This window comes from Oxyura jamaicensis, chromosome Z (genome assembly GCF_011077185.1).
Source record: "Oxyura jamaicensis isolate SHBP4307 breed ruddy duck chromosome Z, BPBGC_Ojam_1.0, whole genome shotgun sequence".
NCBI classification, from domain to species: Eukaryota; Metazoa; Chordata; class Aves; order Anseriformes; family Anatidae; genus Oxyura; species Oxyura jamaicensis.
Window position 1 is genome coordinate 62,021,066 of NC_048926.1, and position 72,089 is coordinate 62,093,154.

General features: G+C 40.4%; 1 protein-coding gene and 5 long non-coding RNA genes across 9 annotated transcripts in view; all 6 read left to right on the forward strand.

Annotated features, from left to right (window-relative positions):
• The first annotated feature begins 482 nt into the window (after positions 1–482).
• Positions 483–3,738, forward strand: LOC118156524. Its single transcript, XR_004746300.1, has 2 exons — positions 483–568; positions 1,250–3,738. It is a non-coding gene; the product is annotated as an uncharacterized LOC118156524 (long non-coding RNA).
• A 594-nt stretch (positions 3,739–4,332) lies between these two features.
• On the forward strand, positions 4,333–6,266 carry LOC118156522. The gene is made up of 2 exons (XR_004746297.1): positions 4,333–5,801; positions 6,096–6,266. It is a non-coding gene; the product is annotated as an uncharacterized LOC118156522 (long non-coding RNA).
• Positions 6,267–7,654: 1,388 nt separating this feature from the next.
• Positions 7,655–12,275, forward strand: LOC118156624. Its single transcript, XR_004746349.1, has 3 exons — positions 7,655–7,802; positions 7,921–9,553; positions 11,940–12,275. It is a non-coding gene; the product is annotated as an uncharacterized LOC118156624 (long non-coding RNA).
• A 4,437-nt stretch (positions 12,276–16,712) lies between these two features.
• Positions 16,713–43,770, forward strand: LOC118156623. 2 transcript variants are annotated; one of them, XR_004746348.1, is made up of 5 exons: positions 16,713–16,896; positions 22,673–22,749; positions 25,095–25,309; positions 27,611–27,783; positions 43,688–43,770. It is a non-coding gene; the product is annotated as an uncharacterized LOC118156623 (long non-coding RNA). The 2 variants fall into 2 exon arrangements; XR_004746347.1 differs by lacking the exon at positions 43,688–43,770 and having other exon boundaries at positions 27,611–27,881.
• A 10,818-nt stretch (positions 43,771–54,588) lies between these two features.
• Positions 54,589–57,472, forward strand: LOC118156474. Its single transcript, XR_004746287.1, has 2 exons — positions 54,589–55,218; positions 55,322–57,472. It is a non-coding gene; the product is annotated as an uncharacterized LOC118156474 (long non-coding RNA).
• An 11,590-nt stretch (positions 57,473–69,062) lies between these two features.
• KCNN2 (potassium calcium-activated channel subfamily N member 2) overlaps positions 69,063–72,089 on the forward strand; it is a 79,888-nt gene continuing 76,861 nt past the window's right edge. Inside the window, exons 1-3 of one of the 3 annotated variants that reach the window (XM_035309399.1) lie at positions 69,063–69,099; positions 69,423–70,531; positions 70,614–70,709. In XM_035309399.1, the coding sequence (XP_035165290.1) occupies positions 69,078–69,099; positions 69,423–70,531; positions 70,614–70,709 (1,227 nt within the window). In that variant the 5' untranslated portion in view covers positions 69,063–69,077. Of the gene's footprint in view, positions 69,100–69,396; positions 70,532–70,613; positions 70,710–72,089 lie in introns of those variants that run through there. The other 2 variants (XM_035309401.1, XM_035309400.1) reach the window with 2 other exon arrangements.

Below are 72,089 nucleotides of genomic sequence, written 5' to 3' on the forward strand. Positions count from 1 at the left end.
TCTAGAAGGTGGAGAAGAACCATTATTCATGGAATATGCAGACTGAAATGTCATCCTTCATTTGAATTTAATCTTTGACATTTCCCTTTGAAAGAGGATATTGGTTGGATATTAGCACACGTTGCCAGAGGTCTGCAGTAATTAATATGTACAAGAGAAGATGCTAACAAAACAAAAAAGGGAATAGCTTGCAAATATTAAACTCAAAAGGGTCTTTGATATAACAGTTGATGACAACGCCTGTTTACAGACAGGAAAACTGCATAAACACTGATGAAGGAAAGAGTGGGACTAGGTTTGTCTTGTTTATTCAAACGCTCTTAAAATATAAGGAGTCAAGTTCTATCCATGCTGATTTTGAGTTTACTAATCAAAAATGATGCCTACAGATATTAAGCAAAGGGCAAAGAAACTTTTTTATTTATTTATTTATTTTTTATTTTTATTTTTATTTTTTTTTTTGTTTTGGAGTTTGTGTTGAAGGTTTGGTTAGATGTCATAGAGGAAGATTACACACTCCATGCAGCATCAGGTTACCAGAAAGCTGAGAATGGCAGTCTTGCCCCCTGTTAGTACTCCACTGTGGCACTTTGGTAGGGAATATCTGTTGGTGAGGGAGGGAGGGCTGCTAGTTCATACATATTGGCATGATGGCTACAGTTACCAGAAATATTATTTTGTTGATAAAAAATATGGATGCCAGAGTGTTCTCCAAGTCAGCTTTCCACAGATATTAAGGGCCCTAAATCCTTCTATAGTCTTTTCATGCCCACATTTTTCCAGTTCAAATTACATGCACATACATGCATACTCCTTTGCACACCTGATGGAAATAAGATATTTCTGCATCTGAATTTGTCAGTGGATCGCATGGATAAAGTTTCACTCTATGCAATGTTGTCTTCTGTGTATCCTCCTGTGAACTCTGGCATGTTAATGGGGGGTAAGAATCCCATGAACAAAATAACATAGGCTATATAAACACAAAGTTTACTAAACTTTGAGTCTTGATTTTCAGTGGCTCTGGATCTTGATGCCTAATTTGTACCTACTTTAGATCTAAGGAACAAATTGAGAGACCCAGGCAAAAGGCCGGGTTGGGCAAAGACCCTATGACTAAAAAAACCTTGTGCAGCAGCTGAGGCTGCCATAACCCGGGCAGTGGAGCAGTCTGCAGCCCGCACAGAGAGCTGTGAGGAAGGAAGGGTTCACATCTACATAGTGACTAATAGTTCTTCCCCTTCCACAGCATCTCCTTGCAGCTGGCTCTGCTTCGCTTAATTCTGTAGTCCCTCCATGACCATTGTGCCTGGCTCATCTTCTTCAGCAGAACTGTGCGATGTGACACTTACCCGGGATGAGCTGAGGCTTGCCCTTCAGCTGTGACCCACACCTACAGATACCTGCAGTGAGATGACTGCTGGTGGAATGATGGGAGATAAGTCAATGTTTTTTTTTTTCATGTTCTCAGGATAATTTTATCTATGATGATAGCTATTATAGTTATCTGTGAATAAAATTGATGTCAATTTTAGATTGGGACTATAATGATAGTCATGCCAACAAGTATTTAATTGCCTGACTATGTCATTGACTTACAGACAAAGTAACTTTTTGGCAGCTCCCACATGATCCAAAACCAGATTGCTTTCTGACCTTCAAAAATTATACAATACTAATAAAAATATTTATAATCTTTAATGAGAGTTTGTGTTATCAGAAGTAATTTAAAATTCATTTTTAGGCCCTTTATGCATTTTGAATTTTGTAATTATTATGCATGCTTTAAGTTGATAAGGGATCAACTTATATTTCTCTTGCTTAGAACAGTTTTGTACTTGTCAATTTTCTCTAATGTGTATTCCCTTCCTTTGTGAATATACAGATATAACTAGCACATTTGTATATGGATTAAAGTTGTACTGATCAGTTTACCCAGTCCAGTAAGAATTAAAGAAGCAGCATGTAGAGCCTGAGTGACAAAACTCACAGGTGCTGTGACCTATTCTGAAATTAGTGCTGTTGATGAGAAATATTTAGGAGGTCTGCTATCTATGGTATGGTTGCAAGGGGGAAATATGAGTAATGATGGCCCCTTTACAAGAAGGCCAGACTTTTATGCATTTAAAACTCCCGGCGTAAGAAGTGCACATTTGGCCATGAACACTGAAGCATGGTTTCATTAACTTGGTTATGTTAATAATCATTTGACTAACCTTGAATGTTGTTAGCTAAAGCACGTGTTGTTACTGACCTGAAAGGAGGGGGGTGGGGGGGGTTTAGATTACAGTGATTATTTTATAGAATGATCTCGAGATATTGAAAATATTTTTATTACTATTCTGTCTTCTGCTGTTTTCTTTCAGCTGAGATCATACTAAACTTAGGGATACAACTGTAACCAGTGATTTAGACCCTCTGTGTATTTACAAGCGCTGTAATAATACTCTGTGGTGTAGTAGCCTGGGCATGGATATATGTTCTTTTGTGTCCATCCACCACAGAAACAGTTCTTGTGCTTAAGGGCACAGCAACTGTATCCACTGTAGGGAACCTAGCCAAAAAATTGCATATTTTACAAATGGGTTATAGTAGCCTTACCTGTTTGTTTTGTTTTGTTGTAGTTGTTTTGACTGTTAATCTTGCCTTACTTTTTTTCTTTTCCTGTTCTGACTCAGCTAATATAGGATTATGAAGAATGTATCGCTGAAGGATTAATTTTATTTGTCAAATGCAAAACATTTTTTTTTTTATTATTACTCTTGGATCAGAGATATTTTGCAGTATAAACAAGAGCATGACAAAATCTGGTAGGTTGGTGCAGAGTTGTAGGGAGGATAGAATCTGGATGACTTGACAGAATCTACACTTAACCCTTCCCTTCTTTTCCTGAGTGCAAATTAATACTTTACCAGCCTGCCAGAAGAGGCCATAAGTTATGGGCAGAAATCTGGAGCAAAGGTCTTTTATTATGTGTTTTTAGAAGAAGAAGAAGAAAAAAAATCCTCCCAAACCTAAAGGAACAAGTTCAACTATTATGAGAAATGAAGAAATTATAAAGGAGTCAGAACAGAGCTGCCCCTGCTTCATCTTAGGCTATAACACAAACTATAAAACTGTGACAGGGATTATAAGGAAATCTGATTTTCCTCGTTATCTGGTTGATCAAAAGTAGTATCTGATTACTACAAATTTGTTGTGGGGTCCTAGTGGGAATATTCTTCATTTTCTGAATGGTGTAGAAAAATTAGATCTCAATACACCAAAATATTTGAATAAACAGGTTGGCTTAATGGTTTAGGCTGAAGACATATTTAGAACCTTTGCTGGACTGGAATAGATGCCTCATTCAAAGCACAAAATGTGCTATTAGGAGGTACAGGTAATTCAATGAAAACTGGGTTGTAATTCTGTCAATCAGCAAAGTGGGTTGCTAAGTGGTGGTAGAGGAAGTAAGGCTGCTTCTAGGTGAAATGCCTATTGTTCTTGGTTGTTGCTCTTGGGGTGTTTGAGTAACTTTATTGATGATCACTTCCATGGCATGTAGCCATAGCCATATGGAAGCATTTAATTGACTGAAAAGGTGTTTTAACATATCACCTTAGACCCATATTAAAAATTCATCATTTGGGTTTCATGCTCTACTGAGAAAAAGCATAAAGATGTGGTGTCGGTTAAAGGTGTTGTCTTCAGATTCCTTTCTGTGCTTCAAGGTACGACCAAAGGCTTCCATCAGGTGACAAACATTGACTGATATTCTCAGAGGCATGTCTTGCACCGATGTCTGTCTTGAGTATAGGTGTTTCATCAACAGCTAGGGGATACAGTGGGGATTTCAGTCTGATGTCACATCCTGTACTGGGTACTTACTTTTTCAGGACAAATTCATTCACGATCTCCTAAAATTCTTTTTATTTTCTTTTTCATTTTTTATATTTTATTTTTTTTCCTGAGAAGTAATATACCCACAAAGGTGTTTTTTTTTTTGTTTTTTTTTTTTTTGTTTTTTTTTTTCTCTTCTCTGCCAAAGCAATTTAGGAGCTATTCTTCAGTTGCTAGAAGTTTTCTTTCTGCAGCCTGAGAAGAGAAAGGAAGTTCAGATACACACAGATGGTGCCTTGAAGAGAAGAAAGTGGAAAGCAAGCAGGTGAATGTGATGGAGCAGTGCTAATAATGAAGTCTGGCTCTGCTGCTCTGGTTTTCTAATGGCCTGGTGGTCATGATTTTGGTTTCATGCCTTTTTCCACTGGACCTAGCATTGCCTCTCCATATGATATCTGGGGACTTGTGTTCTCATCTGTCCACCCTTCTTTTTTATTTATTTATTTATTTATTTTTTGACTTAGTTTCTGGGAAGCAAACAGTGCAAATGTTCCAGAATATGCTTCTTGAATTAATGTGAAAAATTCCTGGCAGGTTGGTGGCATTCTTGGTGTGGTGTCTTGTGGCAGCAGTACCTCAGCAGGGAGAATGGCTGGGACTGCATACGGCTGAGTCCTGTTGGTCTGTTCCCTCATCACTGCTCAGCTTGTAGGATTCAGGTGTGTAGGCGTCAGGACCTTTTGGACTCTTTCTTACTCCCTCCTGTTTGACACACTCTTATTGTGCCCTGACAGTTGCTTTCAGAGTAAGTTATCACTCACTGCTTCTTTCTTGTCCTTTTAATTTCCTTCCAGCAAAATTCAGAGGCAAGGATCTGACTAGGGTTTTACTGTCTTTGTTTTTGCTGCCTACGTAGCTGCAGAGCAGAGTGGTTATTTCTAGGAAAATGACATTGCTGGGACTCAGATCCTGAAGCACCTTCTGGCCCCATACCCCTCAGAAGGTGATGGACAAACTGCACTAAGAGACACCTGGTACCTTACAGTATTGACAAGTTTTCCCTGGCACTTCTGTGGTGAGTTTTAGGTACGGTGCTTAAAGGTAAACATTAACAGATTGGTGAGGGCACAGTCCAGCTCCAGGCCAGGAAAGATCTGTGGCAATGACCTCCTCTCTAGTGAACATGAGCTGTGAGGAACAGCTTAAGGAACTGCAGGAGCTGAGAGGACACAGTCTTTTTGCATGTAGAGACTGCTGCAAAAGCAATTAAGCTTACCTCTGCTCTGTTATGGGGCAAGTTGCAATGGGCTGAAGTTTGTGGCCAGGAGGGTTCAGGTAAAGTGGTATAGAAAACTTGTGACGAAGTGAGGGAGTGCTAAATATATTGCTGAGGTTGGCCAGAGAGCTTCTGTTTTGGGAAACCTCTGAGAACAGATGAACAAGTGACTGTTGGTGGGGGTACAGTAGTGGTCCTCAAGCACAGGAATGGGAGGGGCCCCAGGGAGTCACTCTCTCCTGGCCACTCCTTCTATGATAAGAAACAGCAGAAAGTAGTGTGAAAGGAAGACTGAGATTGCATCTACTTTTCACAAAATACTGGCTACAGTAGTAGGCTACAGTATCCCACAGAGTGGGTAAATGAGAGCCATATTTGATATTAGTCATAGGCTGTGAGGACATATATACAGGTTTCATATCAGCAGTTAAGCCCATGGAAATTCCTGATTTTTCATGTATTTTTGAATTTGAAAGAGTATCTGAGACCAGTTTTCTCTCTAACCTGAATTAGGGCACATGCTGGGGATCTTGAACTGCCATGCAAATGGAATATAAACATTCAGAGACATGATGAACAGGCAATAGCAAAAGATACCTGATCCAGAAGAACTCTGGAGAAGTCTAGCCATAAAAGTATTCCTCCTTTAAGCATTTGTGGATGAAAATGAAGTGAGTTGAATGGACATGAAGCAACACTGTTGGTAAGTGTTGTAATTAATCAGCAATTACCTCTCCCGATCTTATTTATTCTCTTTGTTTATTGCTTTCCCTGTTTTCTTTCTTTTTTTCTTCTTAGAAAGTTGACATCTTGCTGATGAAGAATGGGAAATATTTCAAGTTTTCTGGGATCGGAAATTAGCTTTTCCACTCTTCTGCTTTCACCATTTATAGTAAATACAACTTTTTTTTTTTTTTTTTATTTTTTACCCTCCTTCCTGTTTTTTTTTTTTTTTTTTTTTTAAAATTTTTAAATTGACCAGTTTGTTACATTTCAGCTTTGAATCCATGCAAGGAGCAGATACATTGCAGCACCTTTGGCTTTGCTACATCCCTACATGTTTATGGTTACTGCTTTTATAGCAGTGTTTTTATCAGCCATTGACTTTTTCAAAATAATTCAACATACCAGACCTAAATTAAAAAAAAAAAAAAAAAAGAGGCAAAAAGAGGCAATAGAAAAAACTGCTGGGGGTCTTGAGTTCCAGGAAAACACCAGAGTAACGTGCAAGGAACAGCAGGACATAAATAGGATTATGCTTACAACATAATGCATGGTATTTGGTTATTACCTATTGGTAATTGTCTTTCTGGATTAGATGAATAATCCACCCAGTCTGGCATTATTCTGATAGAAGCTACTGTCACTCTTTCAGGAAAAATTGTCAGAAGTTATTCAGTGGAGAGTAACTGGAATAACCAGTTGTCTTGTAAAACGGGTTCAAATCTGCTCCATGTTGTTTAGAAATGACACCTATGGGTGTTCTCATGAGATATATTGTAATAACTTTTTGAGTCTCACCACGTTGATTTTGCTGTCTTGTGGCCTATAGTCCAACAAGTCAACCAAGTTATAGGAAAAAGTTCCTTTTTATCTATTTTGTAATTGTTGATTTTCAGATTCATTAAGTGTACCTGGCTTTGTCTTCTTCCAGTCATTCACTGTTCTTACACCTATTCTTGTTCCTTCTCTAATTGAACTCCAATTTACTTCAATCTATTTTCATGTGTCTGTCTCCAACTGGAGGAAGCCAACTCATGCCTACAGCAATCTGTGGCATAACTGTACTCTCCTCTCTATGTCTCCGAGAAAAGTGCTGCTACATTTGACAGTCACATTAAATTGCTGTATATTGGACTAGACAGGATATGATTTTCAGTATTTTATCTTTCTTTAATTGAACATTTTGTTTCCTTGCTTTCATTTCTGTCGATTGCTGAGCAGAGATGTTTTCATTCCTTGATCAATAAACTTGCACTGTTTTCCCTGACAGGTTAATTTGGGACACAGCAGTATATGTATATATTTTTTTCCTCTGTATTATTTTTGTCTGAAATAAATTTCTTTCTGCACTGGGGTATCCGCTGGCACGAATTTATTACATTCATTGATATCTTCTCAAAATCATCCCTATAACTAAGTCATATTTCTAATGGAGAATTTTAGCCTGCTCCTGGCTGTGTCCTACTGTTCCATTATGCCATCCCAGCAATTGTCCCTTGAAGGCTATCAGTGCCATCTGTCATCTCCAGAACAGCCCAGCTGCAAGGCAGCCACTGCTGAGTGTGTCTCCATCATTCTCTTGCATGCTCTCCAGCTCTCCTGGATTTTCTCTAGCACCTTGTGGTCCCACACACTGCCAAGTACTCAGGACTCCCTCTGCTTGTCAGTGCCTGCAGTAGATGTGTCACAGGAGCATTTTCTGATGAACACTAAGGTTAGCAAAGAGCAAAAACATTCCAGGGGCTGCAGATGAAACAGCAGGGACTTCTCTTCCAGTTTTGGAAACACCTTTTGTTGCCTGGCCTCTCAAATCTCATCCTTTCTTTTCAGCTGAGAAGGGCTGGGTGTTCCTTGGCAGTGCTGCTGCTCTCAGGCCTGTTGAAGGTACTGCTGAACCTTTCCCAAGAACTTGTCTCTGCATGCTGTGAAGACAATATGCTCTCTGCTGTTTGGGTTAATGCTACAAGGACCATGGGAGCTGGTGAGGTTTTCTTGTTGAATATAACCTGTCTCTTGCTCTTCACATTAGCTCTTTAATAATTTTCTAATATTACAAAATTCAAGTCTCTAGTGGCTAGCTGAGAAATGTTTGCCAACAGCTCTTCTGCAGCACAGGCTTGACTCCTGCAACAGGAATCATTGTGGGAACAGGATTCAATTGCAATCCTGATCCTTCTGCTCTTGCCTGGGTTGGCAGCCAGGGGTTGGCAGATGCTTATCAAAATACCTATAACTAAAAGAAAAGTGTTTTTTTAGTCTACATGTGTTTCTAGCTAATGAGGAACTACGTGCTTGTATCCTTTCCCCAGATAATGCAAAGTTGGTTTATTTTTCCCAATTAATGTAGTTCCTTGCATTAAAAGCAGGCTACTCTCTGTAACCCTCCTGCCAAGTACTTAAAATCCTAATTAACTGGGCCTCGTAGGACTTGGTTCTTTTCTATGAGCAATGCCAGTATTTTGCTAAAATTTGTAGTGTGGTCAAGAATAGCCTGTGCTCTCTGCTTGGGACTTCCAGGAACATTCATTCCTGAAACAAGATATGTTTTGCCACCTTTATTTTGGGCATTTTTTCCTCTTTTTGGACTTGATGATAGTATTCTCATCTTATCCAGTTTGATCCACATATTCCCTACCTCATCTATCCAAACATCAATATATTTATTGCCCAAACTTTAGTCTTAAAAAAAAACGCCCTTACCCCATGCAGAGCTGGGCTTGGTGATGCTGTCTACAGAGCTGTTGCCAGTTGCAGGAGTAGTGGGCTCTTCCTTAAAAAAAGAGATGCTGTTTAGGGGCTGGGGAGGAGAAAGTGTTTTGAATGAGACCTTAGTGAGACTGTGCGCCAGCTGGAGCATGAAAATTTGGGCTATGCGGTAGGAAGATTCAGTGTATGTTCAAAGGTAGTAGGGTGGGCTCTGGGAATGCAGGTTGTGCAGACTGCTGGTTTCGTGGCTTATTGGGAGGTGCTGGGACACTGAGAGAATGGGGTGACTTCCCAGGTTTCATTGCTCAGGGAGACAAGGTCCACTGGGAGGAAATTTGGTGCCAGACATTGGCAAACAGAGGACAAATCATTTTTTCTCATATCACAAGTGTGACAAACCTTGAACCCATCCTGTATCATTTCCTTAAAGCAAGGTGTGCAAGACACAGGAAGGCTTTTAATTTCTATCACTAATTTGGTTAAAACACAAATGAAAATGGCGTGGCTTTTAAAATAAAATAAATTCAGGTTTGCTGGATGAGACAAAAAGGTCTCCAGACAAATCTCCTCTCTCTCCCATCAGTGCCTTTGCAGGGCTGATGCTTTCCACTTTGTGCTCAGCAAGTTTCAATGGATAAAATCCACGTCATGCCTACGAGTCCCAGGGAAGGGGTGGGTGCCTTCCCTGACATGTGTTGCTCAACAGCAAGCCTGCTTTGGCTCATCTGCAAGTCCCCATCACTCTGGCCTCCCAGGCATGCTCTGGGGCTGCTTCAAGGTGGGTTCTGCTCCTCTGCATCACCAGCTGCAGCTCTGGACAAGGAACACCACAGCTCCCAGCATGAGCAGCCTGCTGGAAAAAGAGCTAGCAGCAGCATAACTCCAAACCTGCCCCTTTTTTTGACTTCTTCTCAAATCTTTGCTGATATTTTCCAGTTTGGTCTCTGTGCAGCCATCTAAAAAGCTGCTTGTGAAACATTTTGTCAGCAGACTGGGAATTTGTACCTCTGAGAAGTTGGCATAGGGGTATATTTTCACTGTCTTAACACAGTCCAAAGTTTTGCTAATATTAACTAATGTTAACCTAACTTTTGGCCAACTAATCTCTTTTTATGCCTTTCTCTGTTGATGTGTTGTGTGTGTGTTGTTTTTTTTTCCTTCATCTCAGCCTTCATGAGAGGCAGATATCTACATTGCTCAGAATTTTCTTTAGTACTTCTTTTCCTACTTTGCTGCTTTGCATTTGGGTTTAAGCTTATTTCATTTTCATTTGTTTTACCTCTAAATCAGATGTTTTATTATTATTTAATAGCTTGCATTTTACTTGTCAGCCTATTCTTACGGAACAGTTGTCTTTTCTTTGTTTATTTCATGAATATCTTGTTGAAACTAAATGTCTATAGAGGAACTGTTTGACTTGTTTCTGTGTAACTACATGGAGATGGAAACTGTAAGTTAATTACAAATGTGAAGACCTATATTGTAAGTAAATATTAGCTAAGTAAAGCCATCTAAGGTATTCCAGATATGTAAAGGAAGAAGAAAAACGATCAAAATATATTTTATATTGAAACTCAGTAACGGTGTAAAGAATACCTATAGTTAATTAAACCATTTGTTCTTAGGCAATGTTTTATAACATAAGAGCTAGCAGAACTTTTTGTGTGAACTGCTTAAGTAAACTGAAATGAGAAAATTTTCCTTTCTCTCATGTTGAAGATATTACAATTTCAGAGGTGTTGCAAAGCTGTAACAAATTTTTCTTTGCGTTTGACCTGTGATACTGATCAGTTCTTGCCTTGAATGTTCAGCAGCAATTGTGTTCTGATTAAATAAGGCTGAAATTAAAAGATGATAATAATAAACCTTGCCAAATTGTAATAATATAAACATCTACATTTTTTAAAGTTTTTTTTTTTTTTTTAATGTAAATAAAAATAAATCACTATGATGGAAACGCCTCATATTTCAACTAAACTGTCAGTGCAAAGGTATCACTTCATTATAGTCTATTGATTATGTTTATCAAGGAAAGAAGCCGAAAAGGTTGCAAAAATAGCACACATTAAGTTAGCGTAGATGATTGACTGTGTTGGAAATCAAAGTAGTATTCTCCTCAGTTCATACGTCAATATAGTTTGGTTTTCTTTGCTGAGAAAATAATTGTGGTACCATGTATCCCAGTCTCACATTCTGTAGGGAATTGCCAACAACCCATACAGAAGCTGATTTACTGCCTAAGAGGAGAGTATTGATTTAGATTTTGGGGGAGTGCTGATTTATTCATTCATTTATCCCTGGTATTATTGGGTTATTACTGGGTTATTACTAAGGGTGAGTGAACTAACCTGGGCTTCAGTGCTGCTTCATATATGCACTAGACAAAAGTCTGCACTATAATTTAAGCTGTATACTTCGTGTAGGTGTACATGGTATTAATCATTACTGAACTCGCTCCTGGAGACTTTTAAGTTGGGATAAAAAAATTCATTGGTCTGAAAGGCACGATGAATAGATGAAAGAAAATTAGAGTGCAATGGATTTTTTGTTTGATTAACAGGTTTGATACAAGGCCAACTGCTCTGTCTGATATTAAGTATTCTGTATCCAGAGGAAAACCATAATTTATCAGCTTGGTATCTTCTGTTTAGCTATCTTGCATGTGCATATTTTTCTATACAGGTAAGGATGAGTTTTTTGTTTGTTTTTTAAGGATTTAGTAAGCTTTTTAATGCATAATGGCTTATGTTATGTCAGATGCATAAGTGGTTGATTATTAAATTAGTTACCTATATTACCTATCAAGTGTGAAGTACCAGTGTTCCAGGCTATATAGTCAGCTTGTGAGCCCTCTATATCGAGGGACTTGAAAGAGGAACTATTTCAAATTAAGAGAATTGAGTCAGACAATGGAAGGCACTTCTGAAATAACCTTGTCTGAAATAACCTGAAATAATCTCATGGGCCAAGAGGCATGGCAGTGAATGGGTGTATCACATCCCCTACCACCTACAAGCCTCTGGAAAGGCTGAGAGGTACAATGGACTCTTAAAGACTATGTTACGAGCATTGGGTGCTGGACATGGAAAAGCTGGGATGTGAACTTACCAGAAACCACTTGGCTGGTTAACACCAGAGTGTCTGACAACCATCCTGGTCCTACTGAAACAAAACCCCAACACACTGTGAGAGGAGCCAAAGTCCCCATAGTGCATGTAGGGAAGTGGATGGTTAAGGCGGTGTGGGTTGCTCCTGCCTTGGGAAAAGGCAAACCCACTCATGGGACTGTCTTCACCCAAGGACTGAGGTACACCTGGTGGGACATGCAAAATGATGGGGATATCAGGTGATTGCATTAAGGAGATTTAACCTTGGGAGAAAACTAATCTTTAATCTAAGTTATGTGTTGTAGGAAGACACTGCAGAACCAATGACCGGTAAACTTTGCAAGGAAATGGGCAAGTTGCAGCAACAACTCAAGCTAAACTGGTGCTGATGTCCAAAAATCCTACTTTGCCTGTCCTGGGTAGCTACTTTGGTAGATGAAGCCCAAATCATCAACAGTTCTTATGAACATTTTGGGAGAGGCCTATAGAATGAAAAGAAGTACCTATACATGTATCTGTTAAAGGACAGAAAGCAGTGGTGATGAGAATACCTATGTACTAAAGTATGTAGAATCTGAGTGTGACACATAGAAACATTAAGGTTGGAAAAGACCTCCAAGATCATCTGGTCCAACCATCCCCCTACCACCAAAGTCACCCACACAACCATGTCCCTAAGCACCAGGTCCAGCCTTTCCTTAAACATCCCGAGGGAGGATAACTCCGCTGCCACACAGCAGCTGGGAGAGTGAGAGGAGTGAGGAACAGCCTTGCAGGTGCCAAGATCAGTGAAGAAGGAGGGGGAGAGGTGCTCCAGGTGGAGCAGATGGACCTGCACCTACGGAGACTGCGGCCTGTGGAAGACCCCTGCAAGAGCAGATTCTGGGCCGGACCTGTAGCCCATGGAGAGGAAACCACACAGGAACAGGCGACCTGGCAGGAGCTGCTGCCCGTGGGGGATCCAGGTTGGAGCTGTTTGCTCCTGAGGGATGGACCCCGTGATACGGACCCATATCTGGAGTAGTTCTTGAAGAGCTGCTGCCTGCGGGCAGCCCACGCCAGATCAGTTCGGCAAGGACTGCATCCCGTGGGAGGGACCCCACAGCACAGGGGAAGAGAGTGACCGAGGAGTGGCAGCGAAGAAGCGCTATAGACTGACCATAACCCCCATTCCCCTGTTCCCCTGTGCCACTCGGGGGGAAGAGGTAGAAGGGGGAAGGGGGAGAGAAGGGGGGAGGGTGCTTTTGGTTTCTTTCCTTTGTTTCTTGCTTCTCTAGCTTATTAGTAATAGGCAATAAATCTTACTATCTCCTTATGCTGAGTCTGTTTTGCCCGTCATGATAATTACTGTGCAATCTCCTCATCCTTATCTCAACCCTTGAGCCCTTTTCATCTTATTTTCTCCCTGTTCCTCTTTGAAGACGGGGAGTGAGAGAGCAGTTGTGGTGGAGCTCGGCTGCCCACCCAAGTAAAACCAGCACACCAACACCCCCAGATCCTTACCCTCTGCACAGCTTTTGAGCCATTCTGTCCCAAGCCTATAGCGCTGCATGGTGTTGTTTTGACCAAAGTGCAGGACCTGGCACTTAGTGATGATGAACCTCATCCCATTGGCTTCTGCCCATCCTGTCCAGGTCCCTCTGCAGGGCCTTCCTACCCTCCAGTAAATGTTATGGAATGGCGTGGAGGTTGTTCTGGGTCTGGTTGGGGTGGAGTTAACTTTCCCTGCAGCAGCCCATACAGTGCTGTGCTTTGCACTTGTAGCCAGAACAGCATTGGTATCACGCCAGTGTTTTGTCTGTTGCTGAGCAGTGCTGGCACAGCATCCAGACGCTCTCCAAACCTCCTCAAAGTCAGTTGCCTGGGAGTGGGCAACAGGTGGTGAGGGAACATCCCCAGGGCAGGTGGCCTAAATCAACCAAAGGGATATTCCATGCAATATGGTGTCACACTCAGCAATAAAAGCTGGGGAAGGGTTAGCAGGGGGGGATGGGGTAGTTATGAAGACATCTGTCCTCCCAAACAACCATTACCAACCATTACAAGCATTGAGCCCCATCCACCCCTGCCCCCCCACCACCCCCACCCCTCGTGATCCTGCAGCATTTCTTTTTCTCTGCTCATGAAAGGCAATGGAAGTTATACTCACTAACTGTGGGAGGTACTTTTTTTTCTTTCACAATTTAGGTAACTGGATGTATGAGGTACCCAAAGTGCCTAATCATTTCCATCATAATTATGACATTTAGTCTTTTAAGGAGAGGCATTTATTGAAGTGTTGGCTTATCAGTCTAACCCTGACCCTTGGAAAGATTCTGTTTAGAACTTAATACAGTTTATAAGCACCTAGAATATAAATAATGAGATAAACAAATAAGCCAATTTAAAAAGTCCACAACCCAACAGATGTTTTTAATATCTAATAGATTACTACAATTTTGTTCCTTGTTCTATCAAATGGCTTACTGAGGAAGAAGATGAAGCAGGGTATGACTTATCTTGCCTCTGTACACAGTCTGAGAGTGCTCTATGATACTTTCTTTACAGTCATATAACGAAACATTTTGCAGTTATAATGGATTAGAAACCAGCTATTTCTTGAGTGATTGTCACGGTTTGGTATCAAAGTGAAAAGTCTTGATTTCAGTGATTTTCAAGTACGTTTGTAAGGAAAGCAAGCATTCCAGTCAATAACACAATGCCAGTGTTAAGGAGGCAAACACTCTTCTGTGGTTCTTCTCTGGGACAGGAGGGAAAATATCAATGCTGATCTGTCTGGGGCTACTGCAGTTCCAGGTGGAAGGCTGTGTCCAGCTGTAGGGTGTGCTCCTTTTTAAAGAAAAAAACAACACTGTGGAGAGTCACAAGGACAGTAGTTGCAACATGTTTGGGCAGCATAGCCTAAGGTGCAAGAGGTGTCATGTGGAGTATGGTGGCTGCTCCCTAAGTCTAGAGGGAGGACGAACAGGAAGAAACTAATGCAATCTGAAAGAAAGCACTTGTATTTTGTAACAGGAGCTGCTTTCTAATTGTAAACATTGTTGACTTCATATAGATGGGCAGTATAGGCCATCTCAAGAAGTCTCCCTGAATGTGTGGATTTGGGGTAGGAAACCAGGCAGTGCTTCAAGCCATCTGTTCCTTTCTCTGGCCATTTCAGTCACTCTCTTTATCAAATTCTCTTTAGTACAGTAATTAGTCCCATGAGGTACCACTTTAGTTTCAATTATTTTGCTTTGTCTTCTGTGCAACAGTCATCATATAAAATGAATAAGCAGAATTCTACTTTAGAAATATTTGGAAATTAAGCTTTTGCCAAAAAAGAATTGTGAAGTTGGAAGCACCTAAAAGAAATGGTAAGCCATGTAAACAAGTATGCATTTTGATTTCAAGGAAGTTAGTGCGTGCATTTCATTCTCTCAAAAATTATTTGGGATTCATCAACTTGTTCACCATATTGCTTTGTTCTTACATGCTTTTGTCCATGCTTAGCATGCTAGATATACCCTAGGTAACTAATGATTTTACATAAGTCAATTTACACAGTGTATCCTCTACCTAACATTTTTTATCTTACTCTTTTCATCCCTGTCAGAACTAGATGTTCTGGACTGAAAAATAGCCAGCTGTTCTTTTTCAATATTTGTACCTGGAGAATTACTTATTTCTAATACTGACTCCAAACTATATTTTCATTGTAACATATAAATATTTAAGCTGCATCATAAGATGTTATTCATTCCTTGTTACTTGCACTTTCAGCATCCACGACCACCTGTGATGTCCACCTCCCCTCAACATATGTCAAGCTATTAATCCTTTAAAAGCAACAGACCTTTTTTCTACTTGGTATTAAAGATGTGTGCTGAGACATGAAATTGAGCATGTTCTGAATGTCCAACACACTTTCAAAGGACAGTAATTGGATGCAATTAAGAAAAAAAGAAAACCTACATGAAAAGTTAGATGAGAATGATCTTTAGTGATTGATTCTCATTCTGGAAAGGCTGTATGCACAGAGATGAAACAAAATTTGTTGTTCTAAAAATATACAGAAAACTGAGTGGAGTCAAGAAAAAAATAAATCTATGAGTTAATATGGGAAATAAAACCTATGATCATTAAAAGCGAAAAAGCCTGTGTAAATTACTGAAATATACCAGTCTTTAAGGACTGATCTGTTAACAGTTGATTTCATCAGGATGATGATTGGTGTCTTAATCTGAAATGCAAGAGCAATCTCAGTGTAATGACTACCTTGCTCAACACTGACAGGATTTGGCAGTAAGGACTTTGTCCAAAGTAGTTTAAAGAAAGTGGGGTTGGGGGCAGGGGGGTGGGTCAGGGACAGAGAGAGAGAGAGGGAGAGGTGGTGGGGAAGATATTTTTTCTTTTCCTTGTCCATCCTACCAAGTTTTTAGGTATAGCTGATAAGTGGAAGGTTGTGTTTCAGCTCATTTTGCTGAATGTGGGATAAATGGCAGGCTGGACTCTTGATCTCAAGCCAACATTTTCTTTAGCTTTAAAAAAGTACGTAAGGCCAGATGCTGCATAACACTATACCTAGAAATGATGATCATTGGAGCTGGTTTAGAAGTCAAATAGACATAATCTCTTGTGGGTATAAATACAGCTAGCTGTGTATTATTTTCGTACCCAGGTGTCCCTTTTTGCACAGTGCAGGACAAAGAACAGATATCAAAAGGAATGGTATCCAGGGTGTCAGTCATGCAGATGTTTCTATAGGCAGGTGTCTCCACTTCAATAAGCTGTTTTCCAGTCAGCTCTCCCTCCTATACACACATAAGTTCCTGTCTGTTTTTTGTTCGTTTCTGTTTGTTTTTCCCTATTCCACCCCATAGCAGTCTGAAAGCAGTTGTTTTATGTGTCAGAAGACTTTACTAGTATATATTTTTTTTTTTTTCAGACATTAAGTCTTGTGTACAGATGATCATTTTTTTCTTCACCTGCTGCTTTATCAGCCTTAAGGGTGTGCAGCTTAAAGTGACAGGATAATGTTTCAGCTGGAAATGGGGAGCCTACCGATTTTGTCCCTCTCATACTCACTCCCACAGGAAACTCTTGAAGCGACACGAGAACAGGCAAGCTGGAAGACTGTGGTAGAAGAGCTTGCAGCCTATGATTAGGCTCCTCGACCACATCTGAGGAGTAAGAGCACTTAGGGGACAGTCTTGCCAATCACAAAGCTGAAAGACAAGGTGCCTGTACAGGACCCCTCTGAGCTGACAGCGGGACAAACAGGTAAGCAGAGATGATTTTGTGCTTTGGTAAATGTAGAGTTTGCCAGTTGGGTGCATTTAACAGCTAGGATGTCTTTTCAAGTGAACACTCAAAGAAGGGAGAAGTGGATTATATAGTTCTTAATTATCTCCTTCTTTAGCCTCTTTTAGTATCATGCAATCCATTTTTCTTTAAGTTTATTCAGCTCCTCAGTTCGCTGATGTTCATTTAATTTACATGTGCCTTACTTGAGAATGTGCCTTTCCTTCTCCAAATCCGCTTTTCACTGAGGTTAGCAGGGCTACCTAGATTGTGGGGTATTTTGCAGTATAAATAAAACAGCTGGCTTGGAACCTGACTGGATCGAGAGCACCTCTCCAATGTTAGAAATTTATTGCTTAACTTTCAAATAATGAACAGAGTACATTTATATTATAGCTGCACTTGGGCATAGTGTCATCTCTAAATTTGCAGTATAATCTGATGGAATACAAGTGGCAGATGGTAGATGTCTTGCATTGTCTTGTATTTGCCTTGTATTACCACATGCAATTTATGTCTTACTCAAACAACCAAAGTAAGGAACTTTGAAAGCTTTCTTTTCCTCCTCTAAATTTTACATATGAAGAACACAAATGAAGCATCACCTATGTTAGGAACTGTTACAGATAAAATAGACACAGTGACATGCACTGTCTTGCTCGAGGTATTCAGACCATGAATATTATTTGTTTTAAATTCAAAATCACATGTGACTGTAATTATAGGATTACTTTAAAAGTTCGGTGTTTTGCCTTTTGTTACACCTTTACCTTGCTCCTCATTAAACTGTATAAACGTTATCAGTATTGATCTCAGATCTTTTCCAGATCATTAGAATGTATTTCAATATTGTTCTCAAATTCTTGGCTGTGTACTCTGTCTTCTAGACTCAGCACAAACTTATGTCCAAACTTCATTTCATCCTGCTGCTACTTTTCTGTGGCTTTTTCTAATTCACAGCCTTTATATATCACTATAAAATCAAAGATATTCTATTGCCAGAAGGTTCAAACAAGATCAAAGTTGTAACATTACATTTGTGTTAGCCTGCTGAAAATGCATCTTAAAATACTTAGTTTGAAAGAGATCACATCCCTGATTACGTTACAGTATACACCCACAGCAATATATTATAGTGTTTTGATTTTCATTGGTAAATTGTTTTAATTTTCATTAGCATGGTACAGTGTGGTACAAAGAACACTATACTTTCCTCATGCTAACCTGATTAAGAATATGCTTGGTAATAATCTTGCATTACTAGTGGTTGTTATGTAAATATCTCTGTAAAGTTTAGTTGGCCAATTTTTTTGTTGTTGTTATTTTTTTTTTTTGGGGGGGAGGAAAGGAAAACTTGCAAAAAAATTTTAACTTTACTCAAGTATTACTACTGCTGTAGCACATCATACCTTTTTTTTTTTTTTTTTTTTTTTTTTTTTTGTCAGCAGCCTAGGAAGTGCTAGAATACAGGCACAAATATATGAGGCAAAAGTACTGAACAAGTAATTAATCATTTTGGCTTTGTCTTGAAAATGTGCAGCTTCAGTCCATGAACATTTTATCTCATCTTCTACCATGGGGTAAGTTGCTACCACTTGCACACATTGAAAACTATTTAATCAGTTGTGCCCTAACAATAGGGCACAAGACACATATTACACCAAACTTCTTCCTGAAATTATAGAACATTTGGAATAAAAGCATCATAAATTGCTTAGGAAAAAAAAAAAAAAAAAAAAAAAGCAACTGGCTCTTCCTCTGCTCACAGAAAAATGACAGGCAATTCATGAGGTCTGCGTTCATTTTTAACTGTGTGCTGCAGTAGATTCATCTGTGCTCTGTCCTAGCGGATAGCTTATACAGATCAAAAAGCCATAAAAAGTCTTTAGACTGAAGTGCTTGTCCATGTCGATGAGCTACTTAGTCATTCTTTTGGAGCCCCAGTGTTCACATAGTGACTTTTTTTTTTCTTCTTCTTTTTTTTTTTTTTTTTTTTCTTTTTTTTTGGCAGTGTGCTGAATTGGAAGAGTCCATTTCTACATGCTCTAGATATAATAGTGAAATTCCATCCTGGTTAGATTAAATGTACTCTGTGAGACTGTTTTTACCTATATGTCATAAAAATTAAAAAATTCCATGTCTCACCTCAGAGATGAGCTCACGGTGGCTGTTTAGAAGATATGTAGAAATTTTAGTAAAACTTTTTGTAAAAGCCTTTTTTCCTTTTTCTCTACTCCCTCCTGTAACGTTTGCCTTTTACAACAGCTAGGCCTTTAGAATGGACTGCAGATGATAAATCTGAGTGCAAAAATAATGTAACATTATTCTGACATGACTTCTTGAAACTCTGCAGATGCTATTTGTATGAAATGTTTCTGATGTGGCTTGTGTGCCAAAAACACTTACTGAAATCAACTGTAAGGCCTCTTAAGCCCTAGCCACACTGTGCCAATGCAGTGCTTCCTTTGAAGTCTCTTGGACTGCCCAGGCTCAGGGATTAGTCTCAGAGACAGGGCTCACATTGGCTACTGCACCCTGTCTGTACCTGGCTGATGTTTCCTGTGCAAATCTGTATGAATTGGGTTGTCCTTCTGCAGCTATATCCAGGAAGAGGTTAGAGGGCATGTGGACATTAAGATCCACTGGGCTGGGAAGCAGGAGGGCTGTGTTTTGTTCTTGGCTTTGCTACAGCGAATTGCTGAGTGCCCTTCAGTAAGTCCTCATGGTGGGACAGCCCTGGCAACCAGCCAGCTTGTTGCTCTCTTACCAGGGGGCTGTGGGGAGAAAACAGGTTGAGAAAGCTCTTGGGTCGAGATAAAAGACTGGGAGGTCACCTATCACCTGCCAGTTACTGTCTTGGAGAAAAAAAAAAAAAAAAAAAAAAAAAAGAAAAAACAACAACAACAACAAGAAAAAACTCCGCTTATGAAAACCTGATTTATTTTCAATTAGATTAGGATGGAGAGAAAATAAGAAAAAAAAAATTAAAACAGCCCCTCCTCCACTTCCCTTTTCCAGGCTCAGTTTTTCTCCTTCATTCCAGTTCCTCCACCTCCACCTGACCTCTCCCCGAGCGGCGCAGAGGGATGGGGCGTGGGGGCTGTGGTCAGTCCAACACAGCTCTACTCCGCTGCTCCTTCCTCCTCCTGGTCTTCCCTTGTTCCTGCATGGGGTCCCTCCCATGGGATGCTGTCCTTCGTGAGCAGCTCCAGCACAGACTGCAGTCTGGACATCTCCTCTGCCATGGTGCACCTCCTCCCCAACCTCTTTTTCAACCTTGCTGTTCACAGTGCTGTTTTGCAGTTTTCCTGTCCTCTGTCTGGTATTTCCCCCCTTTCTTAAACCCGTTTCCCCAAGGCTCCGCCACCTCATCTGCGGAGCCTGGCCATGCCCTGCGGTGAGGCCACTCGAGCCATCTGGAACTGGCTGTGTCTGCATGGGGCAGCCCTGGCCTCGCCGCACGCAGCAGCCCCGCAGCCCCCTGACAGCACCAGGGCACCCGCACCCTGTGCAGTCATGTATGGGACTTCTTCTCTGCCTCATTCCTCCTCGTCCTTTCACGTTTCCCTGCCTGTGTAAGACATTTGGAATGCAGCTGGCAGAGAGACCCATATCAGTGCCAAATGTTTTGTTCTACAACTGTTGCAAATATAAATGAATGATACTATTTTATTGAGAGCCATAGCTGCTTCCATATCTCTACACCTGAAATCTAGTAATTTAGGCAGTGGCTGTTGAAAGTTATAAACCTCTGTGAGAGTGGATTTAAGAAAGGGAAAAAAAAAAAATGCAGTGCAACAGCAGCTGGGATGGTGAGAGCCAGCCCTGCAGTCCCCCAGGTCAGTGCAGCAGGAGGGCAGGAGGTGCTCCAGGCAGGCAGCAGCAGTTCCCCTGCGGCCTGTGCAGGGAGAGGCCCCTGGTGGAGCAGGCTGTCCCCCTGCAGCCCATGGGTCCCACATGGAGCAGATCTCCACGCTGCAGCCCGTGGAGGAGCCCCCGCTGGAGCAGGTGGATGTGGCCTGGAGGAGGCTGCGGCCCATGGAGAGCCCCCGCAGGAGCAGGCCCCGGGCCGGAGCTGCAGCCCGTGGAGAGGAGCCCACGCAGGAGCAGGGGGTCTGGGGGGAGCTGCTGCCCGTGGGGGACCCGTGCTGGAGCAGTTTGCTCCTGGGAGCCCATGGGATGGAGCCATGTGGGAGCAGTTCTTGAAGAGCTGCTGCCTGTGGGCAGCCCCCGCAGGCTCAGTTTGGGAAGGACGGCATCCCGTGGGAGGGACCCCATGGGGAGCAGGGGCACAGATTGACCATGGAGGAGCTGCGGAGATGAAACTTTAGGGACTGACCGCAGCCCCCATTCCCTGTTCCCCTTCACTGCTCAGCAGGAGGAGGTAGAAGAGGGCAGATGGGGGGAAAGTGTCTTTATTTTCTCTCCTTTTTCTTCTCATTGCTCTAGCTTGTTAGTAATAGGCAATAAATTGTACTAATCTCCTTACACTGAGTCTGTTTTGCCTGAGATTATAATTGTTGAGTGATCTCCCTGTCCTTGTCTCAACCCTGGAGCCATTTTCATCGTATTTTCTCCCCCTTTCCCTTTGAGGAGGGAGAATGAGAGAGCAGTTGTGTTGGAGCTCGGCTGCCCAGCTGTGTAAATCAACCACAACACTGGCTGAGCAGTTGATGGTGAATTTTTTGAGGTCATGGCAGCCTTCTCTGGGCTTAGACAGTGGAGGAGTGCATCCTGTGTGCAGGCCAGGAGCAGCACCGGTTGCTGTCTCCAGAGGAGGGCATTGGGTGGGAGCAAGTTAAAGGCTGAGTGTCTGAACCCATACAGCTAGTTTAGTGAGGGGAGTACTAATGAATATAATGCTACAGCCAAGTGTGCAATGCTTCTGAGTCCTTCTGCTCTGGTTCACAGCACAGCTAGTGGATCCAAACTGTAGCTGTCTGCTTGTGATGGAGGTGTCTGTGGTAATTACCTGGTTGTAAAGCTTGCAGCAGACCAGCTGTGCTGCTGCAGCCCACTTAGTTCACAGGTCATTGTACAGCAGGTGTTGAAGATCTGAATCACTACTGGCAGATAGGAATATTTCTGTATCAACTATGTAACAAAATGAGGTATAAGTAAATAATTTGAGAGATTCTTCCTCAAGTAATTACACTAGTACTCTCTCTGATTGCTACTTGTGTCTGCAACCAGTCTGCAGGTTCCTCTTTCTGTGTAGCAGACATCTCATCAAAATATAACTCGTTTTTAATTCTTGTAGCTTGTAGGAAGTGGTAGGGACATTGAAGTCATTCTGCTGCTTGAATGTGAGTTATTTTTTATTTACGCAGTTAAAGGTAGGTAGGTTATTTTTTATTGTGATAGATATCCTTAAACCTAAAAAGAGCCAAGACAATAGAAATCTTTAAATACTATGATTTTTCTCTGCATTGTTAAAATTCATCCAGAATTCAAAAACTAGTATTTGATACAGCAAAGACTTGATGAGTGTTTCTCCCAGTGCTGCTGATTAGAGGTGAGCTGAGAACCAATGTACTTCTGCCATTGCAGTCTTTGGCAGTTCTTTAAAGCCTTTAAAATGTGCTAACTGGTCCCCAGACTGACGTGTTGGCTCACTGCGGGACATAAATAACCACTAAGTGCTACAGTTGTTATAAACTAAAATTATAGTGTCAGAGTAAACACCTGCCTCTTCCGTGTACTTTCAACATTTATTTTTTTCTGATACTCTAATGTAGTATTTCACTTTCTCCAGAGACACTCTTGCTGCTGCTGGCTCAGACAAATGCTGATCTTTGCTCTGCCAATGAAATCACATTACTTTAAAAACAGGTACTATTGAGAGGAATGCTGAGCCTCTGGGTATGAAAGTTCAGATTCCCCTTATTTCAGTGACAAAGCTTTCAGTGGCCTCAGGAGGAATTATTCCGTATGGTTTTTGTCCAGTAAAGGATCCTCATGTTCTGTTTATTCCTAGTTTCCTAGTTTTCACACCTTCCTGCTGAATTTTGAACATCTCTCTCTAAATGTACTTCTTTTTTCTCTCACTAAATTACTTATTTGGTTTCCAGCACTCCTTCTGCCAAAACATTCAGTTGTAGCTGTGATGGCCTTTAACTTTTTGTTGTTCTCAGCAGTGGCAAAAGTATGACACAAGCTTTCCTGTAGGCTCAGGACACTATTTTTTCTAATATGTTGGCTGAATGGAGTGTCAGACTTGGCAGAAAAGTTGAATGATACCTATGATACTTCATGTTGAGGTATAAATGAAGTGCAGTTGGAAGGCAAACAATCTGAAGGAGTAGAAAAGACATGCAGGGGGAAAATAACTGAAACTTCACTGAGTCACTTGGCAAAGATTTTGACTTTAGGTCTTGGCGTGTAGGGTGCACCACTGTCAAAGATAAAAACAAACAAACAAAAACAAACAAACAAACAAACAAAATAAAACTCAGACCTGATAAGACATTTACATTCTTTTATAGTACCACCAAGTACTTTTATAGTACCAAAAGAAACCCTTAATTTATAAAAGTATCAATTGCACAAAAGAAGAAATGACAACCACTCTGTCCTTTGCAAAGTTTTCTTTGAGGAAAGGCCATTAGAGAGACAGGTTTCTAAAAATTGTTGTCCAAATGGTTAAGTAAAAATGGGTCTGAAATTATTTTTGATAGTCTTCGTAATGACAAATCTGGATATAACTGGGACGTTTTATCCATAGAGCTCCACAAAATAAAGCCATTTGTTTTACTTCTGGACTTGTGGTGTCACATCATAAGGTGAAGTTTCCTTTGAGTTTTGTTTGCAGCTTACCCTCCCTGTTTATTTTCAGGTATGAATGATCAATAGGTTGGCAGTTCATCCAATCTATAAAATGCTTTTAATTAAATGGATACTACCATGAGCAGAAACTAGTGTTGATTAAAATCTCTCTTGTTCAAGTCTGAAGAGTGAATAGGATCTGTTTGTTTTCTCCCCTTCCTATTTCACTTTCCCTTTTCTTTCCTTTTGCAATGACCATGTCAGTAACAGATTCTTTGTCAAAGTGCCTAGAATCTAAATATGACTAAATATGGTATGCATTTATACAAATTCTTGTCACCTTCATGTAATGTTAATATAAACTTTTTTTTTTTTTCTTTTTTTTTTTTTCCTAACTTTAAGAAAGTGCCTTGTCTTGAAAAAGAGAGCAATGTCCTTGAGGAAATTAAAGTAAAAGAAACTGATATTTCAGGATGAGCCCAAGTCTCTTTTATGGCTGGAATTTGCAGAACAAAGATGACAGAATGGTACAGGATGATCTTAAATGTATTTTAAGGATGTATATTCAGGAGCCTCTATTCTGCTGTGTCAAACCTTCTTTTCCCAGTGATCATAAGCCTGAAGCCTTTCATTTTTTGTTATGCTTAACGATGGTGCAGCTGCACCACGTGTCCGCCTTAGCAGCACAGGGAGCTACTTCCTATGGAGTGCTGGCTGAGCTGAATATCAGACCTTGCTAAAGAAAAACCTGTGATAAAGACTTGGTGGCAGTTAATAAGAGATATAATAAAAAGGAACCAGCTGCAGGGAAGCAAAAAGAGTATGGGAAGCTGTGCTACTTGAGGATGACGATGAGGTTCTTGACTGCACCAGTTCACTCTGTGACTTTGGACAGGTCAGTGCTGGGGCTCTTTGTGCCCCAGGGGAAAAGTACTGCCGTCGGCACAGAAGGATTCTCTTCTTTAATGAGGGTGGAGGAATGCGCTCCTCATCTTGTGTCTGCATTAAAACATGGAAATAGTGTAGACTTTCCTTTTTGTGAAGCATTTTCAGCTCTTTAAATAAAAATTTGAATTTCCAATGAGCTTTGTAATCCTTTGCTATTGAAAATTATATGCATCTGTATACACTAACAAAACAGTATTGTTTTGTTTTTTGCCATGTTCACTAAGTGTTTTTTCCTAAGCTCTTAAAAGTTTGATACCCATGTAATCTCCTGTATATAAGTGCAGTTAAAATACCCTGATTTTGATTGCAACTCTTCCATAAAAACTACAGGAGCTTTTCACATGTGCATCCACTATGGCGTTAATAATCCTTGGGGAAGGGAGGCAGTGACATACGAAAGAGTGGTGGCTATCAGTTTGCTTATGCTGGTTTGTTTATGCTGCCTTGTCCTGCCTCTCTTTCAGGTTTCAAGGGATTGTTTGATGAGAAGGAACTGTGCTGATCCTCATCTACTAAGGCAGCAGTAACGCAGGATCTGGGTGGTAACAAGTCCTCGTCTCTGCTGATAATCACCCTATCTCTTGCCCACAGTACATCTTTCTCTGAGGAACTCGGGAGAAAATTAGAGCGAAACAGATTTACTGGGCCGCAGGGTCTAATTTACTGTATTCACAGTCAGGTATGTCATATAATCCCTTTCAAAATATGATCAAGCTCCATCTTTGAACTGGCTAGAATAAGTAATAGCAGCAGCCTCTGGGATGCTTTCAACCTCTGATGCCTTTATGGGGCCTTGTTCTGATCTCTAGTCTAAACGTATTCATGGTTGATTTATCCTGTCCTTCCTCCCTCTCTCCTTGTGATTTGGGCAAAACAGTGCTCTGAGTTGTTCCAGCTATTAATGTTAATTTCCTGTGACCTTTCCATCCCTCACTGCAATTGCTAACTAGGTAGCTGCAAAGATGACTTTTCCTTCTGCAAGGAAGCTCTGCTAATGAGTGGGTTTTTAAAATATCTGAGTTCTTTCAAGAGCAATAGAAAATAGCTTAAGGTCAAGGCAAAGGTTCTCAGCAATATAGTTACACCATCAGAGTTGCAGTCATTTCTTGTCATGTTCTACTTCAGTTGTGTCTACACTCCTAAGTAGCATAGCCTGAAAGGGGCTGCCCTGCAGACTGAAAAGGTTAATGCTATAAGCCTGATGTCAGCACTCTGCCATTTTTGGGAGGTGTGATGAGGTTGTTTCAAACAAGTGCTAGTCTGGTCCTCTGAGCTGAGTGTCATTAGTGGTTGGAGTGCATTAGGCAAGTCCACGGGGAGCATTTACATCTCTAGTGTCATCCAAAACGAAGATAGTTTTTGTGGTCTGAGCATGCTCCATAGCATGAAGCAACAGACAAGGAGGAGATTGGAAAATTCTCTTCAAAAGTGCATTCCTTATCTGGCCTAAAATGCTAATGTGTCTGCATCCTTCTTTCTTCTTACCATGGAATACTATTGAAGACTGTGTTTCTATGACTGGCACTCCTCTGCTGCAGGCTTAGGTGATGCCCCTAGAGTGCCTGAGACAGACTATGAGTATTTCTGCAAGTGGAACCCCCCAGACATGCAAAGTTTAAACAAAGCTTAAATTTAATCACTCTGGGGACGTGTTTATATTTCTTTCAGTTTAAAATGGAGCCATTAAACTGTGTCTGCAGATTGCTCCCTCACTCCAAAGTTTGTACTTGGTATTGTTAATGGGACTACCAATAAGTTTGATTCTCAGTGTGTTTTTATTTCTCCTTTTTTTTTTTTTTTTTTTTTTCCTTACTCTGTGCTGCGACCTACTGAGTTTATAATTGGAGACAAACTGAAATAGCACCACTGGAGACTGCTGCAATGATCTCATTAAAAAGTCAACATTTGCTAATAAAGAAAAACTGATGTTGAAAATGCCTTTAGGTGGAAAGTCCTAACAAACCAGGTCTTCTCTATACTGATCACTTATACACCTATTAAGGCTGCATTTCCTTTTGAGAATTCATCAATTTATTGTAGAAATACTGGATGAAGATGTCATCTCTTCTTTGACATGTCATTTAGAAATGGACTAAAATGCCTTTATTTGCCATGGAAACAGAAAAATGAAAGGTTTATAAGTCTGGTTTATAAGTCTTTTTCTTATATCTCAGTTTGTATTGCTGCTGTTTAACTGCCCAATATCTCTTTTATATTGTTTGTTGTGAAGCCTTCCTTGGGTGAATGAAGAAAAAAAAAAAAAAAGAAACAGCTTTGAAAACAGGGGGAAAAAAGCACTTGAGAGTACAATATTTTAATAAAGACTTACTATATTTCAAGTTTTAACAGTAAAGGAAGAAAAAGTCCTCCTGTCTTAATGTAGGATGCAAATTTAATCCAAAAGCATCTAGGTGATGGCCATTAATTCTAATAACCAGCCTCATCATGCAGGTGGTTAAAAGAGTTATTCATAGCAACTAGTATGTTGAGCCTGAAATGGCTGATGGAGATTTAAAACCAACCCAGACTTTCTTGTGAGGTTAACTAACAGTAAAAATACCAACTCTGCTAAGCTTTTTGTGATTTCCATTAAAAATGGGCATTAGCCTCAGTGGGACTGACTGTGATCGCCAAACCCAGCAAGGCATTTTACTTTGAGCACATGAGCTGTGTATATATTCACATAGACTGAACTGCACTGGTTTTTTCACACCTCAAGGTAGATTTGTGAGTTCAGAACTTTTGTGGAAGGGAGATTTAATGGAACATAGAACAGTGTTTAATGTTGGGAGTTATTTTGCAAAGATGGGATTTGATTCTGATAAGAGCAAAGACCATAAATACCTTGCAGCAGTACTTTGGGTGGGCAAAAATGATTTTCCAAATGATAGTATATGAATTAAGTACCTGCCAAAATCTTTACTTGCATCAGAAACTCCATGATTTCACTTAGTGTGTTTGCTTCTTTGCCGGTTTTCAGACATTCAGCAAGAAATAAGTGAGGGAATAAGTGAGCAGATTTTCTTCCTGCTTTCCCACTTGAGAATGGAGTTCTATGCTTTGGGAGACACCCACTGCAGCTTCACAGGAAGATGAAATTAGTTATCAATAGTCAAGCTGAAAATCTAAATTGATGTTCTCTAGAGATCAAGGGTAAGGCCAGACTTTCCGTATGGGATAGAGATGATGAAAAACTTCAGTTTCTCTTCTGTTGTACTTGAGTGAGTGGAACAAATCAAGGTGAAATTATACAAAACAACCCCCCCCCCCAAAAAAAAAAAAATATATATATATATATATATATTTCTGTAACAGAAATATTATGAAAGTGTCTGTCATGGTATACTAGAAGAAAATAAGTAAAAAGCTCAGGTAAATCTGCTTGCATATTCAAAATGGGATAATGCATTGTATACATTGGAGAATTGCCTTTATAATTAATTTAATAGAAAAAAACAGAAACTTTAGACTTTTCTTTCTAATTAAGGAAATGCTTATTGTACATTCATGAATGGTTCTGAGATCAAGGAAGACAATCTTGTGAGTATGAAGGGAGAGAGATGACAGAAAGCGACAGATTGACATTCAGTCAAGTATCTTCTGGTGGCTCATCCAAAGCCTGCTGAAATGAATGGTTTCTATGGGTTTTTATATTTAGACTTTCAGAAGGTGAAATATTTTTAACTGAGGAGAAATGCTTTTCTATATTATAGAGGCCAGCCTCACATTGTTGTAAGTGGTCCCAGTTTCATAAAATGTATGCAGTAGCTATCTCAAAGTCAGTTAAACTTCTTGTCATCACTTTTCCTACTGGAAAGCTACTATAGGAAACTCACCATTCCCTTCCTGCACCTATTTCTTAGCAGGAAATGCTATTTTTGTGAAAGACAAAAGCAACCAGCATGTCTAGATATGAAACAGCTTGAATCCTCATTTTTTGTAATTAACCCAAACTAAAATTTTCAGCTGAAACTTTCATGGACTCAGCAGTTCAGTCGGATGCCAGCTGATCACCTCTCTGTTTTTCAAGTACAGAATCGACATTTAGTCACAATTTGGCTTAGAAAATATAAATGTTTGTCTAAGCTGTTGTTACAGTTTACACAGACTTCTAGGGTATTTGAAGTGTCAGGTATATACACAGTACCTATCAAATAATCATGTCTTTTTTTCCTGTTTTGTTTCCTTTCCTTTGTAATGTGGCTGACATTACAAGAGAATTGACACAATATATGGGCTTGCATAAATTGCATCAACTGCTGAGAAAGTTTGAAACGGCTTTCTGTAATTGGTTACTCTAAGAACTAGCACCTTCTCTGGGTAAGACACAGATAGGAAGCCTCTAACATACTGAGCATTGGGCTTAGCATTTATGTTGATCAAAAAGCCTTGAGGTGTTCAGGTGACACCTACCATCACTACTAAAGTTTAGGCTTAAAATGAATCTCTTTCATCTGCTTCATCAGGAGTTGAATTGGTGAGTTCAGAGTCTGACAATAGCTTGGATGAGGAGCTAAGGATTTTGCGGTAGGGGACAGGTGTGCACGTTCAGTCTCCTGTATAGCTGTTGTGCATCTGGACCTCAGCAGATTTTACTGAAATTTTTCCTAATTGTAGAGTCTGGAAATAACGTGATTGTAGAGTGGTTGTTTTAGCAGTTCAGTAGAGATAGGTGAAAAGACTACTTCTGTGCAATTCCTTGTAACTAAGAACCAAGTGCCAGCTGTGAACAGAACTTACTCTACTATAAAGGCAAAAGGCTGCCTCTCCCACCTTTCTTTCCCACTGCAGCCCCCACATCACCACAGCTAACCCCTTCCATCCGATATGATCTCCCTGTAAGACCGGGATTCAGTTCTGAGGGAGCTTTGTCTTGCAGTGGCAAGGCCAGGCAGTGTGATGTGGGAGCCTGGCATGCAGCTGATGCTGCTGGCACCTCCTCTCCTACTGCATTGGTCTTACAAGGTGCCCCTAAACCAACTCTCTCTGCCATTACTCAAACTGCACATACTCAGGATGAACCAGCTGTGGGCTGTGTATTGTATGGGGGCTCTGTTCTCCCTCCTGCAGGTGGCAAGTGTGAAAACTACTGTCAGCTTCACTGCCTCTGTGAAGCCCATGCTTGCTGACTCACCATAGTGGAAACCTTCCACTTGGTATCTGCTCTCCCGGCACAGAAATGGTGCAAACCTAGAAGATGGGCAACTGTTATTATTGGCACAATAGATTATTAAAAGGACACCCTCTTCCTGTTGTTTATGTGCTTCTGAGATAAAACAGCTCTGCAGCAAGCTTCAAGGGATGATGTGGTTGAGAGAAAGGGGTATGTCGTGTCTTGGTCTCACTGTGAATGAGTCAGTGCTCTCCATCGGATTCACGGTGAGGCACAGAGTGAATTTGTGACTGCTAACTACACAGAAAGCCTGTGTCATGTCAGGACACCTGAAGCACCCAGGCTGGGGTGGTGGCATGCCCCTGGCTGGCAAGGCACTGTCCTGCCACCATCCCCAGAGGTTCCTTCTGCTCCCAGTGCCCCTTCAGTTGACTTTACCAACTGGTCTCATCTAGACATCACTTTGCTGCAGTGCAGTTAGAGCAATGGTGTGGTTTCAAGGACCAATTAAACTACTGTAGGCAAACACTGAAAAGAGCATTATCCCAAAGACATGGCTATCATGCATAACTGAGCAATACAAGCAGGTAAGGAAAATTCCAAACACGAAACATTTATAAAAAATAGAAACCTAAATTGCCCTTCTTTTTCTTGGAGTTCTCCTGCCACTATTGAAAAACACTTTATTAACAAAAGCAGGCCACACATTTTACACAAAAAAGGCCTAAGACTGCATTGATCTTACAAATTTGACTGCGATCTGAATGAAAACAATTACTCACAACCCTTCCCCTCTTTCTCCCCCCATTGAATCCACTTTTCTTCAGTTTGTGATTAATTTGTAGTCATCTGAAACCTGAAAGGCCAAAAATAGTAACTCCAAAAATTTATAGATACTTTAGAAACCTTGTTTTACTAATTACAATTTTTACAAATCAGAGTCCAGAGAACAATAGCAGTAGTTTCTTATTGTTTAATGCAAAAGTCATGCCTGCCACGTCACCTACACTTTCTTCCAAAATAATATTTTTTTTTGTGAATATACCAGGTACATTGCCAATATCAGTGTGCATAGACATACTTTAGAAGTACAGTGAGTGAAGACAAGATTTTTGGACATGCTGTAGCACTAAGAGTCTATTTTAGAGGCTCGCTTGCATCAGCTTTTCAAAAAACATTTCCTTGATGTATTATCACATTCTACAAGTCATCTGTTATCCCTGATAATCATTTATTAGGCAATTTCCATTTCAAAGATCTGTTACTAATTTTTCAGCTTCTCCTTATCATACCCTAATATCCTTCATAGAAAAAAAAAGTTAAAGGATATTTATTCTGATAAAGAAGATAAAGTGACCCAGTGCTGCTTTTAATAACACATTTTCATATACAACAAGCCAGCCAGGCAAAAAAGTATTCAGCACAATTCTTAAAAATCATGGCTTCATGTCTTTTAAAAATGACTATTTTCATTCCTTTTCAAAATTCTGGAAGCAACTATATATTTTGATGCCATGTGTTACATAATGACTCAAAGAACATCCAGTCTTTACAGACATCTCTTGATGCAGGGCAGATTTTGCTCTCCTTTAACACTTCTTACACCAGCATGTTCCACTTTCCTCTGTGGCATTATCTCTGGCTTGCTTAAGTTTTGTACTACAGATCAGAAGCAAACTCTAAAACATCCACAGAACCTCATGATATACTACAATGATGCTTGTTTTTTGTTTAATATATATATATATAGGTTAAAAAAATAAATATATGCTTAGCTTTCTTTATATGTGTCTAAACTCAGAAGTATTCAGAAGCCCTCTGCTCACTTTTCTCTAAGCCTGTAGGCATCTAAGTTTTTAGCATTCCTCTGCCACAGATGCTCTATGTGCACAGTGGTCACCAGTGCCGGTCCCACCTTTGCTTAAGCCCTTTTTGAGTGCTTCTTGCATCAATCTTTCCAAAAAAAATCAAACAAAGAAGCTAATGGCTTCCTTTCTTCAAGGTAATGACTATTGTCAGCATGAATAGTCTTTCTTTTGCTTATGGAAGTGGCTTCACCCCTTATCTCCCACTATGTTTTTTTACCTCCTGAGTTATAACATAGTCTCTGATGGGATTGTTCTTGTTCGCTCCTCCTGAAGCTCTTCATTTCAGTGCTCATCCTGCATCAGTAGCTCCATTCACTCTAGAATATCTCCCAAAGAGCTTTTGTGACAGCAATGCTGTGTATGTGAATGCACAAACACAGATCCATAGGGCCTGGGCAGACTTCTGAGGGTCTTTTAAAGATAATGTTCAAACTTCATCTAATCACTCATATATCTGCTTGTAACCTAGCTGATATTCATTCTGTTTGGACTACTGCAGTTTCAGCCTCTCATACTTGAAGTAGGATTGGTGACTTGTTCTATATAACCTAAGCTCACTTTCACCTGATGAGCCATTTATCAATCAAGTTAGTTATTCTTGTTGCTGCTATTCATGTGTGTGAGCAACTGAGAATCAGGCTTCATTACGGCAGCACTGAGCAATAAGTGATCTAAATACCTCAGTCCCCTTAAAAACTGGGAGGAAAGAGGCAGCTGGCAAACAGAGTTTTTCTGTTGGCTGGTCAGAGTTTCAGTACCTCTTGTTCTCCCTTGGATTTGCCATCTGGCATCCCTCTCAAAATATATATATATATTTTTTCCCTGAGGAACTGTGAATGCTTGTGCACTTGTGCCAGAAGGTACCACCTGATCTTTGTGCTGATGGAATGGGAGACCCGTATAGATACGTGCTTTGCCTTACAGTAGTGACCATTTTCTTTGTTACCCTGCAGGGCAACCATTGCTGCTTTGGCTGATTCTGCCATTTCTTATCCACCGGCCTATTCTGTTGCCATCTTGTAGAATGGTTGAATGTGTTAACGGGACAATATCCAGGCTGCAGTGAAAGAGCACTGAAGAGAATTCATAGGTAGTGATGCCACAGAAGATACCTAGACAGATACAGGACAAGTCCACTTACATAGCCAGCGCATTTGATCCATATGTTCCAGCAGTTTATGGAGAGTTTACATTTTAAACAACAGAAATATATCTTTTCTTTATCTAGAATGTGTAAATGGAACGGTTGATCTCTAGAACAGTGATTCATTGTGAAAATGAGGACCTAAAATTGAGAAGTCCAATGAGAGAACATAATGCAAATACGATCAATTTCATTTTTTTTTTTTTTTTTTTTAAAAAGTAAATGAGTTGGATTAAGCCTAATCAAGAAGATGCAGCTGCTCTTCCTCTGTATAGTGATTCTTAAATGGTATTAAAAAGTAGCAGTAAAAGAGAGATAAATAATAAAACAGGGACATTTTAAAATGTTTTGGTTTGTTTTTTCCAGAAATAATTTATTAAGGAAAAAGTGTTTAAAAATTAAAAGATGTAGTTTTTTATGCTGGTTGAAAACCACACTGCTGTGTTATTACCTGTTTTCTGTGGGTGAGTCACTTAAAATCAAAATACTCTTTGAAGCCAAAGCTTTGGGTTGCCTCCAGTTATGTGGCTGGGATGAGTTTCTGTGTTCCTTTGAGCCTACTTTCAGAGCAAGTCATAGGATTTTCACTAGAACAAGAGATATGAGGATTAGTGAATCCCTGTTATATATTGGCTTACAGAGAAGCAAATACTGAAGAGCACGTGTTTCTTCAGTATCACTTATTGCTCAATGCATTGGTAGGACTGTAAACATCTTGCCTTATCTTGCCCATGTCTTTTCACATTTTTTTCCCGAGGAAGGCCAAACTGGACATTTTTCAGACAATTTCTGATGCTGCTTTCCTGAAATCCATGTGTTTTTCTGTCTTCTGGGTCTCTTAATTAGACAAAAAATACAGTGGTGAAAAACTTCAAGTAGCACCGTAAGGGACCCAAGATAGCACATGGCACCAAAAGATTGTTACATGTCTAACATCTGCCTTCAGAGACTTGCATTAGGAACAGGGTTATCTTGCACTGTTAGACACTTTCCACACACAGCACAGAAATTGTCTTTGCCCAGGACAATTTATAGGTTATACTCAAGTATTAGCTGAAGAAATGAGCAGATGCAACAAACAGGAGAACAAAGATGAAACAACAATGGAATAAAATTGACTGGTAAAATAAACAATGGTCAAAGCACACCATCTGCTTTTCTGCAGAGCCCACAAATCACCGAACAATGGCTGGAGTGAGTTTGAAAGCATTTGAGGAAAAATAATTACTGTTGCTGTGGTTTCTGAGCATTTGGGAGAGAATGGATTCCAATTGTGTCCACATCTTTTTCAATAACTCACAGACTATTACAGTCCAAGGCTATTTTGTTCAAAAGTATTTATATTTTTGAACCAAATTTCTGATGGCCAAATCAGCAGCTATGTTTGTAATTCAGAGGCATAGCTCTGCTGTCAAAGCTCCAGGAAAAGCAGCTGTGTTGGAAAACTTTCTATGAGCCAGTGGTAATTTCTTTCTTTTCTGAAGATGCATGACTCAAAGCTGCTGTGACTTGTGATTTTGTTTTTCTTCCTCAAAACATGTTGAAAAATTGCTACCTTCAAGAAGGTGGTCATATGTTAAATGACAATAATGTTCACTGAGAGATACATCACTGAAAATATACCCACATGAGAAAAATATGCTTCTGCTTCTTCTGACAGCTTCAGTGGGAGTTGGATTTGGATCAGATAAAGAATCAGTGTTGCCCTTCGCTAATGGAAAATGATTATTTTTTTATAGGAAGAGGTATAATAATGTGACAGGTACTATGAAATACTCCCCTTCTTCCCAAATGTGTTAATGGTCCAGAACTTGGATGCAAAATAACACTGTCCAGTTCCATGTCAGATACTGCAGTAAAAATTGTCATTGTGGCTATTGAGGTATGCCAGAACATTATGAAGATCATGACAAAATGTATTGCATACTGTACTATTTGATGTAATCAGTCATCGTGAGCTACGAACCCAGTGCCATATACTTCCTCTCTCTGCTGCGCCCCCATTTCCTCCCCCAAAGCTTATTATCAAGCACCTTAGAAAATTGCAATCCTGCCAATTTGTTACTGTCACTAAGGGCAAGGCTCTTGTGCTCATCTTAGGTTGTTAAAGCAGCATTGTTTTCAATCACTTTTAAACTGTTTTCTCACACATGACTTTAAGTTACAAATAGTAGAAATCAGAACTCAAAGTAGAAGCATTATTTCCTGCTGCTCCCCTTCTAATGCTCCATGCTCAGGTATTGCTGTTTATTCTGCTGTTTATCTCCTTCCCTTACCTTGAGCTTTCTTGTAGGTGCAGTTCTCCAGATAACTGGAAATCAAACAAACAAACACTTTGTTTCCAGTCATTTTTTGTAATGACCAAATACTAGGAAGTTATTATATGATAACTTCCAATGGAGGAAAGGAAGAATATGCAAAACTGCCCAGGATTTAGGATTCTCAGCCCTGGAAACTACATTCTGTTCTCCAATCTCTGTCAAACTGTAAATCTTCAAACCAGATGATACTGCATATTGTAGCTAATCACCAAGGGACCGGTCTAAATTCTGCCCACCTGCTTTTGTAGTGTATCAGAAAATATTTTGGGGCTTCTGTAATCTTTTGTGGGTTTTCTTGTTGTTATCTTTTGTGGGTTTTCTTGTTGTTATCTTTTGTGGGTTTTCTTGTTGTTAGTTTGGTAGGTTTTACTGCTGAATTAGATCTCAAGGAATCATGTGCTTATTATTTTCCCGGTAGCTAGCAGGTGTTGTATGTTGGATGAGCAGGATGATCTGTTGTTATGCCATTAGCTCTGTAAGAACCTCATATTATGTCACTTGTGATGTAACCTAATGAGATACAAGACTCTTACTTTTCAGTAACAACAATTTATCACTCTTCAGAGAGTGCGCTGTTAAAACAGATGTTTTTTGTTATACGTGCATAAGGGCCACATTCCCACCCTTTACCTGCATCTTTTATTGTTGTTTACCTCAACTGATGGTTTGAGACTTGCAGTGTTTGTTAAAAAAGTAATTTATATGGAGGACCTCACAGGTGTTACATTTTATAACAATTTCAAAACAATGAAATGTGAATAAAATTTCCAGTGATTGTTTTTCTCTAGGATCAATAAAATCATTAACAGATTTGAAGTTTAAATGTAGTAAGTGTTCTCCATTTTTGTACAGGGAATCCGAAACACCGATTTCTGTATTTCATTTCACCAGTTTTTAGAGTGAGGAGAACAAGTCTATAGAGGGGAAAGAATGGCTTCTGCAAAAACATGTAAAACTGGCAATCTGTTCCTGGCTTAGAAGTATTAGAAGAACGCTGCTTAGTCCTGCCTCTTTTTTTTTTCTTTTTCTTTTCTTTTTTTTTTTTTTTCTGCCTTGGATCTGTGAACATTTATCCTAGTCAGTTAGGAAGGGAAAAATTAACATTTTTCTGTGTGAGAAATTATTTGGTTCTCCAAGTATGTGTGACAATTTACTTTGCAAGCATTTTTGGTGAAAGAATGATTTTAGACAGTAAAATGCACTTGGATTAGGGAGAAATCGAAGCTTCTCCATTGAACTCCTATGTTCCAAACTGATACTTCACTGTATGTGCTTCTACCTCAGTGGTGTGGCATAACTCAATAGAGTGGATAACGTGAGAGGAGAAACAGTATGAGAAAAAGAGAAACCCCTACTACTTAGAGCAGACTCTTGGAAAATAACTTGAATTCTGGTTCAAGTGCAGTCTCCACCAGCTTACCAGCAAGAGCTGGAACTTTGTTTCCAAATACCAGAACTTCTTCTGATGAGCATACATGGGTTCTGACAAAAAAAAAAAATAAAAAATAAAAAAATCATCCTGCTACTGTGGGAATTTTCACTTTTGTTTGATATCATATGTAAAGTGATGTTAATGTCTGTTAGCTATGCAGTCATACAGGCAGTCACATATGCTTTTTTTTAGCGACAGGACCATCTCTCCTGTGAGGAGAGGCTGGGAGAGCTGGGACTGTTCAGCCTGGAGAAGAGGAGGCTCGGGGGGATCTCATCAATGTGTATAAATACATGAAGGGAGGGTGCAAAGAGGACACAGCCAGGCTTTTTTCAGTGGTACCCAGTACTGGGGCAAGAGGCACTGGGCACAAACTGGATCATAGGAGGCTCTCTCTGAACACCAGAAGGACCGTTTATGAACAATGAGCACTGGCACAGGCTGCACAGAGAGGCCATGGAGTCTCCCTCATTGGAGATCTTCGTAAGTCCCCTGGTCATGGTCCTGGGCACCTTGCTCTGGTTGGACCTGCTAGGGCAGGGGGCTTGCACCAGATGATTTTTGGACGTCCATTCCGACCTCAGCCATTCTGTGATAATGTAAAGGAACTAACTCCAGGGCCAAGATTGTTTATTGCTCCATTATGGAAAGGAAAGTGTAGATGCAGCTGGGTGAGAGTTCTTGGTCAGTAAAAAGAGAATTCTGTCTTTTTTATAGTAAGTAACAGCCACTGGGAATTTTCCAAATCCTACTAAGATGTAAGCCTAGGTGCTGTAGTTTCTGCAGTCTTGCAGGGGCTGTCACGATCTGGAAGTTTAATTGCTCTGTCATTCCTTCAGGCTCTTAGAATTACAAGTGCATCCAACTTCCCTCTGAAAATATTGTAGCCTGGTTTAATTTAATGTGTTACTATAGAAAAAGCATTTTATTTACTGCAGTGGTTTCATTTCTTATAAACTGAACACTTCATTCCATGCAACTCAGGTTGCCCTGGAAAAAAACACTGAATGGTTTTCATGTTCAGTATAGGGTGAGATAGATAAATACATTGTTTGTGTGACTAACCAAGAAATCAGTTCCCATAGCAACGCTAACTACTTTCCAATCCTTAAACTTAGCATCCTACAAGATCCATACAGCTGCACTAAACTATCCTAGCTCAAGATAGGGGCTCCTCTGTGCTGATAATGTAGAAACTTGTGAAAATATATGTAGTTCTTTGGGACACATACAGTTGTCTGAACTGAGGAAAAGATAGTAGTAAGTACGATAAGCTACAGGAGGGAAGTTACAGTATAGGGATGGCTTCATAGATAACATGCTCAATCTGATGAGCATTAATCATAACTGTTTCTTTTTTCTCTCCCCATTGTCTTGTAGCATTTCTGTCAGCTTCCACAGTGGCTGCAAGGAATCCACCTGTAAATTTTGACTGCATCTCTTCCTCTGATTTGTTTTGCTGCTAAAGTTTGGTGGCTCAGATGAAGAGAAATCTAGGAACTTGTCTTACAATTCATGTGGAAAAAGACTTCCTTCCAGAGGGTCCCTTGTTTTGGTTTAACCAAGCAGGCAGCTCAGCAACACACAGCTGTTTGCTCCTTCCCTCCTCCCTGCCCCTGCAGGGGAATGGGGGAGGGAATCAGGAAGAAAAAAAAAAAAAAAAAAAAAAGAAAGGAAAAAAAAAAAGTAAAAACTTGGGGGTTGAGATGAAGACAGTTTAACAGGACAGAAAAGGAAGGGAAATAATGATGATGATGATGATGATGATGATGATGATGGTGATGATGATGATAATAATAATAGGATGTACAAAGCAAGTGGTGCATAATGCAATTGCTCACCACCTGCTGACTGATGCCCATCTCATTGCCGGGCAATGATTCTCCACACCCTGGCTAGCCCACCCAGTTTTATTATTCAGCATGGTGCCACATGGTACAGGACATCCCTTTGGCCAGTTTGGGCCAGCAGTCCTGGCTGTGTCCCCTCCCAGCTCCAGGTGCACCCCCAGCTTCCTCTCTGGCAGGGCAGCACCAGAAGCTGAAATGTCCTTGCCTCTGTGTGAGCACTGCTCTGCAACAACTAAATCATCTGTGTATTATCAGCATTATTCTCACCGTAAATCCAAAACACAGCACCATAACAGCTACAAGGAGGAAAATTAACTCTATCCCAGCTGAAACCAGGATATCCCTTCAGATGGTAGCTGGCTGGAGATGTGCAGTTTTTTCACACACACTTCTAGTTCTTACTTACTGAGTGCTTCCCAACACCCAAATCTCTAAACAAATTTAGAGCCAACCTTAAACAAAACTGGTCCCCGTCTCTAACCAAACCACGTCAGAGTGAGCTCAGTTTGGACTCTCCTGTTTGCAGGGATGAAATGAAATGAAATTCAGCTGAATTTTACTAGCTAATGGATATGTATGTTAACATTATTCTTAATTGACAAAAGATTACTAGAAAGAGTTTTTGAATCACATAAAACATACAAGTAAAGAAGGCTGTTTTAGGACCCTCTCATAGTTAAAACCATAATGCCAAAATTAAAATGCCAGAAATAGAGCAGACTAACCTATTATGAGACTGGACACATTAAAAACTGCTCAAAAGCCATGCAATTTCCCACTAGTGTTTGATAGTTCTCTCATATCTGGGGCTTTCAAAATAAGATCTAAGGACAGTGTAACTTTGAATTTTTGTTGTTGTTTAGCTAGTGAATTTTGTTGCCATTCTGTCTGTAACAATTTCACACAGACATTTTTGAGATTTTTGTAGGTACATTTACTTCAGCTGATCTAGTTTTGACTGTTACTAAAATACAAACTGATTCCGAAGGTTTCATTTTATTTCTTCAATTGTATGGCCAGTCCAGTTTTTTTCCACTAGCTATTTGAAATACAATTTATTTTGGTCATTACTAAGAACAATGTGTGCTTTTTTAAGACCTTTCTATGATGAAATGTTAGTGCATCTCAATTTCCAAGTGCTCAGCTGTTAAACAAACTCAGCATTCCGTAGTCACCATATAAACTTGATGTGCCCACAGTATGGAGATGTGCTGTTAGAACGTGACAGCAGTCAGGTTCCTCCACTTCCAACTTCACATTAAGCTCTAAGACCTTCCTGAAAACACTTAAACAGGTAATTGCAGCTCTAGAACAATATAAAGAATTCCTGATAAGGAATACCTTATCAGGGGGCTCTGTGTTAATTGAGTCCACGCTACCACTCTGCAATATATATACCCAGTAATATCAGTTATATCACTTTCTTTTTCATCACGTTCTATTAGGATTTTATTCATGACCAGTTCAGTTGTATCTGATACTTTAAGTTCCATGGTTCCTAAAATGTCATCATTGGTATCCAATTCAGATTTGAGGTTTGGTTTCCTTGTATACAATGTATTCTCCATAAACCTCCATTCTCCATAAAATATTGTCCATGCTGGTGCTCTGTAGGAACTGAAGTTTGCAGATTGTTCTGCTGTGATATCTGAATAACAGCACCATGAGTAAGGAGGTAAACTTTTTGTCTGAGTTCTCTGCTACACTGGAGGCAAGCAGCATCTGAGGTGGGTTTGGCTCCTTGCCTCTCACTTTTTGTAATGCTGTCTCAAGGCAGTAGCTTGTTTATACTGGCACTAGCTTAAATTAAAACAAGCCAGGACACTACAAGTGGTGAGGCTCGATACCATTTGTCCCTAGCAAATATTAAACAACTTTCTCTTCTGAAGGGAAAATGTAATAAGTACAGAAGGTGGCTGTATGGCTTACTAACTTTAGACTGACAAGGACTGCTGTTACTTTTTCAATTAATTTTCAAGGCCAGATGTTTGGCTAGCTCAGATTTGCCGTTTCATGTTTATAGTGAAATTGATTTTATACAACTCTAATGTAGCATTAGTTAAGGAATTATTATGTACTTTTATAGTGAATAACAAGATTAGATTGTGTGATTTTTAACAACATTTTATCAGTATTTAAGTAGTAGTGAATTAACACAATAATCTAAAATAATTTGCTAAAACAGAAACAGTGACTTAGTTAAAGATTTGAGAACGGCAAGGTTTACCCAAGACTTACTGCAGGGTCCTGGGGGGTTTCTAAACTAAGTTGTGTGCTTCCAAATTCCCCCTTAGAGTGACTTACTCACCTTCCTCCCCCGTCAGTGTTTGTCTGTGGTTGAGCTCATTCATCGAGGAGTCATCCCTGAGATGCACTTCTCTCATGTGCCCTGAGTGGCATCCCAGCTCCTGGAGAGACTGAGGGTGCAGCCCGCTACTGTCCCTGGAGAACTCCAAGAGTTCTTGCTTGGGATCACTATATACAGGATCATGAGATAATTGACTTTTAGTCAGTGATTTTCCAGGATTCGGGCCTTTTTCACACTATGGCTCAGGTTGTGCAACCTGATATTGTGCAACCCTTCCCCTTAGCACTTAATTGTGCCCTTGTCAATTAGCTGTGCCACAGGGGCCTTGGATACAGTCAGGGGAGAGGCCTGATCATCCCATGCCTGTATCGTATAAATAGCAAGGGAGTAAAGAGGGAGGCAGTGTCAGGCTTCACCACACTCTATAGAAAACAGAGGAACAATGATGTGACAGCTTCTCCTTGAATCATAGACAACAAAAGGATGATGCTGTGCCATATTTATTAGATAAAGTGGCTGACTCCTAGTCAAACTCGGATTCCTTATCATGTTGTTCTTGGACTCTAATGTGATTTGTCATTTTCCAATGAGACATTTCAAGGCATCAAGCATCTGCCTGGCACTGTGTTAGTTATGAATGACCCGTCCAGTTCAAGGAACGATCACGTTGAGGCCTACTATGGCTCATAAGCCTGAGCAAGACTTGCGCCAAGCGCAGGAATAGCGTACCCACCACACTCCACCCTGTTACTGCAGTCAACTCAGAGCGTTAGCAGAGTTACCTCTTGCCTCGGCTGGATAAATGTTTTGGCAAATAGTTTATGCCTGTATGTGTGTTATTTTGGCAATCATTAGCATGAACTGAAGTACAACGCTTATTCCTTTGTTTTCACATGCCCAATTGTATAAGATGAAAATTTAAACTATTTTGTACACGTGACGGAGATTTTTCATAAGCACAGCTTGTTTAGCCACCCTCCAAACCCTGATGTGTAAAGCAATGGTTAACCGTAAACATCAAATGATAAGAGTTAATAAAATCACCATAGGGTGTAGTGTCAGGTTCATTACTCCAGTTGCCGTAGGAGACCATCCAAGCACCACTGATATTCTCCGTCCCTTTTGACTCTCTCCAACACTTGATGTATTTCTTCACTATCATGATGGTCTGTGGTAAGTCTTCTGTCCTGTTCTCTGTGCCCTGCTGTAGGAGGTTCACCAGATCAGGATGGTGGGGGAGTTGCTTGGCTAGGGTAAAATTCATACCAATAGTGTTGGTTGCAGTTCACGATATAGCATTTAATCAAAAAACAAATCTTCATGAGTTATTAGGGGTTCAGAGAAATTAAAGAAAGTTCAGTGAAGAACTGAGTTTGTGTGTCAGAAAAATTTGGTCCATTAGGTCACATCAATTGTTAATATAGCTCCTTTCCGCATTAGTGTTCATTTAAGCTTTGGATGGGTTAGCAAGATTAAAGGAGCCCCACAGTCCATGCACTTCATTACAGTCTGTGGAAAGAAGGAGACAGCTCATGAAAGAAAAATGGAAATAAAACTGATTAGTCCACAGTATATTTCAAGAGTATGCTATGCCAAAATGCAGTGCTTTAAAAAGTTAGTTTGCTAGGATCATTTGCTACTGTCTCTTTGCCAGAACTTAAAGCAACATGTGGAAAGGATCTTTCCAGTTTTCATCATTACTACGCTGTTATTTTGATATCGATTTTGATAGACTGGTAAATGATTTATAGGTCTACAAGCTTAATTTTGACTCCACATGCAATAGTAACAACAACAACAATGACAAAAAACAGCAGAAATCCCTCCTCAATTTATTTTGCTTGGATTCTGTAGATGCTAGCAGTCTTTAATATTTTACATATTTTGAATATTTTGCTCTCAAATTATTGTGGGGACATTTCCCTCTGTGGGAAACATCAACATTCTGTCTCTGGCTTGAGGCAGACAGTCACTTGGAAATGTCCATTTCCTGTAAAATAGGTTGGTTTCCTGCTAGCCTTGCTAAAAGTGTAGGTTACATGAAATGCAATATGCATTAGTAACTAAAGTTTTGCACCTGAGTCTTGACATGCTGTTATATATGATTTCCTGCTTTTTTAGTGGAAGTATGTGTAGGTAATTTCATGAGTCTTGTTCAAATAAAACAAAAACATTTTTCTTGTGCTTTTAATGCCTCTAGAGACACTGAAATTAACACTTTAATCTTACTGTTGGTAGAGAGAGGCACTTGAATTTTGCTTTGCAGGCCGTATTATTGTCTTTCCCCTTCCTTCCCCATACTTTAAACTTTTTCATATTAGGTGCAGTTACTTGTCAGACCAGGTTTTGAACAAGAGTATGTATGATAATGTAAACAAATCCTTGCTGATAAGGTTCAGCAAATACAGAGTCACTAAACAATTTCTTCTTCTGTAGCCCCTAAAAATACAAACCTGTCCCTTGATATTTTTTTTTTTTTTCATGCACCTCTTTCTTTTTCTGTGTTTAATTTACTCATTGCTGTTGCTCTCTCCATTTTGCAGCATGCCCACAGCTATGCAGTCTGTTTTAGAAACTTGCAGCAGTCCATGCTTAGATTGTCTAGTGACCATGACACCTTGTGTTGTTCATGTTTTACACTGAAATGTAAAGTGATGGGAAAGTATTATCTGACTTTCAGCAATGAAGATACACTGCTTTATAGGCACTATGATGGAAGCTTAACCCAGCTCAGACTCTGCGATGGATCTACTTAGATCTTCTCAGAGTGAACTACCCATGGAGGACCAAAAGACTTCTAAACTCAGAAACACTCACTTTTCTTTGAAAAAGCTGGAACAGTAGCTTTTTTGAAATAAACAAAACATAAGATAAGAAGTTAGGACTGCAGTTAAAAGAGGCTGTGTAAGACTTGCTGCCTGCCGTTCTCTTGGCAGCCAAACATTGTTGCTGAAACATCTCCCCTTGAGATGGTGCTTCTGCTTCAGAAGGGCCAACCTCCTTCTCTTTTCCTGCTTGCAGGGAGCTCTGCCTGCCTCAGGCTTCTTAAAACAACACACAGATCCAAGGCAAGAGCACAACTGGTACCTTCTGTCATAGGCACGGTGACAACACTGTTTTTTTTCTTGGGTGCTCCTTCTGATTTGGGGGTACAGTGGTCCTGTGGGTGGAAATGATCTTTAACAACAGTAGCAAAAGTTCAAGCACAAAGCTCTAATGCAGCAAAGCTGCAACTGTTGATTATTTTTATATGTAATTTCTTTCATAAGATATTAAGATACATTCTCATTTTAATTTTTACTTTGGTGGTTGACTGATGCATGCAAATAATTAATTAAAATATTCTACTGGCTGAAATTATATATATATATATTTAAAAAAAAAAAAAAAAAAAAAAAAAAAAAAAGATAGAGAGGCATTATAAGCCAGAAGCAAGAGTGCCTCCTGCTCTTTAGAAAGAGGAACTATTTTCAAGGCAGCTAAAATGTCACTCAGGATTTAGAAAATACATGAAGAAAAGTTTTGGCAGAGAAATTTCACTTATTGCTTTTAACAACTCAAATGAGACATCAGTGTAGAGAAAACCCCAACTGTGAACAAAATTAATGCTTTGCAGCTATGCAAATTTTAAACATGCATAGAAGGATAATAATATGATAAGTTAAAGTAGTTACCATGCATTGTAATATTGCCAGTGACTGTTGGATCAAAGACAATGTAAAAATTTGATGATGTGTATCACATTGTGATAATGAATCTATTAATTAGCACACACTTTTGTGTGCCAACATGTTCGTAGATTATGCAGCTCCCAGCAGAATTGCAAGAGGCCTGGAACACTGGTATAATAAAATTCAGGGTTTGGATTTGAATTACTGAATAAGTGGTTGCCCAGAGTGTTAATCTGCATTAGTAAAGTTCTAAAACAACTGTCACCTAGGCAATGCCCTAGCAAACTAGATTTGCAAGGCAAGAATGTCTAGCGGATTGCAAGGAGCTTTATTCTTTTCTTCCTCACATGAACGATGTGTCTCTGGAGTGACTGCATCTTTGAGAAGTTGTAATGCAAACAAACTAGAAATCTTTGAGCCTTACACTACCAAACTGAGACAGATATTGTCAGGTCATTTAATAAAATGTTTCTACATTTTTATTGCTTCTCCACTCCTGGTTGGGGAAGCAAGATTGCTACTACAAGGTTGTCCTCTTTGAGGATTTGTAGTTTTTAGTCAGTTAAAGTTATAAAAGGGCAGCTGTGCAATTAGTATCACTCCATTCTGCTGATTTAGTGTTAAATTTCATTCCTTTTTTGTAAATGAAGACAATTTGGAATGCACTGATAAGATTGTGTTCTAGTTAATTTTTGAGGTCTGTCCCCTGACATCTATAATTTCAGTCTTGCCTGGCATCTGCACACTGAAGGCTGATTTCAGATCTCTGAATTTAGTTTTCATTAGTTTTTTAAATGTTTTTCTGAACAAGTGAGGGTGAAAATCAAGAAGTAACTGGAGAATTTTCTGTATCTGGCATTGCAATGAATATCAGACAGGATGACAAGCCTGAGACTTGGAAGTTTACTAGCAGTGGACACTGATATTCACTCAGCCAAAGTATGGCTCATTCTTGCAAATTAGGACCTGGAATTGTTCTCAGCACTGTTATGCAATTTTCCATGGAGGTGGTGGTTGGGAGTTTTGCTGGAGACATTTTGGCACTGATTTAAAAGAGATAGTAGTGAGAGAGGAGAACAATGTTTTTTTTGATGTTGTTGTTGTTTTTTCTTTTCTTTTTCATCAGGTAGATTACCTACACCATATTTAAATTATTTGTGTCTTGTAGCTGTTTTTCTGTAGCAATAACAGAGAAGAAAGGATGCACATACAGCTTTGTTTTCTGTGGGTATCAGTCCAACTCTATTACCAGAACTAAGCATGGTTGAAATAAAATAAAAACCATTTGCTGCTCTAATTAGAAACAGAAAAAAAATCTATTGTTATGCTGATACACTGATGTACTTGGCTTAAGGGGTTATTGCCATTGACATGCTGCAGACAAAAGATGGTATTGTGCTGCACAGCATATTGTGCTCCAATGGGCATGCTAGTACAATGTTGCTCATGTTTGCATCATATGGCATTGGCATAACACCAGACTCCCAAAATATTGAGTAAGGACAACTCTCTAGGTGCCAATAGATGGAACTTTTAAACGGTGTCATTGCTGCAGAACTGCTGACGGAAGTTTTTAAAAGAAATCTTAATGAAAAGCCATATACTTTATGGGTTTGGAACAGGGATCTGCCCACTGGTAATGAGCCACGGAGACAAGCAAGGCAGGTGAGGAGACACAGGCTTTTGGCGGTGGTGCTGGAGAGGTCAGTGAGCGACAGTAAGCAATATTGACTGTGGTAAGAATGGCATGCATTCTGCAGATGAGGTCTGTGGCAGGAAATTAATGATCTAAGCTGGTAATCCATTATATACATTGTGCCAATAATATGTCTTGGGGTTTTCTAAAGCTAGCTGAGAGAGCAGGAACTGGATGTTCAGCTCTTGTAGACAGGGAATATCGCTAGAAAGGACCTTTTAACGGTTTCAAGTTCATTCCCAATCTCAGAACTGCCTGAAAAATTTCCTGGCAAAAATGTTGTTTGTTGTTGTTGTTGTTGTTGTTGTTTCTTTCCTCCTCCTCCTCCTCCTCCTTCTTCTTCTTCCTCTTCTTCTTCTTTTTGGAGATATAATCTTTCCTATTCACGCCCTTCCTTAAACAACCACAGGATTAAAAATGCCTAAACTATATTAATTTCAGGATTATTTCTTGTCTTCCTTTATCCATGAGACAAAGGGAAATTTTAATTTTCTCATTGCAATGTAGTCCCTAGGCTAATTAAGTATCCCTGTAATTTCTGCCTCCCCCATTCACCATGAACCTTCTGTTTCCAGTTGCTGTTACTCCTCTCTGAAAGCTTTGCACTAATGCTAGTTTCTAAATAATGGTGCTACCAGCAGAATATTTCCACTAGTAAGGCTTTTACTCATGTAGGTTCCTTAGTGAGTCTTGACTATTAATACTCCTATTGTTACCTCATATGAAACCTTATTACAAAAGTACAAGTTGGTAAAGCCTCTTTGGTCTCAGTCACTCCATCCCCAGCTCCTTTCCTGCAAAGCTGCTGCACAGAGCTGCTTCAGGTTGAATTTGTGTAGTTGATTACTGCCACAGAAGCATTATATTGTGCACAGATTATTTCCTTGACGTGTCAAGATCATTTTAAATGCTCTCTATCTGCCAAAGTGCAGGCAATCTCTTCCACTTCACCTATACAGAAGCTTATTAAGTGCACTGTCTACTCAAGGATTCTGACCATTAATGTGAAAGCCCATTTGATATATTTTTGCAGTTTGATGGCGAGTCATTAAGAACTACTCAGAATATTGTTCTTCTAACAACTTTTGTATTTGTTTCATGGTACCCCCCACTGAAACTTTATTTCTGTGGTACGCTTATAGAAAGGTCATGATGGACAGTCACCATTCCTAAAGAGATAATGCATCTGCTGACTTTTGTCAATCTGCAAAGCTTGATGAGACTTTTTTAGCCTTTGAGGGGATTGTCTTGGAGACCAATGTATTTTCCTTCACTTGTGGTTTTTAGGTAAAGTTAATTGGTGTCAGGAATGCTGGAAGGGAATTGGCAAAGGGAAGAGATGGGATGATACCTTGAGGTCTATTTCAGCCCTATTTTCTGTGATAGAAACCCGGTGCTGGCTAGATTGTTCTCTGGCACTCCGCTAGCCTTATATAAGCCTGATGAATCCAGCCTACAAAGATTTATCACATAAGATTCAATTATTTGTGCTCCAGGAAAGAGCTACAACAAAAAGATATATTGGGTTATTAGTGAAAAACATCTTTAGGGAAATGGAAAGAGGTTACTCAGGAATACATCTCATTCTTAAGTAGGGATTGATTCCACAGTAAAACTGTAGTTAAGTCTCCACTACATCTTCTTATTAGTTGTATATGTTATGCTTCAGAAAGGTAAGTAGCTTGCCAGTTTGCAGTATAATCCCTTAGCTTCCTTCTGCTCTGCTGTCTTTTTTTTTCTTTTTTTTTTTTTCTACTTGCAAATCCACGAGCAAATTTCCAGTGCCTTGACACTGAAGTCTTGAGCCCGATACAGATTAAATTGGACCCTATGGAGTTACAGGAGTCACTTGCATGTCCTTGGTTCAGGCCTGGGTCTATATCCACCTCTCTTGTTGCAGAGTTGAGAGGTGGCATACTTCTGGGTGTTGTTTCAGAAGGAACAATGGGCTGAAAGAGTGAGCTGGAAGCCATCTTTTAAAGACCAGTGTGCTGAGAGGTGTTGAAAACAGACAAAATAGGTATTTCTGCTCATGGGCATCAGGATGAAGAAAAATACTGGGAAAAGCGTATAGAAAGGATAAACATATTTTTTCTGTTTCACCTGCATATATTAGCTTTTGGTTGATGTCAGAGTTGCCTCCAGCCTAAGTTAGGGTTCATACCCACCCATCACCTATGGTGATTACTATCCTGACAGAAGAAGAGCGTACTACTTAACACACATGGTTTAGAAGTTTCACTTTTGTCCCTACCACCATTTAGCTTTTCATCAAGTAGTAGTTTTATAACAATGCCTTTTTAACAACTTCCTCAATGACTTTTAAAATAATTGTTATTTAAAACTTAATAGCATGGGTAATAATGCCTAATACTTTATTGCCATGTTTCCCATTACACAAGCACATAGAGGAAGTACGTATGTACCAAAAATACATCAGAGTTTTTTCACTGTGTCTGTGAGGCTTATACAGCAAGACTGGAATCCAGAGAAGGTGGGCAGAAGCAAAAATCAATGTTCTGGGTATGATATTTCTGGAATCTGAGTACTCTTTTATTGGTGTACTTGCCAGTCCTGTATTCTTCTCTCAGTGAGAAACAAATTGTATCTGTCTTAATGGGAAAATGGCAATTCCTCTGTTTCAGTAAATGTGAATTGTAGAATTTGTTATGCTATTTCTTGTTGTAATCAACAAACAAAACCATCTTTGGTATGACTGGGTTTATATTCTGGAACTATCTTAAGAAAACAGCCTTTGTGTGTGTGTGTGTCCAACGTTTCTTTGTTGTCCAAAAGTTCTATTAAGTTTGTAGAACTTCCTCAATAGCTTTGGTATTGTCTAAGGAAAGACATTATGGATTCCATCTAGAATATTAAAATAGTCTCACATATAATCTCTAAAACAATTTGTAATCTTTCATCCCTTATTCTGTAGATGTGAGCATGCATACTGAAAACACTGGGGTTACAGATGTGAACATTCAGACAAATACTGGTCATTAACAACACAAACACTGGCATTTAAGAAATGCTTTGTGGATAACCTTATATTGAATTTTTACAAAAAGCTGTGTATTTCTGCCCTTTTCTCCTTTCATGCACTCTTCCCAAATACAGAAATGTATCAAATTCATCTTGTACCTGAATTAAAATGTTTCATTTATCATGTATGGAATCACAAGACCTCATTATTAATGTTTCAGTAAATATAATAAGGTTTTCACCATTCTGATGCAGACAGTGTTACCGTGGAGCTGTGCTTGACTGCTGGGAATGTGTCAAGGCAGTTCACCCCAAGAGTGAGTAATGCCTTCCTTGCTGATATTGCCAGGTCTAAGCTGCTGAGCTGCGACTCCAACCTATGCCACACGCATGCAACTTGGAAGAACCCCATTAGGGTTAGTCCTTGGCCTGAATCTTTTTCCATCCATGGCCTTAGTCAAGTCACAATATAAGAATTGCTTAAATACAGAGCTTCCGCTTACTGAAATATTTCTGCTTTTTCTTTTAAGCCTGAACATGTGTGAGGCACAGTCTGTTTTCCAGTCCTTCTCAGTTTAAGTAATATCATGTATCTCTTAGAAGAGCAATACAGGATTGCATATAACTTTTGTTCATTGAGCTAGAGGGGTCTTAATTAGACCAACTATTTGTGTAAAGGCTAGATTCTGCTCTGATTTAGCAACTCTGGAATGACTGCATTGTGTGAATGAAACAACACCTTTAGTAATGAACAACATCTGTCCCAAGCTTTTATTAGTTTCTAAAATATTTGGCAGCCTTTACAAAAATCTTAAAACTGAATAACAATCTTAAGCAATCTTGTGTTTAGAATGTTTTTTTTGTTTGTTTGTTTGTTTTTGTTTTGTTTTGTTTTGTTTGTTTGTTTGTTTGTTTTTCCTTCAGCAGCATTAAATGAAGTAATTTCACAGAAGGTGAAGAAATGTTTGTGAATAAATGCATTGTGGTAGCCTCTTTAGCTTGCAGCTGTGTCAATAAAAAAAAAAAAAAAAAAAAAAAAGCTCAAGAAATACTTCAGATCCATTATAAAAAAATAATCCAAGTCTGAGAATGTCAGAAGAAATTCAGGTGTCAAATCCCTCTCAAGTCTAGTGCAAACCAGAGCTATATTGTTTCAAAGGGATAAGGGAGAAAGGTAAGTGTACATGGAGAGACGTGAATATTCATTCTGTCCAAATACTAAATGCAAACTCCACTCCACTTTTATATTAATGTGGCAGGGGATATGACTATCTCCCAGAACCAAACAGTGGCAACTGTGTAGTGGGTTGTTCTGTCTGGATCAGGGCTTCCAATATGCTGTATAATGTATATGTATTAGGTCTAACAGTTGTGGATTTTTTTCAACTTTTTAAGAAAAAGAATCAATCTTAATATCTACATGTTCAACCAGACACTGCTCTAGTGTTCACCTACAAGTATCTACATGTTCTACCAGACATTGTTCTGGTGTTCACATACTTCAGAAATTTCTCAGACTATGATTAAAGGACAGCAAATATGTAATGAATTGAATCTTCCTACTAGTATGTCTACAATGCTGTCATCAAATGAGTCTGTTGATTATCCTAATACCTCCATTACATGTTAATACTTATGTATATGATGATTTGACTAGCGTCCTCTGTGCCTGCATTTAATGCTTTATATGGCTGAATATGAGGTGACAGAGTGATAAATAATGAAGGTATGAAATCCATGCTATTTAAGAGCAGGAGCCACAGACGTTTTGACTGCTGAGAAAACAGAACATTGCCTCTTAGAACTCATCTTAATTGTAAAAAATGTGCAGATACCTCATGGGTATTCTGAAATGGCATGATGCTTGTAGAAGGAAGCCTGCTACACAGAGAAGCTGTTGACTTCTCATCAGGGACAGCCCAATTGTGTTGAATGGGAAAGGAATGACAATTGTTGAGCACTATGTTTGTCTATTTGGAAAAATTTATTCTTTTCACTATGTTATAAAATTAAATTCCAAACCATTTTAGTTTCCTTTTTAGTTTAGAAGGATGTCAAAAATCAACTTAGGGGCAAAATGGCTTCAGAATGGCTTAGAGGAATGATAGACCACAATTACAGATCACATCTTCAAATATTTATCTGGCTTGGTGACTACAGCTTGGATGATGCTGGGTTTAATCTATTTACAATTGATTGTATTTTTAGAGGAAAACATTTGGGGTTAAATCCAGCTTTAGTCATGAAAGGTACAGATCTCAATAGCTTAAATCAATGAGAACTATGAATACTTATTATATCAAGAGGTAATGAATTACACTTTCAAGTGTGTAGCCCTTCCTAAGTCTTAGTTCATGATGTGATTAATCATGTTGGTATGACAGGTAGGATTTCAACCGTAACAGCCGGGCTATCATGTTTAAGTATATACAAATAGTGGTGAGAAATGAAAGAGGAATGTTTAATGCTGCAAAGTGGCTTCTTGACCTTCACTAATGTAGGTATTCTAGTGAATTTACTGTAGATGGGGAAGAGGGATTGGACTACCTGCATACCAGTGTAGCCAAGCTCCGCTTTCCAAAGTGCTAAGGCTGTATATTGCACTAGAAAAAAGTATCCCAAGTCTTGAGACATGAGCAATGTAACCGCACCACTTTCATGGCTTGCAGACTCGCCGTGCTACTGGGAGGCAGGACAGGAGCTGGCTCCCATACAGAAAGATGCCTGTAGATGCTAAGGGAAAATGGAAATTACAACAGTCTTAAAACACGATGTAAAAACACTTCCATTTTCATAAATCTCTTGGAAACGTAGCTGGGAAGCAAGAATTATTTCAATGTGACTACCAGGTGAAGGCTCATGGCCAAGGCACACACAACACTCATCTTGGTTGTTCTGGCTGTGTGCTGGGGCAAGAGTTTGATGGGGAGCAGACAAAGGGCTGAGAAATCATGAGGTAAGGAAGCACAGGAGGGCATAAAGCAGAAATGACATCTGTAGTTCTGAATAAATGGGATTTTTTCTTTTTGAGCTTGTCTGGGGCATGGCAGGAAATGGAATAATTATAAACAGAAAGATACAAGTTTTCCCCTCATCAAAGATACACATAGTAGAACTGAAGAGAAATTTGACTTCATCAGTATCTGTTCTAATGCCTAGCGAAAATTCTTTTGCTAAATTGCTTCACTGACATGCAAGTCCCTGCAGTTACAACTGCCATGCTAACATGCAGCAGTTGTAATTCCGCGCACTGCAAATGCCTGTACCTCTGTCCTTACTAATGCTGCTTTATTAGCTTGTGTCACCCTCGTTATTTGCAAAGAACTGCACAAGATGCTTCAGGTTTTTACATACTTCAGTCTGTTCATAAAACTTTACTGAGTAAACAGTTTCTTCATACGTTCCTGTGGTAGTGATGCCCTTGTTACTACACAATAGAAGTCATGAAAATTATAGAGAAAAAGAAATGGGAGACATGCTTAATCAGTTTCACTGTGAGGACAAAATTTGATTCTTGTATCAGCAGGAAAAAAGACAGTGGTAATATATTCTACAGCTGATAATATAGAATCACAGAATCATAGAGTCATTAACATTGGAAGAGACTTTCAAGATTATCTGGTCCAACTATCACCCTATTACCAATGTCACCCACTAAGCCATGTCCCTAAGCACCACATCCAGCCTTTCCTTCAACACCCCCAGGAACGGTGACTCCACCACCTCCCTGGGCAACCCATCCCAATACCTGGCTGCTCTTTCTGAGAAGAAATGTCTCCTCATTTCCAACCTGAACCTCCCCTGGCACAACTTGAGGCCATTCCCTCTAGTCCTGTCGCTAGTCATCTGTGAGAAGGGGCCAACCCCCAGCTCCCCACACCTTCCTTTCAGGTAGTTGTAGAGAGCAATAAGGTCTCCCATGAGCCTCCTCTTCTCCAGACTAAACAACCCCAGTTCCTTCACCCGCTCCTCAGTGTCCAGGGCCTCAATGTCCTTCTTGTACTGATGGGCCCAAAACTGAACACAGTACTCAAAGTGTTGCCTCACCAGAGCAGAGTACAGGGGGATAATCACCTCCCTGCTCCTGCTGGCTACACTATTCCTGATACAAGCCTGGATACCATTGGCTTTCTTGGCCACCTGGGCATACTGCTGGCTCATGTTCAGGTGAGCATTGATCAGCACCCTCAGATCCTTCTCCTCTATTACGTGTATAGTCAGTAATTAATATGTATGTCCAAGATAATAATTTTCATTTACTATAAACTTTGAATGTATTTCCTGTAATTGCTTAAAAAAAAAAAAAAAGAAAAAAAAGAAAAAAAAAAAAAAGGGAATTCTCAAGTTCATTCTGGTCCAGTTAATCTTTCTTTCTGTGTAAATGGTGGCCTGGCCTCAGGGTGAAAGCCTGAGGATGCCATCTGTCCACAGGCCTAGCCTAGCCTACAGCAGGGGGACTGGGGCTTTCCTTCAGAATTACCTTAAACAGTGGAGGGACTGAATCCAAGTCCTGGAAAAAAACATTTTAAATTGCATTTTTATGTCTATTCTTGATAGCTCTTTTTATCAAAAGAAGAGAAGCTCTTTCCTCCTCTGAAAGGCAATTCCAGATCGTGAATGACAACTAAAGAGTATCTTGATTAAGACAAAAGCCTTGGAGAGTGGTGAGACATTTTTACACTAATGGGGTCAGAGAGAATTGGACTTCCTTCTGCTGCTCACTATGACACTATAAGTGCATGGAACAAAGGTGTGGGACAAACTCAGCTGGACAAGTAATTTGTGCTTTCTAGTTCAAAGTAGTGTGCTCTGAACAATTTGGCTTATTCAATTTGTATCTATTGCCTTAGCAAACCTACAAGTCTCAGAAAGAAAAAAAAAAAATGTAGTTAGAAGGTTGAATATAGTCAAATACAATTACTTAGAATTCGACTCTGGGGGTTTTGCATCAGCAAAGACGCAACCATTGTAGCTGTTAGCCATTCTGCTTGAGTTCAATAAAATTACAAACTTCTTTTTACAAAACCCTAAAGCTTTTGCTGATGAATCATAAATAAGAGACCTCAAATGAACCATGGATATTATGGATATTTTGTCTTTTATTTCTTTTTAGGGACCAATCACATGGGAGATGTAGGCAGATTCTGTATCTGTGGAGCAATGCAGGAATGTCAAGAAATGGCAACACAAGGGAGATGAGGGCTGCAGCTGTGCTTTGCTGCTTTATAGATACCTAGATACATGACCTGAGAGGGCTTTTTGTACACACACTTCTCCTTGTCCACTTGTAAGCAACTAGCAAAAGATGACAGGTATTCACAAGGACAAACTTTCTTCTGGGAGCTCTTCTGGGGCCTGCTCTGAGCAGACGCCTCAGTGTGTTTTCCACTACTGACTGCATGCAGAATCTCTTCTTTCCAGGCCAAGTGTCCTTTGTGACTGTCCCATTCTTCCTGAGACCAGTTATGACATTGCAGCATTCAAAAAAGAACTGAGGTACATAAAATGAGAGCAGGGGCACCTCTAAACACTCCCTAGGAATCAGTGTTGCTCAGCCTCTGTCTAATCTTTGTGGGACCTAATCCACAATCATGTTATCTTTTGTTTCTAAAGGCTTCCTATACCTGGAAGCAGTGCTTTATCATTGCTGAACCATTAACACATAATCTCACTTGTATACAGAAGCTAGATGTTAGTCCTTCAGTCTCCTTGACGCAGTGGTCCACTGGATTTCCTACAGCACATACTGTGCAAAATCTAGAGGACTGTGGTTTTCATGAAATGTAACCGCAGACATTGCTTTCTTCAAAACACAGCTAGAAGCAGAAATGGAGGAGATGCTTCTGGTCTGATACAGGACAAATATCACAGTCCTGGGCATTAGGAGTGCCCTCCTCACTGAATGCTGAGGCAATAGGCAGTACCATCATGCTCCTTTTCTTTTTCCTGAAAGACTTTTTACAACACTGTGGCAAGGGAGAGATACAAACAGTGAAAGAGCAGTTTGGGATGTTTTCCAAAATGCAGGAGATGATTTTCTAATCCCAAGACTGTGGTGCAGATGGGAAGATGCTGTTCCTGTGTCTGGCTTTCTTTTACATAGGCATTTATGTCTGGGAGAGGTTTCAGGCTTTGACTTCAAGGTGGAGAGAGGAGCACACCTCTGATGCTTACTAACCTGGGGGAGAGACCACACATGAAGTGTCTTTTTACACTTGTGTTTCCCTGTAAGGTGCCTCTTGTAAATCCTGTTCGGAAGTATGGGAAGTTTACAGTTGGATCCTGCTCCCTAAAAGTTTTTGTCAGCACATTGTCACAACACTTGTTTTATCAGGTATTGTGCTGAAAGTAACAGTTACAGAGAGGGTAGAGTACCTGATGTTACTGTACAGAGTGGCTTGGTCCAGCATCTGTTGAAACTATTTTTTTTTTTTTTAATTCTTGCACTCTAGTAGGCATTTAATCCTACTGAATATTTGATTTTGAGGTGAAGAATCAGACTTACATACCTTGGAAAACAGACAACTAAAAGGTAGGCTAAAACAAAATTCTGAGAGTGATTTTATACAGGGATTGATATTTCACCTTGCAACAACTGCAATTATACAATAAAAATAGGAAGAGCAATATTTTCATAAACTTATGAATCATTATTAATAAATAATGATTTTGGAACCACTGCTTTCGGTACTTAGCCTCATGCATTTACAGGGCTGGATAGTTGAGACTGGATTCTAGCACCTCCTGAAGTGAACACCTTTTTAAAGTGGCAAGTATACCCATGAAAAAATTAGGCAGCCAAATTTTAAAGCCACTTCAGAGGAAAACCTGGCTTAACTGATACAGCAATATTAGGTGCTTCAGAAAAGTTTTTTTATATAGGAGCACTACACTTAGAATGTAGACTGATGAATTAACCAAATGAACAAAGATATGGTTATACATATAACGGGATAGAAAAGATACTGTTTCATGGCAGCCCTCTGTTTAGGAAGAGAATACCCAGTTCTCTGATGCTTCAGTAATTTTTTATTCCACTCCCCCAAACTAAAACCAAAGCTTTTGCAACTCATCTGCAAAATACAAATACTTATTGGAAGCAGTATAGAAGTAGAAAGCTGTCTTTTCAGCAGTACTAAATGCTGCAAAAAGCTGTAACTAAATCTAAATAGATTTTGTGTGTGTGTGTGTGTGTGTGTGTGCGTGTTTGGCTTAGCCATATGAGAAAGTACAGTAAAACAAAGAGTTTACAAAGCAGTGTCCTATATATTTATAGATTGGATATAAATAGTCTAGCTGCAAATGTTGAAGTTCAATTTCTTAATTTCTCCTTTATTTTTTTAGATTTATAAGGTTACAAGGTTATAAGATGAGCACAATTCTTTTTGTGATCCTAATGCTGCTCCTGTTAGATGAAAGAGAGAGAATTCAAAGGAGAAGTTAATATATAAAGTGGATTTGGCTTATGTTTCATTAACTGAGTATCTCCACTAAAGAAGTTCTCTTTTGGTAAGATCAGCATTTCTCAGGATTGTTCCTCTTTTTCTCTTCCACTATCAATAATCCTTCTACATCTTCTCTGTTAATGTAATTGAATTCAATATTGTCAGCTAAAACTGATTCCCAAATCCTCTTTACTGAAGGAGATAGTCTGCAATGGAAAAGGAGCAAAATCCTAAAACATGAGACTCTCTTTACACCTCCTCCCCCTCTCCTCCCATGGCAAACTACTGTTGGGCCTAAGATTCCTTTTGCGAATGTGATGAAAAAAGCTGCATTAAAATTATTGATCAGCTGTCAGTGACTTAAGGATCCCATCTCCTTTAAAAACAAACAAACAAAAACAAAACAAAACAAACAAATGCAAAACAAACAAGCAAACCCCCAACCAGCCTTCAATTGCATATAGTTATGTTAAAACTCAAGCTATTGCAACTATATGCAAATCGGGTGACAGGAAAAGGAAGAAATAAATGTACTGTACAAAAGATGATTCTGCGTATCATCCTTGATAAAGCAATTGCTTTTGATAAAAGTCAATTCATTTTCACTTTAAGATCTGGTTGTTCTGATTACTCAGCTAACTTATTGATGTGAAGAGTCTTCCTCCAAAACCAGAAAAAAAAAATCTTTTTCAGGATTTAGTTCCCTGAAGTTTGCTGGGCAACCCTCTCCCTTTGTCCTCTGACTAGTCACTGAACTTTGTTTCCGTGACTGTGAAACTACCTAGCCATCTTAGGAGAGGTATTCCTGCCACATTACTCACACCCTCAAAATATAAGTACGTTATATTTTAGTGCAAAGTTTTTTCATATTCAGCTACTTTTATTTAATTTACTTGCAGTAGGGCCTTAGTGGAAGAGCAGATAAGACTATCACAGGGCTGCTATGCATCCTCTTAGTACTTATTAATGTAATCTTAAAGTTGATATGCACAAAAACAAACAAACAACAAACCCCAAAAAAACAACAGTTAGAATTAATGTTTGAAATGTTTTGTTGCAGTGACTCACTATTCTGCCTGAGTAAACAAAATGAATTAGTAAATATTATTGGTGTGGCCTTACCACATAACAGTCTATTTTAATGCTAAAGGAATATTTTACTGAGGGGAAAAAAAGTAATGATTATTTACCACAAAGAGAACTTGATTTCAGGTTCCTGCTGAATTCCCTTTTGAAAATCCAAATGTATTTGGTGCATACATAAATACTGACCAATTAATCCCTTCTTTATTTGGGTTCCCCATATCCTCTTTTACTGAGAAAGCAGTAAGCAGGGGGTAGGTATTCAAAACATCGGTCAGGATCCCTTCTTTTGGGGGGACTTATTAAAATGTGTAGAACAGGATTCCAGGCTTCAAGGCCTTGGTTTTGGGGATGCCCATGACTAGAGACTTGCACATGATGTTTGGGTAAGCCCCAACCTTACGTCTATGGCTGTCAAGAAACAATCAGTTGATCTTCAGTATCTCTCCTACCTCTCTTACCATCACAGCCAACTCCAACATGCACTTGTATAACTCACTACCCAGTTTTTCTCCTCCCCTTATGCCCTCTTCAGAAATAGAGGTGCCACTACCCCAAAATTCACTTATTAAATAATCCTAAGGGCTACAAATGTCCCCTAGCATAGGAGACATCTGTCTCTTCTATGTGATGAAATCTTAAATCCCTCTGAACTGAATTCTCTAATTGACAGAATATAGGGTAAAGTTTTCTCAATTACTCTTACTGTTGAACAGAATAATTAAATAGCCATTGCAAAGCTCTACAGACTAATGGCTGAGGAAGTCACTTGGGATTTTGAAGCCTGGATTCCAGTCCCAGTACTAATGAGTGTTTAAAGTATATTCTATTAAGAGTCCCATTTCAGAAAACCCTCTGGGTTAGCAGCTACAGCACTGAGCTGAAAGATGCACATTAAAGCTCATCAGGCAGAGGAATATATTGACCCTCTTTGTTCTGCATCTTGGGTGTGTGCTGAGCAAAGTATGCACAGGCATCACGGCATTCTCTTCCTCCCTTTTCCACCATCCCTGCATTTTGCAGAGTGGTGATGAATATTGTACCCCAGGAAACAGTTTGGATCTGGGAGTCAATCCAGCATACTGTATGTTGGCATCTGCTTCTGTAAAGTGCTGTGATCCTTCAGATGGAAGTTGTCTACTGGCTAGATCAGGTTCCCATGTTTCCCCTCAATGTCCCAGTTTGATGACTAACTCTTTGCAATGAGCCACAACAAAGCCTCCGTTCTCCATGAGACTTTCTCACTGGCCATATGGGACCATTAAAGGGCGAGCGAGCCTTGCTGACCACTCCTTGGCTCTCCAGTCAATGAATCAGTTTATGGATGGGAATCAGGGAACCTTGATTGGTGTGATATTGCTGCTGGTGCACCGTTGTGCTGGTGTTCAGTACCTGGTCTTCTTTGAGCCCCAGCACAACACAACATACTGGGACCCACAACAGAGGGAGGGGTCCTCCAAGAGACCAGGCAAGGCAGACAGCTGTTCAATTTCCTCTGTTTCTAGTTGTAACCTGCAAGTAAAGGTTATGGATTATATTAGCTGCCTAGCTGAAGGAGAACAGTTATAGTGCTGAGAAATACAGCATTTAATTCTATTGTTGATGTGGTGCAGAGTTTTTACCTAGTTCTTGTTGCAGAGGTTAAATGATGCTCTCTGGAGCAGAAAGGGCATTTAGTAGGAAGGAATTTCACTAGTTAAACATTTTAGTGTTAAAACATTTATGCTCTAGAGTAACAGAGTCCCCCTTTTTGCACTATTATTGTAGAGACATACTCAGGCGAGAGAGAATTAAAAAATCAGGATTAAGAAATCCATCTACTAAGGTCTGGAACACAAGTCCTACAAGGAGCTGCTGAGGGAACTGGGGTTGCTTAGTCTGGAGAAGAGGAGGCTCAGGGGAGACTTTATTGCTCTCTACAACTACCTGGAAGGAAGCTGGGAGTTGGCCTCTTCTCACGGATAACTAGTAACAATACAAAAAGATTTTATAACATTTTAATAACATTTAATAACATTTTAATAACAATACAAAAAGATTTTTTAATAGATGTTATAAAAGTGCTGATTTTCTCCTTGCTAAAGGAGAGTAATTTTACTAGCTTGTTGTGAAAAATGCATGTTTATGTCTATGATGGGCTGGGAATGGTACTGCTATAAATATTACTGGTATATGCAGTAGCTATGGAAAAAAAAAAGCACAGCCAATTTATGATTATTCATTGATATTATTTATTTATTTGGAGCTAAATACCTATTGTTAAACATCTTAAAATTCATCAGTGACCTTATTCTTTCATTTTATTTTAGTTTGCTAAAACAAGAAGGATTCTCTTTACTGAAATGGATGCAAAGGGATTACTGCCTAGCATTAAAAAAATCTGGATTTACACAAAATTGTTATCAGGTAGTTCTTCTATTTTTGGAAAGTCTTAAGAACTTATATGGTGCCAGACAGCTATATAAACCTAAATTAAGGATTTGTGCTCCGTAAAAAGCAGAAATGGTCTTTTTATGTGTTGAATTTCCTTGCCTGTTTCATTCATTCATATGTAAGTGAGAACATGCAAAAGAACGTGTTTATTTCATAAACATATTAATGCAATCTCTTCATGCAGAAATATGAAATTTCTGCAGCAGGTGAACAAACCTAATAGTACTGCGCATAGTTCTTTAACTGTTAAGATACAAATTTCTTAGTGTTCTCCCTGAAAGTTCTTCTCATTCAGCATGTCTTATTTGTGTCCACTGTCATATAACTACTGGGAAAGTATTTTCCTGTCTTCCATTACCTCTGATTGCAACACTTATTGCCTCTTTTCATATATTTTGTTTGTCCCTTAATTAGCATAATTCAAATAATCTATTTTAATATGATGTTTGTATTCTTTTAATAGTTTTACGGCAATGGTACAAGAGAATGAAAGGGACTATAAAAAATAGCTGTCCTCAATCTAACCTACTGATTATTCTAATGCTTTCTGCTCAGATGGTTCACTAAGCATATGCCCAGTATCCATTCTCTACATAACCCGATGAAAAACATTGTTATGTTTACATTATTATATAAAAAGGCTTTATATCCAGGGAAGTGACTCATGTTTTCTTGCGCTTGCACTGTGCCACTTCTTTAGATCTGGACTACTTGCCCTCTTCTTCTGCCTAGTACCAGAAGATAAAAGCTTGTACTAGAACTAAGAAAGGGTTCTAACCATTAGTAATGCAGTAATTGGCTTAATTTTCAGAATTGCTGAACAGCTAATCCAGCAGGCATTTTGGCAAAATAAATCAGCTAAGAAATTCCAAAAGATTTAGCACACTACTTCTAACAATCTGATAAAACTTGCTGAATGCTTAACCCATATTCTTCACAGGTATAGCATGATACACCGTTCCCTTGACTCTATTGGTCTGTTACACATATATTTAGAAAAACCTGAACATTCAAAGGTCTCCTGAAAAGTAAACCAAGTTAATCTTTGCACATGCCTAAACAATAATAAATGGTGTTAGGGTGGACCAGTAATTACTAATTATGAGTTCTTTGTTTGGGTGTTGCAGATAAGCTTGGCTTAAACAAATGTTATAAAGTTGGGAACCCTGGGAAGCAGTTGCTTTAATGAACATAATAATAAAATGAACCATAAATAAATAAACAATTTTTAGTCTTCTCATATGAAGTCACCTGATGTAGGAATATTGCCTGTCACTGCAGGTAGCTCAGTGAAACGCTTCAGTGTGCAGTCACAACTGAAGACGCATAAGTAACAGGACAAAGAATAACCATGAGAACGGTTTAATGACTTTTAACTGAAGGCAATGCTGCAGCATTCTTCTCTGAAGTGCTGCACTGTGGCATTTCCTTTCGAGAAGGGCAGTTTAGTGCTAAAGGAGGCTGAGAAAAGGTTAATTTCCATTGGTAAGGGACAGAAAACACTTGTGAGAAAACACTACATGCCCATCTCACTTCTTAGCTTTTCTGAGTGGTCTTCTAAATATTTACAACCCGCAATGTTAAATAAAGGGACCTAGAAATAAAATATGCTATATATTTTAAATAAATAAATAAATAAATAAAAGAGAACAGGATTTCTGTCTTCTCTCTTTTACCAGAAAAGTTAGCAGTAAGTAAATGAAATTTCAGAAATGAGAATATTCAAAATTTATAATGGAGTTCTTTTCCATAAAATGCAAACCTTTTCAAATTACTGTCCTGGTAAGTCTGAGTTTTCAACTGAGAGAGATTAAATGGCATCTTGGGTATCGATTTAGATTTATATCTGGCATTTAAAAGAAGAGATCTCGTATGGGAGATCAGACCTATTATCTCTCAGCCATCGCTGCCAAGGCTATTAGGAAGCAGGCTGAGATCAGATGGGCAGGCCCTCCCTGGGGCCTGCTGCACGGCGGGGAGCGCTGGGAGGGGGCCCCAGCAGCAGAGCTCTGCTTGTCCCGATAAGCAGCATCCGATAAGCAGCACGGGATAAGCTTTCTGCACCTGCCACCAGGCTTCTCTGACCCAAGTCATTCAAAGTCAGCTTGAATGTGTCCCTGTTGCCCTGCCCTCATAGCGCAGGTGTATGGAGCAGATTACCCCTTTATCTACTGCTGCCTCCTCAGCGCTCCTTAGCCTGCAGAGTCCCTGATTAGCCCCTATGGGGACAGATACTCATCTAATCCTGGGTTCTGGGCAAAGGCTAGAAGGAGGGGCAGTCTTGGAGCTCACAGGCCTTATCCACCATGCTGAGCACAAGAGGGGAGGATGCAGCCATCTCCTGAGGACACAGACCATTTGCAATGATGATGAGCTCTCTGGTGGAACTGCTCTTTAAAAGAGCATCTATCTTACACCAGCTAGCCAACTTTTGCTGTTCAGGACTTAGGCCAAAATGATATTTTGCATTCTACACAGATAAAATCTCTTCCCAGAATTTGTCATTGGGATTTAATTACTTACATTCTTGATTTTTAAGAAATTCAGTGCTGGTAGCACATCAAATTTAGACAAATACTTTTGTATGTGCATTGTATGATGGCCAAAACATCACCTCAATTTTTTGTAATTACACTTTCCAATTCCCATTTCTCAGTTTCTCTCTCTCTTTAAACATCTGTTGTCATTTCTATTTTGAAATTACAGCTTTTTTTTTTTTTTTTTTTTATCCCCATTTTCTGTTTCCATCTCACATAGTTCCTCTCTACAGTTCCAGTATTCCTTCATAGTGACTGCTGTCTTAATTTTCATTTCTAGCTCTGTTGTCGTGTATTACTTTTACATTGCAGGTCAGAGACTAATGAGCAATACCGATCCACTTGAGTTGCTTTTAACTATTTACAAAAATATTGTTTATGAGCATAGTAGATGGCATTATCATGCAAATTCACACTTTACCTCATACATGATGTAAGTGCCAATTCTCCCTCCAGTCTGGGAACCGTGTATCCATTTTCACTGTTTTGGCACCTCTTTCCAGTCTGCTTGCAGTCCTGAAGTTACAGGTGCTCTTGCAGACACAAATGTATTGGCAGAATTTGTGCTTACAGCAGCCACCTTTCTGTAAATGCAAGCCATTGTGTTTCATGAGAAAATCACACCTGTAACTGCATGACGTGTATGTTTACATCCACAAAGGGATACTTGTGTTGAAAGACAAACAAACATCCTTTGGCACCTGCATTTGGTCTGTGTAAATATTTGCCTGTAGAAAGAGAAATATTACACTTTAACAGAGTTGAATTGAAAGCAGTAAAACTGTGTGGATAATTTATTTTTCAGCTAGAGAATTTCGAAGTTTAGATTCTGATCAAAACGGAGTCAGGACTTTGTTTTGATTGCTGATGGGTTTGAACCAAAACCCACATAGTATCACACAGTAGTAATAAAATACTACTACTACTAATATTAAATAATACCAATGATAATTTGCCCCATCCCTCTATTACATTAGAGCTTGATTTTTAGAGCCCACTCTCTCAGATGAGTATGTGTACAGGTCTATCTAGGCTGACAGAAAGGAAGACCATGTTTTCTTCCCTACCATGTATATATGGAGAAAAAGCACCAGGCCCACCTAGCTGACATTTAAGAAGAGAACACAATGGCTGATTGTGTTTAAAAGAAAACACTTAGGCTCCTACCCCATGAAAATAGAGTTCCAGGCTACAAAACCTGAATAGAAGATTCATGTTGGTCTTGAAGAAGCAGCCCTACCCGCAGTTTGTATTCCCGACTAGCACATTCTCTGCATACTGGTTTGTTAACCCCTCTAATTCATGTGTGTGAATGCTGTGGTGGGGGTCTCGTGCCTAGAATTCAGGTGTGTGAAGGCAGATGTAGTGTTACATCTACATCCTTCGGGAAAATACTGTCTGGCTGAACAGCAGAACTGTGTCCTCAGAAAGAAACTGTCTGCATTACTGAGTAGCATGTGACAGAGAATTCAACAACTTGCTGCTCTCAACATTGTCTGACTTCTGCACTGCCATTCCCAAGGCAATACAGAGAGATCTCTTACCTGTGTACCTTATTTGTTCTGCAGTAATGATCACAAAAGGGACAATGTATTCCTCCATGTCTATGGGTATCTTTCCTATCCGGAGAATGAGTTTCAGTGGAATAGAAAAAATTGTTTTATTCCAATCTGCTTGAATATTGATACATTTTTAATATTGGGAAAATTAGTCTAAGAACGAACTTCTAGGACATGCTCTGTAATAGTTAGAACAGACTTTTCCTAATTAAATCTAGAAGATCTTTCAATTTTACTCCTTATTTTGATCTTCCAAAAAGATGAAGAATCTAAAATGGTTGTCAGGAGTGAAGAAACCTTTTTTTTTTTTTTTTTGGCAATCGCTTTAATATTTCCTGTCTCAACTACTTGAATGTAGTTCCTCTGTAGAGAATACATTTTGAATGTGTTTAGTTGTAGACAGAATGACAAAAGTCAGTTTATCTTTTGAGAAATGGTCTGTTTATTCTAACTATTTTAAGGAACCTAATGTCACTTGTATTTTAAAATGTCACTGTAGCAATACAAGAGCTACTAATCTTGTAAGCTGGGTTGCAGAGGTGTCTGCTACCCAGCTGAAATGTTGGAAGTTTAATTCTTTAGAAACATCTTTTGCTGACTGTAAGAACCAGCAGTGGATTTAAGATTTGAAAGCAACCATATATGCCACACATTTACAATCTGATAAAAGCAAAGTCCATCTTTCACATTTCATGGACTAGTAGGGGAGCATGTTATTAAGAAAACTAGTATGAACTTTCCAAATACAACGCCACTGCAAATCCATAGTAACAACTTTCTGATGGTAAAATGGAAGCACTGATGATAAAGTACCAATGCAAAAACTTATTTAATATTTTTCAAATATGGGCAAATGAAATGTAGTTATTTAGAATCAATTGCTACATGAGTCAGAAGGGACATATTTTATGGAGATGAAAAGCACAGCTAACATCAACTTGTACACTGCCAGCTTTGTGCAATCTTATAGTTAGATGCAAGCACTCTCACTGGTCTTAATGGACTGAAATTTTTCAAATACAGAATTCCCTGAAGTTAAAAGTAAGCTTACACACTTGCTAACCCCCACACACTTGAAGTCACTCTCTGTATTTGCATAGGCTGAAATAGAAACAGCGCATGATCTTGTAATTTCAGTAACTGTGCTGAGTTAAAGGTCTATTTCAAAACTGCAGTCAGATTAAAAATAATGTCATAGTCACCTGCTGAGCACCTGCAATGGCCATGAAAGATAGTATTAACACTGATACAATTAGCTAGATGAGAAATTCCTTGTAGGTGTCAGTATCTCCATAATGAGAAAAAAGAAGGGGAAAAAAAAAAAAAAAAAAAAAGTCATTAAGCTTGTGTGACCTCAAAGTACTATAAAAATATCCAAAAAGGGTGGAGAGGTGACTTAAGGAAAAAACATTTTTCCTAGCTGCTTTGTGGATCCCTTCCTATATTTTCAATGTTTAATAGTACTAATATATATTTTTTAATAAAAAAAAAAAAAAGCCCATCCCTTGAGGTTCTCTTGACTGGAGGAAAGGCATGTAGCAGTTCTATGCATTTCTTAAGCTGCACCCCCAAGAATTAAGGCATCCATACTTTTGAAAATCTGTTGGTTATCCTAAATGTCCCTTGTAACAGGTGAGGGTTTTTTAACTGGAATGAATCTGCATTTCTGCTGGTGATACACCGGAGGTGCAGAAGAATGTGCAGATTAGTGGGAGAGCATAAAATCAAAAGCAGAAGCTGTAAAGTATGCTTCTTTCTGGTATGTTGGTATATACTGCACGGAATCATCACGCGGTATTTCTCCTCCTTCTCCTGCTACTGTGGCATGTTATCAGAAGGCCTCTGGAACCAGCAGAGGTGCAGCAGGGGTGGGATGCCAGCTCGCCATCACGACTACGTGATGGAAGCTGCTGGGGTGAATGTCAGAGCCATCTGGTGGGTAAAGCCCTGCCAGATGGTGCGCAAAAGGTAACTCACACATGCGGCGCGTGCGGGTAGTTCACATCTCATCGCCTTGGCAGCTAACTGCAGTCGTTTTGCTGTGGTCTCACAAAGCATTTTTAGATCTGCATGGGTACCTCCGAATGATCTTCTGATATCCTGCTGCTATCTGTGTTACCTCTGCTTTTCTTACTGGGGCTCTGCTTCCACTTGAAAGGCATCTTCCTGCGTGTGCACTCAGCTATGTGCCCGCTTGTGTTTGTGAACTGAACAAGACTATTTCCTTCAGTGCTTTCTAGAAACTCCTGGGCCTTATGCAGAACACACTCTGAGTGCAAAATACTGACACAAAATGGAATTTCCTAGTTTTTTTTTTTTTTTTTTTTTTTTTTTTTTTTATTCCTTTTGTTTCCTTCTTCTTAATATCTTCTTTCCTTCTTCTTAATATCTTAATATCTTCACATTTTTATGAATGCAGAATTCTCCGTGATTTTAACAGGAGCCTGGCATGTATGGGGGCAACAGGATAGCTGCCGAAATAGCTTTCTAATTCCTTTTATTGTAGCCTGTAGGTGTTGTATCTTCACTGGATGTTATGTGAGCTTTTGAAACCACTAGCCATTAGCTGTCACTTCAAATATTTCATAGTGTTTTTCCCTCTCAAAAATCTAATTTTTCCTGTGTCTGCTGAGCTTCCTGTCCTGCTACTGATAGTTCTGTTCCACAGAATTTATCTTCTTCTCGCAGTTAGTGGGTTTAGAAAAAAATATCTGTTCTCCAAACATCTCCAATCATCATAACTATTGAATGAGATCTGCAGGAATTGTCTCTTACTTTATGAAAAGATGCATGTGCAAGCACACACACACATGCATATATAAGTGTAAAAAGAGCCTTTTTGGCAAAACAGCAGCAGGACTGACGATAATCAGTAAGAGCAGTTCCATCCAGTATATAACAAAAAGGTAGAAAAAAAAAAAAAATGAAGCCCCCAACCTCCAACAGATAACGTTTGGTTCACTGTTACTGTTTTAGTATATTTCACTAGTTCTGAGCTGCCCATTCTAATTTATTTGTGATGTAAGTGAATATACAGCAATTCAAGTGAAAAATATATTTTATTTCTGCAATTAATCACATTTGTTTTTAAAAGTAAACTTCAAAAATACTTTAAAAGGGAATATGCTAGATTAAATAACACATTTTTATCTCAGCTCTTTTGCCAGTGTCATAGAGAGGGAGATTTACCTCCCTAGCTATGAGGGAGCAAATTCTTACCTGTTCTTACTGTAGACCTTGAGACTGTGATATCCAGGTTGTACAATGGAACTGAAATAAAACCTCCAGCAGATTAGTTTTATAACATGTTGTGTGATTAGTATGACCTCTTGTGTTAAACACAGGAATATTCATTTGTTTATTCGCATAATGAAACAATCAAGCAAACAGATGAGATATCCAAAAGCTAGTAGGAGCAGTGTGCCCTTGCCAGTTCTACATATGAAAGGGATATCAACAGGAGATATATTAAAACTGGGATTTGTAATTGTTATGTACGAATTAGAAAAATAAATGCAATCATTTCCCCATGCAGATCCACACATCTATCCTGTATTCTATAAAGATTTTGAAAATATCATTTTTTTTCTTCACAATTTCATAAAATCTTGCATGACCAGGCTAGATGAAAATACAGGACACAGACACAGGGACTTCTAAATATAACATGGAGATTTACAATTTTGGTTAAAAAATCTGCCATGGGAAACTAGGTCCTGAGATCTTCTGTTAAAGACAACATGTGAGAGGCAGTACCCTTAGCTGAACATGAAGGACATTAACATGAACAGAAAAGACAAGATGAAACCTAAGAACATTTATAGCTTTAACTCGTTCACAACACACAGCGACATGACAGCAGCCCTGTGCAGGAGTTTTATTTACATAGTGGTAGAAGCACAGGCTCCCTAATTTTTTTTGTTTTTCAAGATCCATGCGATTCACACGTGTTTGAAAACACAAGCTGAACAGAGTCACTGAGACGGAACCGCAGCACCGTGCTTTGGCAAACGGACAGTGGAAGATGTGAAGCAGCGTTAAATGTCCTGTTTGAGCTTCATTTTTATTTATTATTTTTATTTTTGGTATGTCTTTGGTGCTCAGGAGAACTGGCTGTGATGGAGATCACCCAATTACACGTCAGTGCCATGGTGTAATTTAAAAGCACGGAGCGATGTGTTTGGAAAGTGCTTTATCATTCACGCAGGAATGTGTTAGTGGATTTTTATTCAGAACTTGGTTGTTGAGGGAATTCTGCACTTTCACAAGGCCTCATGCTGCTGGATATTATGTATACCCCTACTGTGGGCGCCCTTTTCCAAAATACCCAATGCTGATGCTTGGTGATTTAAAAATCCCTGCTCCACCAACGTTTCGGACCCATGGCGTGCGCTACATTGAGGAGGGCTGTTTGATTGTGCAGGGCTGGTTGCTTTGAGGGGCACGCCTGGGCTAACGAGGAGGTACCCGAGACCTAAGAACTACCTGGCAGCTCCTCGCCTGCTCGTCGTACCAAGGCAGGGCACCTCGGCTGCTTCTCCTCGTGCAGTCCGTCCTCAGGCACGGAAACGGCACCGATGCGAGCTTTTACCCCGGAGAGCGCTCACAAATTTTGTGTTTAATGTTAGGGAGAAGGGAGGGGTGTTAAAAAAAAAAAAAAACTTACATTTTTTGCTGTTTTTTTTTTGTTTGTTTGTTTGTTTTTTTCAGCCTTTAAGGGCCTGATGGAGAAAAATACAGACAACGAGAGGGGCCCGCGTTGCGCTCCGAGCTGGGCTGCGATTAACCCGCTCGCCACCAAACCGCTTACCTCCCCCGCGGCCCGCGCCTCGGCAGCCTCCCCTCTGCCACCGGGGGGGCCGGGGAGGGGGGCGGCAGCGGAGGGGAAGGGTCGCTCCCCCCGCGGGGTGCCCGCCGGTGCCGACCGTGTGCCGCTGTGTCTTGCAGGGCGGCGCTGGACAGCTCCGCGGCTCGGCAAGGCGAGGCAGGGCAGGGCAAGGCGCCCATGTTCCGGAGGCGGCGCAGATGTGAGCGGGCGGGGGGGGGGGGGGGAACGGGGGACGGCCCCGGGAAGCCCCGGGCGGCCCCGGCATCCCCCCGCGGGGGGCTCCGCGGGGCGGGGCCACGGGGCGGGGGGCGGGGCCACGAGCGACTGGGGCTCCGGGGGAGGGGGCGTGGCTCCGGGAGGGGGCGCGGCCCCGGAGGAAGGGGGCGTGGTCCCGGTGGGGGCGAGGTCCCGGGGGAGGGGGGCGTGGCCCCGGGGGGAGGGGGGCGTGGCGTGGCGGGGGTCCCGGCGCCTCCCCCTCCGCCTCACGCCGCGGCCCCCCCGCCCCCCCCGCCCGCCCCGCAGGTGACGTGATGCCCGTTGTTTTGGTCGGCCCGACCAATGGGACGCGCCGCCCGGATTCTACGGGAGCCGGGATGGGCCCGTCGTGGCGGCAGCAGGACGCTCCCCTGCCGACCGTCACGCATTGCGCAGGGTGCACCACCGCCCGGTCCTGCAGCGGCTTTAACGGCCCCGGCATGGAGGCGCCGCGGCACTTCCCGCCGGGCTTCGGCCCCGAGCAGCAGCAGCAGCAGCAGCAGCAGCAGCAGCAGCGCCCGCCGGCGGACAAGGCGAGCCTCCAGCAGCAGCAGCAGAGCCCGTGCCTCCAGTGCAACAACTGCGCCTACTACGGGGCTGCTGCGGCAGCCGCCGCCGGGGACCAGCTGCCGCTGCTGCTCCGCGCCTCGTCGCCCCTCGCCCTCCGCACGCAGCCGTCGCCGCTGTCGTCCGCCGCCTCGTCCCGGCAGGGCAGCCAGCTGAACGTCAGCGAGCTCACGCCGTCCAGCCATGGCAGGCAGCCGCACCAGTTCGCCCAGTACCACCAGTGCCACAGCCTGCAGCAGCAGCCCCAGCAGCAGGCAGCCAGCCCCAGCAGCAGTGTCAGCAGCGGCAGCACCCACCTGCACCACCTCCACCACCACCACCACCATCACCACCACCACCAGCAGCAGCAGCAGCAGCGCCGGGAGAGCAACCCCTTCACCGAAATAGCCATGAGCAGCTGCAGGTACAACGGCGGCGTCATGCGGCCGCTCAGCAACCTGAGCTCGTCCCGCAGGAACCTCCACGAGATGGACTCCGAGGCGCAGCCGCTGCAGCCGCCGCTCCCCAGCCCCGCCGCCGCCTCCTCCTCGGCCGCCCCCGAGATCGTGGTGTCCAAGCCCGAGCACAACAACTCCAACAACCTGGCCCTGTACGGCCCCGCCGGTCCCGGACCCGGCCCGGGCGGCCCCAACAACGGCGGCAGCAAGCCCAGCAAGAAGAAGAACCAGAACATCGGCTACAAGCTGGGGCACCGCCGCGCGCTCTTCGAGAAGCGCAAGCGCCTCAGCGACTACGCGCTCATCTTCGGCATGTTCGGCATCGTGGTCATGGTCATCGAGACCGAGCTGTCCTGGGGCGCCTACACCAAGGTACCGGGCCCCGAGCCCCCCGACACCACCCTCGTCCCCGTGTCGTGTGTGTCTGAGGGTCCGTCTTGTCTTTCTGTTGCAGGAGTCGCTGTATTCCCTCGCTCTGAAATGCCTTATTAGCCTCTCCACCATCATCCTGCTCGGGCTCATCATCGTGTACCACGCGCGGGAGATCCAGGTAAAGCTTCCTTCAGGGGACGGACGGGTGTTGGCAGGGGCGTGCTGGCGAGGCGGTGGTTTTAGGGGCAGCCGGTGAGCAGGTCGCGCTTCCTGCTGGCTCAGAAAGCACAGGCAGAAGCTCAGCGCTCACCAGAGTTCAGTGAATGCATCCCAACCCCGTAGGGACAGGCAGCAGGCTGCACGGACACACATAGGTACCAGAGAGCTTTGCCTGTTCGGTACTGGTACCTGCCATTGCGCTGTGGGATCGCTTAGCCCTCAGGTTATAACACGCTCTCCATACGGCACGCCTGCTGTCTTGTGAAGCAGAGGTGCAGCAATAGTCTTCTGTTTCCCGTTGACTAAATTTCATGCCATGTGTTTTCCTTTGATGGCAAGATTAATCATCTGCACGGTGTGAGGTATGTAATCGTTCCTGTGCTGCCTCAGGTATAGCATGCTCCAGGAGAATATTTAAAAAGCAGGGGAAGAGTTATGTCCGACCCTTATTACTTAACGCCCTGCAGCCACTGGGAATGGGACAGAGGAGAACTGTCAGGAAAGGTAGGGAGAAGGGTAGGGGGAACGTACTGGCCAAGGCTGTAGGATAAGTCTGACAAATGCTGTCTTAGGTTCTGCCCGAGATAATTAGTTCTAATATCAGCTGTAATTTTTTTTTTTTGACCAAGACATTAAAATACATCATTTCAGTTAAACTGAAACATACAACAGATAGAGTTCAAAGTTCTGAGGAGAAAAATACCTTACTCGTAGATCTGTCTGTGCTTTTGCTTTTCGTAATTAGAACCACCTTCAGCTACAGGCTGAAATGATAGGCTTCAAGGGCAAAGAAGACCTTTTCAGTGGTAGCAGTCAGTAGAAAGAGAAATTAACGATTGTTTAGTTCCCGTCTTCTGCACTAACGAATGCTGTAATTCCAATGTGAAAGGGTACCATGCTCTTCTACTTAAGATAATGTTAGAGAAGTATTACGTTACTGAAGACTCTTTGCCAAATTGGATACTGTTGTGAAGTCCTTACACATGCAAAACTATTTCTGGCTCAGAACCCAGTTTCTTTGTGTTAATATCAAAGGTATTGAAAGCTCTTTGATAATACTGTACTCAATAAGCAAGTATTCTGGCAAAAAAAAGTACTCTATAAACTACCGGAATACTGATGAAGAGGGTTCTTTATCTGTGTAAGTAAGTATTGCTGCTGCATGTGGGAGCCTTCTTCTCTGGTGTGCTGTCCTACAAGTGGTGCTTGAAGCATTAAGAACAAGGCTTGAAAGAAAGCACTGCAAATGTTTGAATTACTCAAGGCATTTTTACAGAAACTTTAAATGGAAATTCCTATGTAGGATAACTGAATAGCTGTAGATCTCTGCATGCATCAG